The following is a 69,068-nucleotide window of genomic DNA, read 5'->3' as shown; positions in this document are numbered from 1 at the left end:
GGGAGGGGTTCTGGAGACAGCCTTTTGCCCATAGGAGGTGGGTGCTGGAGAGAGGGAGGAAGGAAGAGAGGAGGGTTTCTAGCCCAGGGAGGGGGAGAGGAGGCTGGTAGGCCAACACCAGTACTCAGCATTACTAGTCCTTTCTTGCAGGCATCATATATAAATTTAAAACATCTACTCATGGCTTGGGTTCACTTGTCAGCTTTCTACCATGCTTATCCCAATCATTCCCCTCTTCTATTTGCTTCAGCCTGGGCAGCAGTGTAGGGAGACCCCAGTGCTGTGACCACCTATGCTGGTGTTTTGTTGTGTTTTTTTTTTTTTTCCCTCCAGGCTGGAGCAAATAAGTCATCCCCAAAGCTCCTCAAAGGTGCCAGTAAGGAGCAGAGAGTTACTGATTAGTGGCAACAGGAAAAGGGGAAAAAATGATAAACAAAGTCGTCATTGTCTTGTCCGTGGGGAGCACACTTCTAAAAAATCCTTTAACAGGGCTCGTTAAATATTCATGGGCTCTGTGGCTGGCTATACATCCTGATTAGCCCATGGCTTCAGCTCATTGTGTCCGGGTTGTTTCTGCTCCTCACGGAGGAAATAAAAGCTGATGGTCCATCCTGCATGGCCACTAGATTTGTGCATTGGCGTAGATTGCTCACCAGCCCAGAAGTCCTCCAGACCTTCCTGCTGGTGAGTTGGGTACAATGGGCGTGAAACAGGGCCACCTGAGTGAGGAACAGGGAGGTGAGGTGCTGAGAATGCTGTGTGTACCTTCAATTGCAAGGACTGGGTGACCAAAACTTGAGTGTGCTCTCTGCCCTCAGTCCTCCCTTGCTCTTCTGCTGAAGAACATGTGGCTCACCCACTCAGTCAACCAGAGGAGCAATGCAAGGCCTCTTTCTATCCCCCATTCCTTTAACTATATTAATATTTTATTACTTCTCGTTGGAAGAAACATGCAAATGAATGTGTGTGGAAAGGCCCTTGAGTCTTCCAGTGTTAATAACACAAGTAAACAAGGATTGTCCTCCTTATAAATGATGTTAACACAATACACAAGTGTTGTTCTACAATCAATAACCTCATAGGAAACTCTAGTGGCTGGAGGCTCTGTTACTACATTAACTCAGATTGTCATTAGAAGGTTTCTGCTTTACTGATCAGTTTTTTTTTTCCCCCAAAACAAAATAAGAATTTATTGTAAACATTATAGGAGGATCAGAGAAACACTAGACTTCTCAGGACAGCACAGACCTCTTCCTAGAGTCTCAGGAGCTGTCATAAAGCTCAGATACTAAGCAGTGAGGCCATCCTCCACCCTAAGACTATACTTTAGCACCAAGGCTATGGAGTCAATAGGCAAGGCAGATTACATGACTTTGTGGGGCAGTGAAGCTGTCACAGCAACTAAAAAAGCAGCAGAAAGCCGCTTGAAACTATCATAAACAATGTCTTGACATCTGCAGTGGAATTGCCAGGTCACAGCCTCAACCAGTGGTTGAGCACCAGGTGAGAAGATGTGGCTAACCCAGGGAGCTCAGGTGCAACCCCTCATTTAAGGGTTAGCAGCCAAGGGAGCAGCATTTCTCTGGATAGAGACCACAGCCTTCTTGATCTGCCACTGGTTGTTAGAAGGGGTGAGCTAATGTCCTTCTTTGTTACCTGTTATAGCCCTGTAGTGCCTAAATCCTATTTGAAGGGATTACCATTACCTTCTTTTGCCATACAACATCTCTGCTTGGAAAGAGAGTTGAGACCAGGAGTCTCATTTGGTCTTCCAATACTTGAGCTAAAGGAGTGTACCTCTCTATAAAAGTCTTATTCAGATTGGCTGCTTGTGGCTGAAATAAGAGATTTGGGAAGATGCAAGACCTTAGATCAAGAGTTCATAAGCAACAACCACCTCAGGGCACTTGGGTAAGAAGGAGTGTGTCAATTTCTAGCCAAGGATCTTGAGATGTGTCCTATTGAAAAGCCAAAGTGTTGCACAATGGGGACTTTCCTGACTCAAATCAATGTCCTGCAAACACCTAATTTCCCCAAAATCATGGTAACTGCAATGTAGTATGTATGGAATTCACGAGGAGGTTTTTGTTTTTTCAGACAAGTATAAACAAATAGGTGTATGGCATCAGAAAATAGAAGAAAACAATGACAGGATTAATGGGCAGCAAAATCAAAATTACTGAAAGCAGGAGTGAGGTGCCAACAGGCCTGTGAGATTTGGCCCTGAAGAAAGTTTTTTGGGTTAGATTTTACAAGAATTTGTAAGATTCATAAGAAAAGGGGTGGGGTCTTGTTGCTCTAACCCAAGTACCACAATGCCATCAACTTTATTCTGTTTCATTATTTTGAATTTCTTGTGGTTTCTGTCATCTCTTCACAAATCTTGTACGTGAAAGGGGGAAATATTTCATGTGAAATCTGGCTCATGTGGCTCCAAGGAAACAACTGCACTGAGCAGATGCTCAGGATAAGCACGGCAATTGTGGCTCTGCATGGCCAAGGCAGTTTCTTCCCAGACCCAAATCCCATGACTCCTTCAAACACTTCCATAAACATCTCCCTGTGAAACAGCAGCCTGTTTTTTTCACTGTTCAGCCTGGCTTGGGCTGGTGGGTAAAGTAATTATGTTAATTTTACCATCAAAATGATTAACCATTCCATTTCAGCCAAGAAAATGCTGGAAATTGGCTCATGATTTATTCTGCACTCTTATTTCATCTCATCCTTTTAACACAGCACTTTGGTCTCCCTGCAGCTCGCTGGCCAATTAGTTGAATCAAAGGAGACACATAGAAATGCAGGCCTTAAATGCAGCTCTGGTCCAGGTTTTGGTGGTATCTGGACAGATCCATGCCCCAGAGGGTTGGGGAATAACATCTCCTCCACCAGGCTGGACTCCATCTCCTTCACATTTAAGAAATCGCCTCCCTGAGGGACAGGCAGCTCCCAAATTCAGGACCTTCCCTGTGAAGCGGAGAGTCTCTGAGCTTGGTGTAAAGATGAAAGAGACTGGTCTTTTGCTGCCTAAAATAGTGGTAAAACTACATGAATGGAAGGGAAGCCCACCCCAGCTGGAAGCAGCAGTGACTGAGCTGGAAGGAGCCATGTTCCTTCAACCCTGCACTGAGTTGGATGGCTTGCCACAACCAGGGCACTTTCTCTAATCTGTTTTGAGTACCAGTCTTTCCCCTTCCCCCCCCGTGGGATCTCTTGCACATCCCCAGGAAACCTTGCATGGCCTGACACGTCCCTTTGTCAAGATGTTTCCCTGAGCTTCATTTTCAGTTAAAAGTCTCATCCCTCTTCATTGTGTTTTCTTTATGCCTTGATGCTTCTTTTCCCTCTCTGCACGTGCATTTTGCTTGATAGCAAGTCAGAGAACCAATCCCATATCATCCATCTTTGCACTTTCACCCATCCTCTTTCCCTGCTCTGCCTTGATTTTCCACCCTGACACGAAAATTTTAGGCACTGCCCATACCTTGAAGGTCCATGGAGTATTCAGAGAGCACACCAAGTGGATGTCCCTATCTGCCATACCCTTAGCAAACCACTTACACCCTGTTGTTCTGTATGTGTGGTGTACAATCCAGGATATGTCTTCACCCAGTGACACGTGGCACTGTCCACAAGCATGTGCTGTGTCTGGACAGTCAGGTTTGTCTCCTGCTCACCTGTCTCAGGCCAGTTCCTGCAGGCTGCTAAGTGGAAGTGACTCCAAGGTTCTCCTGGGGCTGCCTCCCCATTTATCTCAATGAGAGCGGTGACATCCCAGACTGTGATGTATGAGGCGTGCCACATTCCCCCACGCTGTGACACCTCTGGTCTTTCTGCTTTGCTGCCTCTCTGTGGCATGCCCTCATGGGACACCCATCACTGCTGAGGGTGACAGCTCCTGTACTCAGTTCAGCAGGAAGCAGCACATCCTGGGAGACAACATATTGTTTTCCTTTTTTCCTTTGCTTTCCAAGGACAACATGCTGTTTTCTGCAAGGAAAGGAAAAAAGGGAAGGAAAGGGAAAAGGAAAGCATAGGAAAGGGAAGAAAAAGAAAATCTGATGTTCAAATACCTGCTTCTGAACTTTCTGGTTTCCTCCTGCTAAAAGACATAGTAGTCTCCAAACAGGCCAACATTTCTGGATATTAACTCCACATACATACATGTATACCACTGCTCCCAAAATGGGCTATGGGAGAAGAAAGAGGAATTGAGACTCCAGGTGCCCAGAAGAATACAGCAGCCCCATCAAAAGAAATGCAACTGTTCATGTGTCACAGCTATGGCACTCAGGGCTTGGGGACAGGTGGCTTCACACGGGGACTTTGTCACAGGCACGTGGCTGAATCTAAATGTCCCAGGCCCCAGACTGGTGAGACTAAGAGATACCTTATGCTTCAACGAGCTGCAAACCACACAGACCCAAATGATTTTTAAATTTAAACACAAACCATTCTGGTTTATTCCCTCATTATTCCCTCTGAATAGCGTAAATGGTGGAAATTTGGGCATTGATCTAAATAGTAATGCCTTTCCAAATAAAATACAACAGTAAGGTAGAGAGAGCAACATCCCCTCCCCATGCCACAGCCCTGAACTCCTCTGCTCCAGAGCCAAGGCTATAAATTACCACCAAGTGACTTTTCTCGTAAATGATTTTAATTTGTGTGTTTATGTTCGAAGAGGGAACTGCAGGATCTATAACACAACAGATTGCCGCTGGTTCTTCCCACAGTGCTCCTGGGCATCTCTTAGCCTTTTATATTCTGCTTTCCCATTAATGGATAGCCCTAAAGCAAAGCCAAGGAGGCTCACTGTCGGTCAAGTCCATTCCCGAGACCAACCTGGAGACGGACTGATGCAGCCAGCGTCAAATACTGGCCTCTTTCATGCCACAGCAGGAGGTAGTGAAGTCCTAAAGAGAAGTGCAGTTGCATCTGCCGGGGCGTCCCCTGAACAGTTGATACTTCCTCCAGGCTCACTTTGTCCTTGCTGAGCTGTTTTCTGTTCATGCACAGAAGGAGGGCGTCCTGCAGAGGCACGTGGATCTGGAGCAGAGGTAGCTGTGTTGCATACTTTTGAGACAGAGAGGCCAGACATCCTCTGAGGAGAGGGTGAGCAAAAAGCCCACCTAGAGATGGGAAGGGTTTTTTGGGGTCTGGCTGGAGGATTGGCACTGACTGTATTTCTAGTAGCAGTGCTGTGGTTCTACATCTTTATGGGACATAGGAAAACATCTCAAATCACCATTTCTTTGCCCAGGACTCATATAAGATTTGTCCAAAGAAGACAACAGTCCTCACATTTGCATCCAAGAGTTGTAGCTTGTTCAAACGGAAATCAGCACTCCAGCAATACAAAAGTAAAGATAAAGCTTTTGCTTTTGACCCTCTTAACACACCTCCATGCATGGGCAGAGCAGCTCCATCTCCAGCAGTGCCACAGAGCTGGCATGCATAGAAAAGCAGAGAGGCTGCAGGCAGCTTCACAGTGCCTAAGCTGCTTCTTCCTGGGCAAGATCGGCCCTTTGGGAGGGATCCCCATGGACAGAGGTTTTGGGGATGGGGAAGAAGTCTTTAATTGTATCTGTAATAGTGATGTGTTGTGTCAGGCCTTTGGAGCTGGATCAAGGAGGCTGGTACCTCCTGCTCCTCTGTGCCAGCTTATTACCACTACTTTCATTATCAGTGGCAGAGCGTTTCCTTCTAACCCTGTCCTTCTGCAATGACCCAGATGCTACTGCTCTAATTTTCCACCTTTCACATGTCCCTGATTGCTGGCTTGCATCAGGACACCCCAGACTCCCACCTGCACACAGGGATACTCTTGAGTGTTCATTGAATCGTAGAGTCATAGAATGGTTAGGTTGGAAGAGACCTCAAAGTCCACCCAGTCTCAATTCCTGCCAGCGGCTGGCTGCCCCCCACCAGCTCAGCTGCCCAGGGCCCCATATCATCTGGCCTTGGGCACCTCCAGGAATGGGGCAGCCATGCCAGAGCCTCACCACCCTCTACATAAATAATTTTTTTCCTAGCATCTAACCTATTGCTCTCATGGACTCTGGCCACGTGTCATTTTGTCTCCTCACAAGCCCAGATAATTCCTCAATTGCTAGTTATTCCAATTGTTCACCTATGCCTCTCTCCTCCAGAAGCTACAGCACTTGGAGGGAGGGACAACAAGATGATCAGGTGGATGAAGCAGATGGAGATGCTGGGCAATCACCATTTCTTGCCCTGGAGAAAAGAAATCTAAAAGAGGAAACCCAGTCGCTGCCTTCAGCTATGTAATGAGGCATCATGGACAAGGAGGACACAGACTTCTCAAGCATCACTGCAAAAGGGCAATGGGAAAAGCTGAAATTGAGGGAAACTCCTGTTGAAAGTGCAGAGCAGGAGGGCAGCCCGCAGGCTCGGAGAGCTCTTGTCCTACACAACTTTCGCAATTGTTTTACTGGACCCAGCTACAACTGACCCAACAAAAATAGACTTTGCTGCTGGATCACTGCCAGAACCCTGGAGGACTTCGCGGTGGAAACTGCGTGACTCCAGTCGCATCCTTCCCGACAATTCTGCTGCATTTGCACGCTGGGTCACAAGAGGGAGCAATTGCCTTATTTGTCGTTTCCTGGCTGGAAAGCGTCTTGCTAGCCTCGGCCCCCGGCTCCGGGGATTTGGGGCAGGCTGGATCTCTGAAACAACACCCAATAATATCCCTGGCCCCAGATTTCAGGTCTCAGGGAGGCTGCCAGGGATGAGCGTGACTGCACAGAATAGGCACAGATCACCTACGCACTCAAGCTTCAGAAGGTAATCGAGATCCCGTGTGGGATGCAGAGCCCATAGCCTGCAGTTTTAGGATGTCACTGTATCTCCTAAATCTCCAGGAGCAGTGGGGACAGGGCAAGAGCTGCCCCATTGCTCAGTGGTTTCAGGACTGTTAGAGTCTCTCACTGGGAATAAGTGCTCACTCAGCTGGGAAAACTGCAAGAAAAACCCTTTCTCAGCAACTTAGTCCACCAGAGGCCAGGCCAGCAACTTCCCTTGCTCCCCACCCAGGCCATCAGGCAAGGCATGGCTGCACATAGCCTTTGACCCCGTGCCAAATACTCTGTGGAAGTTCAGGGCCACCCAGCACAAAGCCACAGCTGTATAAACATCTGGACTCCGGGCCAGAAGCCTTCCTCTGGAATCACTGGGACTTCTCAGCGTGTGTGAGGAAGAAATGCTTGAGCCTCCCTGCTATTCCCAGTGGGAACCAGAAAGGGAAAGGTTCCATCTTCTCTCCCATGGAGTTGCAGCTGGGTCTGTAGTGAAGGTTTTGATTTTTCAAACAACCCCTCTGCTCAACCCTCCACGTACCTCTGAGCCATTGACCTCCTGCACCCAGCTGCAGCCCTGCGCAAGGCCCACCATAAGGTAGGTGGATGGAGATGTCACCACTCACTTGGACCATATTTGGCTGAAATCTGTGCTGATGGCTGGTGGGGCTGGAATTGGTCCTAAGGGGACAAACCTTCTCAGGATCCCACAGCACTTGCATGGGATTGCCTGGGCCCAGAACTCCAGTGGGTTTCCCCAGTAGAGCCCAAAGATTTGCTAACATCATCTATGGAGCAATAAACGTTCCATGGGGCAGCACGCTGCCTCTCACCCTCTTCTCCATGAGACCCCCAGCTTGAGATGGGGTGAGATCCAGACTTTCCCAAGCTGCCCTCACCTGCTGGTGTAGCCAATGAGGCTGAATGTCCCCTATGTGAACGGCAGTGCCACCAGACCCCATTAACGATGCAGACAGAAAGCCCCAGAGTCTCATTTCCCTGACTGGTCCTTCCCATCCCCACCAGCTGCCCCAGCTGCTCATTCCAGGCATGTTTCTCATGGCCGTGGAGGAATGCAAAGCCCTGGGGTGTTTGGGAGACTAGCGCAGAGCTCTTCTGAAAAGGGACAGTGAGTGATGTCAGCGGAAGCATATTTTTAACTCCCGTTTGAATGAAAAGGAAACGACCCAGAGGAAACGCATCAAAAAGAAAAAAAAAAATTCCTCCTGACAATGAAAAGCTCAGCTTTACTTTCAAGTTTTGCTTTTCCCAGGACACTGACTGCCTCCTGCCCTCAGCCAGGAGGGGAAAGGCAGAGCGAGGGAGCACAATCCTGCCTGCACACCCTGCAAACAGGATGCCTTGGCTACAGGGAGAGCAGGAGGCAGAGCAGAAGGATATGGGACGTGCAAGAGCATATGATAGCCCCTCTGGCCACTGTCCTTCATGAAAGTGGGCACACTGGCTGCCTCAGGCTGTGCGGAAAGGGGCCGAGCTGATGCTGTGCAAGCCATCCAGACCTTCTTTTTTGAGGCTGGCAGACAGGTGACTACACAGTGAGATAAAGCCAAGAGAAATGAAGGCGATGGTTCTGCAAGGAACAACCCTCAAATGTTTTCTATGCTAAGCCATAGCTCAACTGGCAAAAATCCCTGCAGCAAAACCTGGTGGAAGCAGGGGCTTGATTGCCTTTGGGATCTCAGATCAAAGAATCATAGAATCACAGAATCATAAAGTGGTTTGGTTTGGAAGGGACTTCAAAGACAGACTAGTTCCAACCCCCCCTACCCCAGGCAGGGTTGCTAACCTCCAGATCAGGTTGCTCAGGGTCCCATCCAGCCTGGCCTCTCATCATCCCATCAGGCCATCATCCAACAGGACCCAAATTTCACTCCTAAAGAAAACTGTTGGCATCAGGTCCACCGCTGCCCCAGCCAAAGATGTTCTTTTGAGGGGAGGAAGCAATGGGAGGAATTCCTCTTGCTCCATAGCGTGGACCATGAAGCATCTGTTAAAGTCTCTGCCAGAAAGGCTCATTAACACCACCAGATGCCCCATTTTTTGAGCAATATGTAGTTCCTGAAGAAGAAGGGAGAGATATAGGAAGGTAGAGCTGGTACTCTAATGTGGGGCATGCCCATGGTCCCACGCAATACCATGACCTGCATGTCAATGGGGCCAGCATCCTTGGGCACCATCCTGTCATGGGGCTCTGCCTGCCTCCCCTCATTTTCACAGGGCTGAACTCTATCCAGACCTGCATAGGGGAGTTATTTTTAGGCACTGCAAAGCAGGGGACAAGAAGGGCTTGGACTCGGCCACAGGAAAGTGGAGCTCAGTGAGGCAGGAAGAAGCTGCAGGGTGGATGCGAGCAGCACTCCCTGCCTGCAGCCACGGCGGCTCCTTCCTCTATCACCAGCTTCCCAGAAACCACTCCCAGGAGAAGGCAGAGGAGAGGACAGAGGAGGGAGAGGTGGAAGAAGAGGAGCCCTCAAAGCACCCCATGAGACCCCAGCCTGGATGATGCTGCCAACCCTGAGCAACAGCAAACACTCCCATGGCAAATCCTCAACCTCTTTCCTTGCAAAAATGTAGGCAGCACGGGGGTGTCCATGTCCCTCTTCTGCCTGCACGTAAAATAGATGTAATTAGGGACAGACTGGTTGATATTTTTTTCCTGCACCATATAAATTTCTGATCCATTTGGTGTGCATTTCTTCTTACGTGCCCCATATTTTTGGGCAATGCTGCTTGCCTCAGTGGTCTGTCTGCCTACAAAATGAGGTGCTTGTCCTTGCAGCATATCTGAAGTTTCTGCAGGGAGATTTAATGTAGCTTGGGACTTCGTGGCAGATTTACTTTTGTTTTAGGCAAGGAGATGCTCTGCAAGAGGATGCTGGGGCTTCTTCCAAGACTTTCTGAGCTACCTCCATGACTTAGCAGAGTGATGGTCCCCAGCACTCAGAAGCACATCTCCGACCATACTTGCTGACATACCACTCACCTGCTAGACCAAACTTTGGCTGCAGATCAGGTTTTTCCCTAAAAAAGCTTTCCAGCCTCCAACGTTTATCCTGCTGCAAGTTGGATATTGGGAAAACCAGCTTCTCAGGAAGAATGGTCAAACAGTGGCACAGGCAGGTGGTGGGGTCACCATCCTTGGAGGTGTTCACAAAACATGGAGACATGGCGCTGAGGGACATGGTTAGTGGGCATGGTGGGGATGGGTTGGCGGTTGGACGTGGTGATCATAGAGGTCTTTTCCAGCCTCGGTGATTCTATAATTCCCTGATTCTATGAAATGGTCTCCAGGCTTGCATCAGCACGTTCCTTGTGGCTGGTGGTCCCGGCTGGGAGAAAAGCAGTGGGGTCAGAAGTTTGCTTTGCTGATGCAGTCCCTACCTCCTGCCCCGCAGGTATTCCCACAGCCTCCCCAGCTTTGATGGACAACTTCCTTCAGGCTGAGTGACACTTGGGGACCCACCAGGGTGTGCGAGGGGTTTTGAGGACGGCTGACCTGCTCTCCACCCTGCAACAGAGACAAGAATGAGCCCTTGCCCTCTTCTTCACCTACCTCCGCCCCATGGCCTGGAGGAGCCGCTGAACCCTGTCCCTTGACCTGTGAAAGAGGAGGAGGATGGCAGAACCCGCGGAGGCTGGCTGCCACCAAGTGTCCCCCAGCGTAGCGGGCCACCCCCAGCATTGTGTGGGGAGGAAGGGGCTACGGGGACGGCCCCATCCCGCCCGCACCGTGAAAGCTGCCTTTGTCACAGGGCTGTCACCCGGGGCGAGGCGTCATGGCCTCTGGTTTCCAGGGCGACGGGAGGAGGAGGAGGAGGAGGATGGGGAGGAAGGTGGGAGATGGCAACGGGGAAAAATATATTTTTAGCCCAATATTTATGGTCTTTGTGGCTCTCTAGTTCCATCTGATTTTCAGGGAGTTCAAAGGCGTTTTCCTGCTTCCTACGAGCACAGGGCTGTCGATGGCTGTGTCAGACACTGGCAGCCCAGCTTCCGTGGACAACAGCCATGGAAATGGCTCACTGCTTGGGAGTAACTTCAGAGCAGCTAAAGTGACGAGATGCTGCTTATAGCCCTGTATGTGAGGCAGCATCTCAAAGGGAGTGCGGTGACAAACAGAACAACATGCTGGATATTAGAAAAAAAATCCACAAAAACAACAGAGTTTACTAGGGAGATCTCTCTACATTTGGGATTCTCCTCAGGAGGAAGGATGCTAATCCTGCCCCATGGGCTATTTCTAGCAAAGGTGGCCTAGTTGCTGTAGCTCTTCTTGCTGGTTTAGCTCTGGGGATACTCTTGTTCTTCCTTTGGTATTCAGGAGAGGATGAATATTGTATTTGAACAACATTTCTGTATATCTCAAAGCTCTGCTTGTTCTGTCCTGGATGCTTCTTAAATGAGAAATGGCTTTCCTTGGCTGGGGACCTGTTACCATGGGATTCCATGCTGCAAGATCCAAAAGGGTAATTTCTTACACTGGGAGGAACAGAAGGGGACCTCAGACTAGAATTCTGTCTTTCCATGGTGACCATGGTGTCCATGGAAGGACTGAGCACTTGGGTCTTTTGGGATTAGGAGAGTTGAACTGGGAGCCCCTCTGGCATTGAATGTGTGTTGCTTTTTTTCTCTATAAAAGACACATGTCCCACATCACTGGGAGGACAGAGCAGGGTAACAGTGGGCATTTCAAAGCTTGAGACACCAGGGCTCCTGCATCCTTATAAAATAGCTTGCACACACCTTTCCCCTCTGCATTAGCTGTCAGCATATGGAGCATGGCAGACTATTTAAGGAAAACGCCCAATAGCATTACTATTACTTACCATAAAAGCCTCGTGTTTCCAATAACAGCCTAATGTTCCAGGCACCTGTCCAACAAATTCAGAGTTTTTCTTACCTGCCCACTGCAGGATTCACGTCCCTCATACCTCCCAGCAAGCATTTAGACTGGCACTGTACAGTTGCAAGGCTCAGGAGGAGCTCAAACCCACTGCCACATTTGTCTGTAGTGGGGACAGTGGTCAGGAGGATCTCTCATCCCTACCTGCAGTCATCTGTATGGACTTGTAGTGGGTTGCAAGCAACAAGCAGCATGCAAGAAGCAAAGTAAAATCCCCAAATCTTCTTGCAACCAGTTCAGCCTCTTGCTGGCTGGTGACACCTGCCCAGTTTTACTTCTGTGGCAGCTCCAGCATGGTCCATATATGACCACAACTTCTCATGGTAGATGACAACAGAGGGGCTGATGAGACCCAATGCCACTCTTGCCTAGTGACACAGTCACCCTGTTGCTGGAATGAGGCGGAAATGAACAAATGGATCAAAAACAAAAGGGCTCAGAAATGTTTTTCTTGATCAGATCCCATGAGCCCCATCAGCAGCATCCGCAATGACTTTTACAGAGCAGGCTGGGCGGCGTGATTTTGTTCATGTTCCCAGGGAACAAAACAACATCACGAACATGCGTCTTGCTGAAAACACTCCCTCCGATCTGAAACCATGATTGTTCACCAGCAAAGTTACTCGTGGGCTTGGGAAATAATTCACAAGCAGAGGAGATGGTGTAACAGGATGTGGGCATCTAATCTCTCTGTACCAGGAGACAGTCATAAGCTCTGGCACTTACCCAGCAGTCAGCTACAATTTGTTTGCACACAGGGTTTGCTGGAAAATTGCATCCAGCCGTCCAGTTAATAAAAATCATCTTCACACAGCTCACCGGCAGTGTTTGCTGAATGAGAGATGGCTGCTAAATTATTCACTCTGCACTACTGGAGTCTCAGCGGTGGAAGAGAGGGGAGGAAGATTTTGCTGCTGCTAGTCATGTTATGCTGTCAATTCATTCTCCGGGCTGAGAGTCTGCCATCTGGTACTGAACTCACCAAGAAAGATGGGAGGGGGGGAGGAAGGCAGCATTTTTAAGCACTGATTGCTCATCATATGGCAGCTCTAGAGCACATTTTCTAACATTCATGAGAAGTATGAATCCAGAGGGAAGCGCAGAGCGGAAGGGATAATATGCCATTTAGAGTATTCCACCCACACAGATGGAAAGGAAATATGTGAGGGCACAAAATCCCATTCTGCCTGTCCAGCCTGCCACACCTGGGAGGTCAACAGAGATAGTCAATGTAGCATAACCTCCTAGATGTGTTCCTGGGCTTCACATCAGGCACTGTCCCACTCCTCCTTAGTGGTCTCCTTGGCTGTTGAGCTACCTTTCAGCCCACTTGAATTTTGATGGATTTTAACCCTGACATCAGGAAAGTAAAAAATTTTTGGATGGTGTTATGGAAGATCCTTATTGCTCGGTACACAACTGATAATGCCAGAGGAAACGTGGAGAGATTGCTCCTCCTCTGGTGTCAGTGTTGGTGGAGCTGCACAATGACCAGACTCTGGATGCATCACCTGCATCTGGAAACACATCCAGCCCTGCTGCATACAGCACCAAGCAGTTTGCTTTATCAGGAACCAACCAGAAGAATGCATTAATGAACTGAGCAGAGTGTGTCCCTGCAGGCAGAGCTGCAGAAGGAGATAGAGCCCCTTGGCAGGGTGTGAAAGGAGAGCAAAAGAAAAGGAGGAGGCAACAAAAATCAGAAGGGAAAATGAGCTCACTGACTTGTTCAGCCACAGACTGACATCATGGAGCACTAGAAATCCAAGGGGCTTCGGTCAAGGATGGAGTGGTGGAGATAAAGGCACCACATGATTCATTAATGTCTTATATGGCCTAGACAGGAAGGAGGAACAAAGATACAGAACTACCATGTGCTTTCCTATGCTGCATCACAGCACTGAAACAAGATATCGTAGGTAAGTCCATTAGCTGAGAGGATTGTTCCTTTTCATGTCTTTTCCTCCGTCCTTTGATCAACTTCTGTATGGCCAGCATTGCACTGGGACATGAAGAAGGAGCTTGAAGAACAGGTTAAGATCCTCAACATGCTGTAGTTTGAACTTAAAGCATCCACAAGACCCTTGGCATGTGTATGCAAATTGCTAAGTCGTGGCCTGAAGCAATGATTGAGCACCTGGTGGAGGGACAGCCAGCCCTGGGAGCACAGGTGAAAGCAATTCACCTGCGTGACTGGAAGGGGCTAACCTACCCTAACCTAACCTCATTTAAGGGCTGGCTACCACAAAGGGTGGCTCTCTGTTTGGAGCTCCTGCCTTCTGGAGTTTTTGGTGAGTGTTGATCTTTGGGATGGGTAAGCAAATCTTTCTTTTTTTAACTGGCTTGTGACCAGTGTCTTTTTGGGGGGATAATTTAGAACTGGTTATCTGCAATTGCTTTTCCCTATAAAACAGTACAAAAACCTTCCTTAGGGTGTAACCCAGGTGAACACCCCATGAGCTCTGTTAGTTGTTTTTTTGTTGTTGTTGTTGTTTTTTATTAATTTATTTACCCATCACATAGGCTGCTTTTTCACCACCATTCATGCCTGCTGTCCCCTAATACAAGAAGAATCACTGATGAATAGGGGCAGAACCTGTTTTTGCCTGGTTCTATCCTCAGCACCTCCTTATCTGTCCTTTCCCATATGCTCTGCCCACTGCCTTCTCCATTTGGCCATGGTGCCTCATAGGTGAGGAAGAAAGCTCTGAGACAAGTTTGAAATTCCAGTCCTCTTTGGCTTCTTGCACCCATCCCATCTCCTGTTCTGGAGCACGGGCTGAAGCTGCTGCTCTTTTCTCATGCTCTCATCTTGCTGATAAAGAATCATGGAATCATAGGATGGCTTAGGCTGGAAGTAACCTTAAAGATTATTGAGCTGCACTGTCCCCACTGTGGGTAGGGTCACCAAGCAGTAGAGATGCCTCTTGTGCAAGCAGAGGTGCTGGATGCTTATTTGCTTATTTTCTTCTGCTCTCTCCATAATTTTTTTTAAGTTTGTCTTTCTGTGCTGAAGGACATTCAAAATAAAGACAACCTTCCACCCAAAATAACAGGCTGTATAATCCCGGAGGCACACCTTCCAGGTAAGGCATGAACATGCTCATCCCTTGATCAAGGAAAAGGCATTTTCCCCCTTATTTGCTCTCCACCACCTCAGACTCGTACAGCCTGTTTTTTTTTCCCCTCTGAAATATGGTGGGATTTTGGTCTGTGCCCTGGGAAGGGGGAGTATTTGATTTTTAATGCTTAGTTATTTATTTTTGACATTGCGCAGGCCATTCCAGCACCCGCTTTATCTCCAGTGATCTCTGACCCCTGCATGTCAGGAGTTCAATCTGGTACGTTCCACTCTTTGCCCCCACTTAATTCTTTTTTAGCTGCTTGGCCTTTGAAACCTGGTACCATATGCCAGCCCCAAAGAGCCCTGATCAATACCGGGGGACCGCGTCTCTGTGACCTTGCAACCTGCCCCATAAAGGGCAGAGGGCAGAGCAGAGTGTTGGCCGTGTTCTCATTACGAGATTTCAGCTGCGTTTGTTGGAGGGGGAGGGAGAGCCTGCCTTGCTTTCTTTTTCTGCTTTCTTTTCATGAAACTTAGACACCAGAGCTCCTGGCTGCCTACTGACTCCTCAACTTCATTTAAGGGAAGTAAGCAAGGGAACCGATGAAAATCAAGATGCCTGAGGATTTAGGATAGGAAGATCAGCAGCATGTCTTGTGGAGGAAATGGACTGTTTGTGTCAATCCTTTTCAGGATGCTTTGGGGTGCAATGTCTTGGTCACCCTTTAAACAGGGGGATCTGGTTAAAAATTGCTTTGTCTGCACAGAAGAGCCCTGGAGATATTGTAGAAGAGGCACCTGATTTCTCTCCTCTTGCATGGCCTCTGTCCAAAGAAAGAGTCTGTAGGAACATGCTGGGGGTGCCCTATTCCCAGACCCTGCACTTCAGTCATGGGGCAGTGCTAGGGGTGTCCTCAGCCCATTCCAATGAGTGTGAACCATTCCTCCTTAAAGCCACCTCTTTTTTAAGGCATAGATCTGTTTCTTGGTCATATCTTTTTGGCTCTGCACAAAAAAGTACATGTGCTTACTTTCTGCCCTTGCTCCTTTCCTTTTTAGAACGAGGATGGAAATAAAAAGGGAAAAAGCTTGCAGTGTCTCCATGAGACAGCAGAGCTTTGATGGGACAGCTTCCTAAGGAAGATTTAACCCAGCTTCATTTCCTCAGAGAGGAAAACCCAAACCCAGGAGCAGCCATCTACCAAGTGATACAGGATGGGGAGACATAAATGCTCCTTTGGCACAGGGCATCTTGTATCTGCCTCTGTGGATACAATTCCCATAGTGATGGGAACCACAGGGTGGTTTGGTTGGAATGCGGTTGGCTGCTAGTTTAATTCCTGGGGTCAGAACAACTGCCCCATACTGCTCTTCCCTCCTCCTCTCCTTTGCTTCCACCTCTGCAAAGGGATGGACACACCAAGTTCTGTGGGACAAATGCTGTGTCCCATGCAACAGTTCTCCAGCTGACCCTCTCAGACCACCAGTTTAAGGTCAGGGGTTTCTATAAGCCTCTAATTAGACTTCAGGGGCATTTGTGAGCTGAGTTGAGAACTCCCTCTCTCACCCTAATTATCCAAAGGATGAAAACATCCTAGCTCTCCCCAGGATATATTCAGGGATATTCCCTGAGGCTGGAGAGCAGAGAATTCCCCATTTTTGCACTGCACTGCAATCCAAAAGTTCACCCAAGGACAAGAACAATGGGGCACTTCATCCTTTAGATTGAGTGCACCATACCCATGGGTGGCAAGGGGAGCCAATACCCCAGACAGAGGGCACTGCTGCACACCATCCAATTAACCCTTCTGACAGCTTCGATTAAAAATAAAGGGGCCTTCAGGTCCCTGCTGGAGTGGCCTATTTTATGTGTGCATCTCCTTGGTTTTGCCTCAGTGTATGGTGTTCAGGAAGCGGTTATTTCAGGAAAGGCATGCTATAGATAACTGATCTGCCAGCCAGGTGTCATGTTCCTTCATTTATTTTCAATTACTTTGTCTCATTAGCTCCGGTGAGAATTGCCTGGTGTCAATTCATTTGGTCACCTCTGTGCGTGCTGCACCTCTCCAGAGCCATGTCTCTGGTGTGGTGTGATCTCTCCCTGGGGGACACTGTTACAAAACAGCTCTGCTTCTCTTTCAGCTTCATCTTGTTCTCATCTTCTGGGCTACCCCCTGCTTTAAGCCCCTTTTCAGGGTCTCACAGAGTTCCTGGAGTAAAGCAGGTGAGAAGTGTAATCTTTAGGGTAGGAGCCATCCCTGTGCACACTGCAGCAATAGGGACTAGCGTTTACAAGCTGCAAAGCCTTCCAGCAAACCTCGTTCCCAAATCCAACTCCCTGATACGAGGCTGTGGTGAGTGGGGGTTGGACCCTTCTCCCCAGTAGCAGTGACAGGATGATAAGTACTGGCCTTAAGTTGCACCAGGGGAGGTTCAGGTTGGAAATTAGGGAAAATTTTTCTTCTCCAAAATAGTGGTGAGGCATTAGCATAGGTTGCCCAGTAAGGTGGTGGATTCAACCACCCCTGGAAGTGTTCAAAAGAAGGGTTGATGTGGCACTGAGGACATGGTTTTGTGGGCAGTATAGGTGGCAGATGGACACTTGGATTTTACAGGTCTTTCCCAACCATAACAATGCTTCTCAGTACTGTCAGGATGGAGGTGAGATCCCAGGACCTCCTGGACTTTCATCCCCTGCACTTCTGGTCATTCCATTCCCTGCACTGTGTGTACACAACTCATATACAGTTGCCTTTAAGAGTGCATGTTTGGTTGATGCACTCGTTTCCCCCTTTATCTGGGGGAGCACCCACCAATACCCCAAAGCCATCATGGCTCTAGAGAGAGGTGATTTGTGCTGGTAGTCCCAGGGCACATGATGCTTCCTGCATGAATTCTCTTTTTAGCCATTTTGTTCTTGTTCCATGTCCATCTATTTATGCCCAGCCTCATGTAACAGAGGCAGGGACAGATGCTGGAACAGATGGTAGCATAAAGAGGCAGAAGAAGACATCAATGCCATCAGATGCATATGGAAGACAGAAACTAGCCCTCCACCTCTAGCTGCAGATTTCTCCTATTTTTCAGCACAGCATAAAGTCCTTCAAAACCAAATTCCCTACTTCCCAAGGGATGTCCTGACCTGCTGTTTGCCTCTAGGATCCCTGGATGAACCTCTCATGGTGGACCACCATGAAGTAGATTTGTGCCTGCTCACTGCACAAGGCTTTTGTGCTTTCACCTGTCCAAGTGTGAACTGAGTCATACCTGGCATGTCCCTAGGGTGATATGAGCAGCTTATCTGACTGCTCACTGTCAGCCATGTGACCAGCTGAGCTCTGGTGGTGACAACAGCAGGGACTAAAGAAGACATGATGTAATTTTCAGATCCGTTGGGGAGTTTTCAGCAGTGTTGGCTGGAAAAAAACAGCAATTTCTCTGTGAAAAAGGGCACATTCACTCTGGTTCCAATGAGAAAGAAATAAATAGAAAGCCTGGTAGTGACTGTCCTTAATTGATTAGTCATTTCTGCAGATGATAATTGCACATCAAAAGACAGGGATCCTACTGTTTCATGCAAATGTCCTCAGGAATAACAGCAAGGCACAGGGGAAGTGGGTAGAGGAAATAAATCCTTTAAGGCGCTGCCCAGGAGAATTCAGAGCTTGAGTTCCACTTTGGAAAAATAATGTTGCTCTGATCATGTCTGGAAGAAATATCCTCAATCTCCTGAGTGCCAGAAACATGGAGAAAAAGGAGGACAGGAGCCCCAGCCATGCCAAAGTACCATCTTTTCAGACACCAATGGAGAACTTGAAGAGCTGGCTGATGAGCTAGAATTGTAGTTATTCACTGTGGGCTCTGCAGTGAACCCCAATTTTGGGTCCTTCCCACATACTGCAGTTGCCTGGGCTCTCTGACTTGTGCCTGGTGTGTCCAGTCCCATTCTGCTCCCCATGCTGCCACATCTGGGCCACAAGCTAAACACCAACCCTGGGGCTCATTTGAGAATCTCCGTTCTCATTTAATTACTTCAGTGAAGCTGCTAGCCCTGGTGTCTGGCAAAAGAGGCTTGTGAGCATGACTCAGTCAGCCTCCAAAAGCAGCAGTGAAAAAACAAGAATCTGCTGTGAGCTGCATCTTGATTTTTTTTAAGCCAACCTCGTGATGCTTTGCAGGGCCAAAGCACGAGTCTGTAATATCAGAACAGTGCTATAAACTGCAGGCGTTTTGGGGTGCTTGTAAGAAAAATGGGCATTTTTCACAAGCACGCAGCCACCACTGGGGTCATGGCGATCCTTTTGTAGGGAGTGAGCCCCTCTGCATCACAGCTGCGCTGTGGGAGAAGCTTTTGCAGGTGTCATTTCTTGTGTGGGCAGTTTCCAACGTTCCCAGCTGCCCTCCTTACTGCCCCCGGTAAATCCCAAAACTGTGATTCCTCCAGGCCCCGTATCCCAAACATCACTGAGTAGTAGTATGCAAAGCAGAGCTGGGGACACCACCAGACTGTGATCTTGCATCTGCTTAGACCCACCAGCACTGGATTCTTCAAAGCAGTGGTCAAGGATTTTCAGGGCAATGAGCTGCCCTCAGCCCTACCTAAAGGATGACTGTGGAAGACCTAGGAGGCACTGGTGGTCGTGGAAAAGCCATTTAGCAAATTCCTCCAGCCTAAATTCCCACTCTGTGGTCCTTGCAGCCTCTGGCAGAAATGAGATCTGACCTTCCACCTCCTCCTATGCAGCTCTGCATGCCTGGATTCCTACATACTCATCACCTTCAGCGCGGGTTAACGAACGGCTGGCATTTAAATATTCCTTCATCACTCCATCCACGTCATCGATGAAGTCACAGACAGCGTTTTGGATCTGCAGGTTTGCCTTCAGATCCTTTACCTTCAGTCGTCTTCAGCACAGAGTTGCTGCAAGCTCCTTCGCCTTTGTAGTCAGCAAAGAGAAATAGGCGCTTTCAGGGCATGAGTCATCTGACCTATTTAGCCATCTTAGGAAGAGATGAATGAGTCCTTAAGAGGGCCCATTTCTTACTGCTGTCTAGACAGCCGAGCTCTCAGCTGCAGACGCCTACCCTTGCTCTTCGAGCTGGGAAGGACTGCTGCCTAATGGTGGGCTCCCGGCTCCAGCAAAGCATTGGCTCACACCTGAGTATGGAGGAGAGTTTTGAGCTCAGCCTGGCTTTGTTCCCTCTGAAGGGAGGATTTAAACACCAAAAAGTTGGAAACCTACTTTTGCTGTACCTTCAAGGGAGGGTTTCGTGAAACTGGGCTTCCTCTGCTGTGACAATGTGGCACAGGGTCTGAATGTCAGTGAGTGGTGGTAGCCAAGAAAAGGTGTTTTATTATTCTCAGCTAAACCAGCAAAAGTGGCTCAGTCATCCTCGTGGCACAGCTACATGACTGTGACTCAGTGCCAACACCAGCTGGTCTGGGATAAACTTGAGCCTGTGGAGCGCTTGGTCTTCACGAGGCAAAGATCATTCAGTTCAAAGAGTCAACCTGTTCTAAGAAGAAAGCCCAACCACCAGGACTGTTTGTGATTCCTGGGGCTATTATGAATTTCTCTGTACAAGAGAACGAAAGTGTCCAAGTGAGTGGTGACCATCTCTTTCAGGTTGCCCATGGGCCACTTACCTGTGGCTCTCTGTGAATCTGCATTTCTTTGCCTTGCCTTGCCTTTCCTTGCCTTGCCTTTGTTCATAAAGATCTGTAGATACCCACAAGGTTGGTGGCATGGACTGAGAGGGACAGAGTGGGCATGGAAAGGTGGTATTACACAAACTAAAAAGGCTCTAACATAGTTAAAACAAGCTGTGCGTCTAGGAACCAAACTGGTTGGCTGTGCCTAAAAGGGACTCTGGCAATGGCAAATGGCCCAAAGTCATCTTTTGTTTTAGAAGCAGGGGAAGAATGAGTCACAGCAGGGACTGGACTCACATCTGTCCTCCAAAACCCTGAAGCAGATCCTGAGTGCTGTGGTGAGGCCTTGGCACATGTGTTGGAAAGCATGTTCTGGTACCAGAGACAGGCTCCAAGGCCAATGAAACAGCACGAGAAAAGGCTCTATGCTGAGAGGCATTAGAGAATGCACTCCAGAAAAGGCTTCAGAAATGTGTTTTGGGGACCAAACCCCAACAGATCTCAGGGATGTCTTACCTCAGGCCCTTCTTTTGCTGCCCAGGAACCCACCATGCTTCAAGGACCTGGAACAGCCACAGCAGGGAGTCAAACACTGAGATTTTTGAGGTTTTCATTGAGCACCAGAAGAGGGGAGGTGTCACAGAGCCAAAAAGGATCCCCACCAACACCCACCCCATGCCAGCAGTGCATATGCAGAGCCAGCACCTGTTCAGAGCCTTGCCAAAGCAGGAGCCTGAGTCATGCCCTGGCTGTCATGAAGACAAGCAGACACTTTCAAAATTAATATATATTTTTATTGAATAGTTGCTCTAAGTGGGCTTGTGAAGCCACCCATAGAATTACTTCTTTCATCTCAGCAGTGGTTCAGTTATCAGTTATTAGCTTTGCAAGAGAAGAAAACCAAACAGAAGGAGGTGCATTAAAATAAATAGGTTATTTTTTTCTTATCTTTAAAATAAACTTTTGAAATAAATACTTTGTTGTTTTTTTAGAGGGTTTTTTTTTTTGTTTTCTTTTTTGTTTGTTTTTTTTTTTTGTTTCCTTTTAAATTTACAAGAGTATTGTCAAAAAAAAAAAAAAACAGCCATCAGGTTATAAACATGTATTATACCTTATAGAAAGGAACCCAAATAAAGGCAGCCAGGGAGGGATCTCTTTATACACTGTACAGAATGCCTTTGTACCAGTTAAATGGAGAATTAGAGGCTTCGGTTCTTGGTATGATGCTCTCCTTTGAAGCCAAGGGGACCTGTCTTCTTGGGAGAGTTTTGTGCTGAGGACACTGGGGAGGCAGGCGGCTGCCTGTCCACTGAGCATCACGAAGGCCTGAGGGAACTGCCAGGAGGTGGGAAGATGAGGAAGAGAAAGTGGACAGGGACTTTAGCAGGGAAGGAGGGGACCAGCCGCACCAGCAACTCATCGGGGAGGATTTGATTCCACTCCTTTTGAAGCCCTTTGTGTGTTTGCAAGAGGTCCTGGTGCTCACCAAGAAATACCCTGAAGCATGTGAGCCCATAGGAGGTCACAGCTTTGCTTCAGATCTGAACCAGCGCTGCTGTACGTATCCTAGAGGAGTGGGCTCCATGGGCTCCTAGGAGACAACCTCACTTCGTTTCCACCGAAGAACAAGAATGGAGTTTCAGGGGAAGATCTCTTCTCTGTGTTTCTTGTATACTGATCACAGAAAGATAGACCTTCCCATAGCCAAAGACCTGTCAGTGTTCTCAAAATACCCGTGGACCAGAATGAGAGAGAGCAAATGAACAGAGCAGGTGCTGGAAACAGCAAGCTTGGGGAATGGCATGCTCTTTCCTGGTGCATCCCACTCCTGTAAACCCAGTTCATCCCTCTTTATTGCACTACAGCAGCTGTCAATAAACTGTAATTTTGTGCTTTGGCATCTTTTGGCCAACAATACTTCCCCACCATTCTGTTGGATCATATGTGAGGATAGGGGAGAGTTGACTCAACAGGATTTTATGGGAATCTGAGAATGAAATCTCAAAGACCTTCCCCCTCAAAATCCAACCCTGCCAACTGTTTTTTATGTCCTTGGCTGGCAACTGCTTTCGTGGGAGACAAAGAGCTTTCCCAGGGATGGGTGCCAACCTGAGCTACACCCCAAGCATCACCTACTTGCACTGAGAAGACTGGGGGAAATGGGATGGGATGTGTGCTTCAGGTTGGTCCACAGTGACTCCTCAAGCAGTGTGATCACACTGTATTAAAGGAGTGGAACAGGGCTGAGAGAAGCCATAGCACAAAGCAAGCACCATCAGGAGTCTTTGGAGAAGATGGGAAGAGCAGAGCAGGGGGAGCTCAGGTCCTGCTCAGCAGCTCCTGCCCTGCCTCCTGCTCCTTGGCACCTGAGCATCTCTCCTTAAATTTGCCCCGAAACCCTGCATGTTTCCTGGGAAAGGAGCCCATGACCAGCACAGAGGCACAATGTGGAGAAACGCTCTCTTGTGAAGCAGTTCCATCCTTGTCAGGTCCCAGGAGTGCGTGGAAAACAGAGGACTTGTCATGCGACTCTCCAAACAGAAAACCAAGAAAGACACGTCGGGACAGAGAGACACCCAAACTGTCAGGGCAAGCTGCTGCACACAAACATCTGGAGCAGATGTTATCTGACTCATTACAGGGTGGGGCAGGAAAGGGGCTCACAACTCCAACCAGAACTGGAGCCCTCTCTGAAGGGAAACCGAACCATCCAGCAGCCAGAAATGGGAAGGGAGCAGGATAGAACTGGTCTGAGGACATTAGGAAAAGCTCAGGAAAAACAAACATGATCAGAAGTTACCCACAGCCTTCCTGACACCAGATGGGCTCAGCGAACTGAAACTGGCACCTTCGGAGAGCTTTTGGCAAACGTCAGCTCTGAACATCTCCAGTCCATGCAACTGTAAGACCTCAACATGGCTGTGATTTACCTTCAACACAGTCCATCTGAGGCTCTGCATGGTCTGACAGCCCTCTGTGCACAACTGGGCCCTCTCCAATTCCCTTCTACATGCCCCATATTCCATAAAATATATTTCATGAGTTTGGCTTTTATGGGAGCTGAGACATTCAAGAGACCTGGCCAGACTCCTCAGCCCTGCACTCTGGTATGGCATGATTCCCTATTGGAAATGGAACTTCCGTGCTGACCCAGAAAAAGCCCATTAGGTAGACGGCATCCTGGACTCCTACCAATTGCTGAAGGTAAATATGCTGCAATAGTAGTTCTGGGTTCCACCTCACTGCACTATGCCAAGGCAAACTGGCTCCGAGGAGATGGTATCTGGACAGCCATCTCCTCATCCTGTGGCTCCAGCACCTGGAGGAGATCACCCCATGCTTGCATGACTTGAGAGGCCGTGAAAATTATGAAGCTTCACATGTTGAGTCATTCCACCATCAGGAGAGGAAGCAATGATTTGCAGAGATACAGAGGTGGTAACTAAATTTATAAGACGGCTCCACTTAAAAAGGAGGAGGAAAAAAAAAATCAAAGTAGAGCAAGTTGGAAAATTCTGTTCATTAGTTTTCTTCTGAAAGTTTCAATGAACTATTTCCCGTTGTTGTTGAAGTGAGCCAGTTCCTCAAATCCTCAATGAAAAAAAAAAGGGACTTTTTCCCCTAAAAAAAAGTTTTGCACTTTTTAGGAGGAATAAATTTAATCAGCACCAATAGGTAAGTGAAAAGAAAAGGAAGGATGCCTCTTGGTGGAAGTCTCTCCTCCAAACATCACTTGGAAATACCCATATGCCAAGCAACTGCTGGCATATGGATAAGTACATTTGTGATGTATTTTATAATTGCCACAGAGATGGACTGATCTTGTGTCGGTACAGATGTGTAAAGGCTACTGTCTGAGAAGGTCATTGCCTTAAAAACCAAATGGCAAAACTGCACAGGCATCATCTTCTCCCTCCTTATCAGAACAAGATCCTTGCTGTAAGCCACAGCATCATCCTGAATTCTCTACTGCTCACAGAGGTGGGCTCTGCATCTTTAGAAGCATCTTCCATCAATGCCCGTTGGGCTCTGAGAGAAACCAGGATCAGGATTTTGGTCATGCCCATACCACACCACAGGCACAAACTCTCCACCAGGGATGGGATTCACCTCCCCTTCACACCATCAACATGTAGCTCCCTTAGAATCAAAGGAGTCAAGCACCAGCAGCACACATTTTAATTAATGTTTCTGAGGAGGATGAATCACTCCCTGGAACTGCTTTTTTTTTGCTTTTTTTTTTCCCCTGCAACAGAGGGAGCTTGGATCAGCTGTGATTTTTAGATAGCAAATGTATGGGAAGATGAATCCCATCAAGAAATGCTACCTCCTGGCTCATCCCACAGTCAGCACTAAATCCTACTCCCTCTCTGCAACCTCTATACCTCCCTCTCCCCCTCACCCGACTACCTAGGAACTCAAGGTCTAGGATTAGCGATAAACAGATCAGGAAATCATCTTCCAGAATGTGGAAGTGTACCAGGAAGCCAAACCTTGCATCTGGCACCATTCACAGCAGTATCATGGATATTATTAGTAATAGTCCTAGCCATCCTAACGTTATATTTATATATACAAAAATAGATCCACAGGACTCTACGGAAAGAAGTGGCTGAGTGAATGCAATGGGCAAGCCCTGGACAGCAGAGTCTTGGAGGAAGCCAAGGGAGACTTTGCATATATTTATCCAGGGGAACCATTTACTTCCCTCTGCACACACTTGTCTCAGAGGAGTGACAGCCTTGGGACATAATCCCAGCCCCAAGCTCCCCTGACCCACCAGTGGCAAGCAGAGATGGGACTGAGCCCAGGTCTGGATGAATCTACCCACAGCTGCAGCAATGGGTTTGGCTTTTTAGCGTCACAGCACATAAACCATGAAGCACTGCCCCCATATCATGGTCTGCAGATGGCTCAGCCCAACGGCTCCATTCAGCCCCATCCCACTGTTACAGAATACTCTCAGCAGTGACAGTGCTGTGGCATACTGATGGCCAAGGAAAGCAAGATGAGGGCTCAAAGGCAATTTCTGCAGGGAAGGAAGGTTGGGGTCCCATCTGCGGAAACTCCCTTCAACTCTGTTTTCCCCAAGCCAAAACAGGACCCCCACCTCGGATCAGTGCTAAGCAGCGGGGAGAGAAGAGCTGGCTGTCGATAGTTGGGTTTGGGGACTTTTTTAAAGTGATTTCAGTGCTGGTGGAAGGTACCAGACAGGCAGAAGGCAGATCTAGGGAACAGGGTGTTGGGACAAAGCTCTGTCCCCATGGCTATTTCACCCTAACCTCGAGGACAAGCCTGGAAGTATAGAAAGGGAGCTGCATCTGCTCAGTGGTGGGATGGAGATGGGTGATAATATCATCTTCTCTCCCATCCCATCATGGTTTGCACTTTGGAGGAAGACCCTTCACCTCCAGGCATGAAGAAACTAATAATTGTTCCAAACCAGCATCCTGCTCTCCATCACATCCCAGGGGAACCTTCCCCTCACTGCAGCTGGGCAGCAGCTGAAAGGTTTGAAATCTTCCCACAATTTCCCTTCCTCTTGGAGGCAGGAGAAATGAGATGCCTTCTGACTGGCATCTCTTGATGGCTTCCAAGCAGGCAGGGAGGCTGCTGCTGCTTGGTGGGACCCTGCAGCACCTGGAGGATGAGGGATATAGGCAGTGGGAGAAAATGGAGACCACCCCTGAAAAGTGCTGGAAGAAGAGAACAGGTCCAGGCTCCTGGAGGACTCTAGCTTGGGATGCATGACCCCAGCTCCTCCTACCATGGGAAGAGCCATGGCCCAGGGACCCTGAGTCTCATTCCTTGGAGGAAGGCAGGGGGCAAGGGAGCACTGCAGAGCAGGGGCAGCCAGAGGAGAATGGGAACAGAGGGGAGAGGATCGGGAGGAATTGTCTGCTTGTCCTCCCCAGGAGGGTCATACCGGCTTATCCAGCGCCTTGGGGAAAGGCGTGCCGCTGGAGGAGGAGATCTTTCTGCACACCGTGTTGGTGTGGGTCTGACAGCGGCAGCCAGGGCGTTTCAGGCCATCGTAACCCCGCTGGCAAAGTTTGAGGCACCCCAAGGTGGGAAAGTAGCAGCAGAGGCAGGGCATGAGGAGGGAGAGGAAGCTCATGGCAGCCCAGCGGGCGCAGCAGGAGCCCGGCCCGCAGGAGCACGGGTCATCAGCGCAGGTGTCCTCGTCATCGCTGGAGCAGTGGTAGAAGAGGCCCTTGACGCAGCAGAGACAAGTCCCGTAGTCGAGGAGGCTCTCTGGGGAGCAGAGGCAGCGCTGATTGCACAGCCAGCAGGAGGGCAGGCCACGGGCAGCCGTGCAGCGAGCACACTTGCAGCGCCCGCACTCCTCGCAGACGAAGAGGTGCCCGCCGTGCAGGCTGCCCTTCTCCGCCGCCCCTTTCAAGGGAGATTCCTCCGCTTTCAGCTCGCCGGCCCTGGGCTGCATCCGGATGAGCGAGTGGCCCGAGTGGGACGGCGTCAGGGCGCTGAGCAGGCGCTGCTCGGAGGCTGTGGTGCTCTGGGACACGGAGCTGGCTGTGCTGGAGTGGCTCATGGCTTGCTGCAAAGGCGGCATGTGGGGCTGCTGGCTGTGGCTGCGGTGCAGGTCCTGCAGCGTGGAGGATGCCAGGCGGTCCTGAGTCCACTCCTGCTTGTGCGGTGGTTGCGAGAGGGACGGGTTGGAGTGGGCTTGCTGGAAGCAGGTGGCTGGCCTCTCCACGTAGTTGTTGCTGGCACGGATGGAGCGGATTTGGTCGATGGACAGGACCTGCTGGAAGTCCTCAGCCGGGGGTTCCATCGTCTCGTCACAGCTGAGTTCAGCCACGCTGGAAGAGAGCTGCATCGCCAGGAGCTGGGGGAACTTGTGGCATCAGGGCACATCTAAAAGTCCTAAAGGATGAGGTGGGAAGAGAGAGGAACATTTGTGTTATGCTTCGTAACGGTCCATCCCTGCAGCCTACTGAACTCCTGATGAATTTCATAATCACAGAATGGTTGGGTCGGGAGAGGCATCAAAGCCCATCTGATTCCAACCCCTGACATCAGCTGGCTGCCCCCACCAGCTCAGACTGCCCTGGGCCCCATCCCACCCGGCCTTGAGCACCTCCAGGGATGGGGCAGCCACAGCTCTCTGGGCAGCAGTGCCAGGGTTTCACTGCTCTGAGTAAAAAATTTCTTCCTAACATCTTATTCCTAACAAACAACTCAAGGCACTGCTGAGCCCAGGAGGATGTTGGCGGGACATTTCTAAACACTGGGACAGTGAGACTTGTCCCTTGGCTCAGGTGGATGCAGCATCTTCCCATGCTCTGTGTCCTTCCACAGAAGGTTCCCCAACTCTTGCCAGCACCAATGGGCACTGCCTGTCCTCCCTTGAGGAGGGGAAGCTCAGTGCTGAGACCTGTCCAATGATAGAGCTGGGAACAGCATCTCCAGCTCAGGAGGGCTGAACCAGGGCATAGGAAAACTATCATGAGCCAGGGACACAAGGAGGGAGAGGAACCAAAAACATTTAATTGCAGGTAACAGCAACAAATCACCACTAATACAACACGTGCTTGGCCGGGGTGTGGGAATCACCAAGACCTCACATTTTGTAGTGTCATGCCCAGATTTCCCATTCACATCCCCATCGCAAAAGGGCAGACTTCTGTTTAACCCCGAAGCTGATATAAGCGTCTTGCCTTGTTCCTACACCAAAGCTGCCATGCAAAAATGGAGCAGCCATGCGGATGTGCTTCATTGCATGCCAGTACCCCCAAGAACTTCCAGTCCAGATTTCAGTTGGATATATGCTTTGTGTGCACAGCCAACTTCCCTGGAACAAAGCCGTTCCCTGGCAGATCAAACATCTGATCCGCGGGTGACACCGGCTTTGTCACAGTGCCCACAGGAAGGCTGTTCTATAGGAGCTCCTGTGGCCAGCAAAGGCCAGCAAGTAGGTGAGGGGCCACAGGTAAATCTGCTCATGCAGCAGAGAGAAGCAGAGGGAAGATTGATTTTCATTAGCTAAGGCTGACCTTGAAGTGCAGGAAAAGCAAAGGCAACTTACTTTGACAGTTAAAGCAAGAAGTGCCCTCTCCCATCCCCCTTTCCGGAAAGAAAATGCAAACATCTGCTTAAATTTGTGGGCTTTTTTGTTTTTTTTCCCTTTGCAAGGAGCCCACTTTCAAGCCATCCTGAGTGAGATGCTTGCCCCATGCAGAGCAGTGTGAGTGGTGGATAGCTCACTGTTGGATACCCACAGCCTACTGGGAATGGATTTCTTTAGTGGGAATACAAGGTGAATACATGGATAACCAAGCATAGTCTGTGAGAGCATGTTTCCAGGACAGGAATGGGCCATGCAAGCCAAGCTCTCACTGAAGCACAGTCTGAGGAGCTGCAGTCCCCTGCACCCCTGAAAAGATGGGATGAGTCTCAGTCTGCAGATGGAACCATGCAACAGGGAGCATAGCAGCTTCAGTGGGTTCCTGCATCTCTCAGGACCGGGATCCCATCTCAAGGAGCGTTAGGCTGACTGACATCCAGTGCAGCTGGAGCTCCTCACATCTCGGTGTCCATCCCCTTCATTTGGGTGCTGGGTTTGGTGTGCTTGGGCATTAGGTCTCGAACCAGGAAGACAGGGGGCTCTGGGCAGGTTCACATGGGGGGCTGAGATTGAGATGTGACCCAGAGGGAGAGATCTGGAAGAGCAGAGTCTGTGGGGATGGAGATGGTAGAACTGGGAGACTGAGAGCAGCCAAAGGGCAGCTACTCCCACCCAATCCCACATGCAATAAGTAAAGACATGCTTAGGCAGGAGGAGCAGTGTGGAGGATGCTGCAACATGGGGGGGAAAGGAGGCAGAGAGGAGCTGGCAATAGGAATACAAGGCACTGCAACCTGAACACTTAAAATCTGGATCCTGGACTTGGATGCAGCACCTGAGACACCTTGGAGAACCCATGGCACCAAACCTGGGTCCAGGTGCTCCTGGACCTACAATCCCCAGATGTAGGAGTTAGACAAAATGTCTCTTTCTGGGACCTGAGTGAACACAAGCTGGGGTGTCCACAGGGAGATGGAGGAGCTAGGGATCCCCTGGTCCAGTGGCATGGGGGCAAGGGGGACTGAAAACCCAGGGGGAGGATCCTGCTGTTGCCCCACAGAACCCCACTTGCTCCACTCGTTCCTTGCTGGAGGCGTGGGGGGGTTGCAGCAGGTCCCTGCCCTCTTACCACAGCACTGCCACCCCCTCCCTGCCTACCTGCCTGTTGGGGGGAGCAGGACAGCGTGTCCCCAGCATCCTCCTCCTCACACCCTGCCTGCCAAGCGGGCATGCCAGCTCCGGAAACCGGGTGAGCTTTATGACCGGCAGCAGCCCCAAACATATAAAGTTCGTGTGATAATGGGCCAGAGGAAGGATAGTAAAAGCAAATGATTTACAGGCACTGGAGGTGGCTGCGAGCTGGGGACGAGCTCTGCAGAGCACTCCGGTGGGAACAGAGGGGGCTTCCTCCATGCAGGACCCCCTCTTTCCCCACGCATTGGCACATGCATGGCCAGATCCCTACCTGCAGCCCCCCCACATACCCCACTCTTGTCCAGCACTTCACGCGTGGATCCCCGTGAATGCTCCCCACGACCCAGCACCTCCACCGGCAGCCACGCGTATCCCACGCTCCATGCGTGACCAAAACCCCACGCACCCACCCGTGTCCCGTACCCCACTCACCCCGCCGGCCGCTCCATTCGCCGTGCCCAGCCCTAGGGGCCGCCGGGCGGCACGGGCATGGGGCACCGGCCGCCCCCCCCGGCCCCGCAGCCGGGGGCAGCGAGGCAGAGCCCTGCAGGGCTGCCCGACTCGGGTTTGTGAATGCAGGCAGGTCCTTGTGAATGGGGGCAGCGTGGAGGATGGGAGGGAGGAAGGGAGGGATTTAGTGCTGCCCGTTAGCATCTCTCCCTCTCCCTCTCTCTCTCTGCCGCTCGCTTTCCCGGAGCTGGAGCTCTTAATGCTTACCTAAGTGGCGTCATCCAGCTGAAATTGAATCGGCCCATTAGCGGTCCCCATAGAGCCCTGTGCATCCGCTCCCTAGATAATGACTGCAACAGAGCCGAGCGCTGCGGGATGCAGCAGGCGCTATTTAAACATTTCCGTCTCTTCTCCGGCTCTGCTTCCCCCCTCCGCGCCCACCGGGACAGCCCCGCCGTCCCCGTTCCTCGGCCCCGGGGGACACAGGGACAGCCCCATATAGCCCCATCCCATCGGCACTCGTGGATTTGGTTTATTTTGTCATCACCACGGGCATGGTGTGTCGGAAGCGCCTCGGGTTTGGCAGCACAAAGCAGGGGATGGCATCGACCTGTGCTGTCACCTTGATGCATAAATCACTGTGCTTCGGGCACTGTCACCTGCTCCCCAATCCCAGTCACCTCTTCTGGGTATATGGGAGGCATCGGCGGGAGCCTGGATGCCATCCAGAAAGTTCACACTAATTCCAAATTAGTGTTCAAAGCTCAGATAGGATGGAAAGGGGCTTTGCCATACTCTCCAAAATCAGCCCCACAGCCGCTGTTCTCCCAGAACAAAATCCCTCAGACTCTGGGTCCAAGCAGGACATGGACCTTCTGTCACTCATATACCCTGTGCTCCCTTCTCATGCTGCCTTCTGTGGGGCTTGGGCACACTGAGGACCCTTGTGACACCCCTGGGGCTCATCCAGAAATTAGCAGGACCTGAGTTAGCAGCCCTGAGGACACAAGGCTTCTCCTTGATGGCACTGCACACAGCTATGGAGCCAGCTTGAGCTCCTAGCCTCTCTATTTACCCTCAGCCCTTCACAAATCCTTTCAAGCAGTGCTTTCTGGTGGAGTGAAGCAGGATTAGCAGCTCAAGGGGGCTGATGACCCATCTTCAAGGAATTAGGGTGAAGACATCAGGAACCAGCACCCTTTGCAAGCTCAAGCAGCATGGGAGCCTGCACCCAGGGCAGGTCACCGCTCAGAGCTGGCCCAGCATGACTGGATGTGTGGCTGGAGAAGAAAGATAAGGGTGACAAACAGCCCTGCCACTCGTTGCCCGACAGATGGGCTTCATCCAGGATGACCTTACTGAGCTCAGTGGCTCTCTCTCAGTGCATGCCAGCAGAAGCCCAGCACAGTCACGAGGCACCCTGCTCTCTGGTGGTACACAGATGCGCCTGTCCACACTTGTCTGTAGTCATTTCAATGCTAAGCATCCCTCCCGTGGGGGTCAGGGTCCACACGGGATGCTTCCAGAGGTGCTGCAGCAGGAGTGGGGAACAGACTCCCAGCAGCATCATCCCACAGCCAAAATGCCACATCCCCCTCCAACCAGCCCCTCCTCTTCATCTTCCAACTCAGGTTTTAAAGGGGCAGAAGGGACCGAGGTGCCCAAACCCCAGCGCCCGCCCCCAAAAAAGCACGTGTGCGCGTCCTCCCCTTCTCCCAGCCCGATCTCTCGCTCCCACCTCAAGGCGTGCAGCAATTCGGGCTTTCCCTCCACCGTCTCGCAGCATCCCTGCAGCCCGCGTCGTGCTCAGCGCCCCTTTATTCCTCGCCCGCCTGCTGCCGAGGGAGGGCCGAAAGGCATGAATGCCGAGATGCCGAGACAAGTGGGAGGGTGGGAAGCAAAGGGAGAATAGCAGCCTCCTGGGGAGTTATTGACCACAGCATCTCCGAAGAGATAGGGCTGGGAACTGGGATGGATTTACAGAGGAGAAAAGTTGAGGGGTGCTCCCGAAGTGTCTGGGGGCAGATCCTCCATCAGGTTCTGGTGGGGGGGGGTCACAATTGGGATAGGAATGTGGTCCCTTGACTGTGCACAGTCATAGCACAGAGGATGCTGCTATGACTGCCCTGCTCTACGATAGCCTTTCCTCATGAGAGCAGAGGATTTAGCATCCTGCTGTGACCTGTGTCCCTTGCTACCTTTGCCTGCTAATCCCATCTCCCCCTACGCCCTTTGGTTCACTGCTCCCGGCTGGAATCTGTCACATCTTAACCCCTCCAGCACCTCTGGGGTCCCATCCTAAGTGGCACCCCAGGCCCTGTTCTCTGGTCTTATTTTGGAGCATCTCCTCCTGGAACAGCTGACAGTATGGAGTTATCCATCTTCCCATGCTCAGTAACAGCTCAGAAAGGTTTTAAATCTATGCACAAAATCATACCGATTTTAACAAAGCCAAAAGGGCTAAATCTGGAGCCTGAGGTGTTCAGCTGGGATTTAAAGCGGACAGGAGAGCCTCCAAGCACCCCAGTCCTCCTGTGCAGAACAGCTCATTGCAGTGATCAGCCCAGGGAGAAAATCCCAAGGCAAGGCTGAAGGTGTCTGATCTCTTCTGGTGCTCTTAGCCAGACCTGGGCACCAGCAGAGGGAAGATTCATCTTTGGTTAAAGACGATGCAGGGGGAGAAGGAGTAAGGGGGGTGAAGAGAACGTATGATTCCCCTGATTAAATCAGACAGAAACAAAGAGGTGCTGGTGCCCTCTAATTTCTAGATTCACAGATTTTAGGGCCAGAAGGGACGGTGATGTTCATCTAGCCTGACAGACTGTATTATGTGAAAGCCACTTGAAGGCAGACAGCGCCAGCAGCTCTTTAGAAGCAGCAGCAAGTGCTGGGGAGGAATTAAAAGGCTGTGATTCTCCCAGGGTGAGAGATGTGGGGATCCCAAAACAAGCCTCGGTGAGGAAGAACCAGGTACATCCACCCCACTGTGCACAGAATGAACAGACGGCTGCACAGGGAGGGCAGAATCATCATTTCCCTTCTGCATCGTGCAGTTCCTTTGCTCAGCAGGCAGGAGGGAAAAAAGCAAACCCTTTCTCATGCTTTTATTTTGTTGAATGTAGACACTTCTCCCTATGCCCTGGTGCATCTGGTGAGCAACAAGTGGTTCATGGGGTTCCACACCTCAGATTCCCTCACCTGGGTACCGAATTTCCCAACCCAATGGACACAGCTCATCCCTAGGAACGAAGCAGGAGGGCAGCTCCACCCTATTTCTTTGCCTTCATCCCTTGGAGCTCCCATTTCAATGTCACTTTAACTTGAACGCGTGTGTACAGGGGAGAAAGGCTTGGTATTAAATTGCCAATCTGGTCACATGTTGCCTGGGATTTGGCCGTAGCTAAGCAGCACCACCCCCGCATTCACTTTTTTGGCTGGTGACTCCTCTGCTCCGCGTAAGGCAGAGCTGGTGAAGAATAGGGGGGGGGGGAAGGAAAAAAAACAGGAAAAAAAAAAAAAGACGAGTCATTGTGAATGTCAGGAGCTCCTCAGCTGCGGGTGTGACAGCGATCCTCCCCCTCCAAACTCACTCCGGGCGAGAGCCAAAGGGAGAGGGATTTCATTAGGATCTGGTGGCGGGCTATTTTCAGAGCTGACATCCTACCCACAGCTAAAAATAGCTGGTCCCCTCCACGCAAACCAGGGTTTCTGTTCGGTTAAACTTTAATAAACCTCAGCAAGGCTCAGACCTTGCTTTCTCCCCACACTTCGTTCCCTTGCATGCTCCACTCCCATTGCTTTGCCCCGTCTCCATCCTTCATTCCCCTCCTCCTTGGTGTCCTCTCTCATCTCTCACCCACTGAGAGCCCATCCAAGGTTCTTGCTGCATCGTCCCAAAAGCACCAGGGCCACCAAACCAATTGCAAAGCAGCAGGACCTTGCTTTGTTCAGTCACAGAGAGCCCAGGTCACGTCTAGGAGGAGCCTAGCCTAAAAACCGTGTCCAACCACCACTGCTGGTCCTCATTTCTCCGTGGGCTGCTGGCAATTCCCTTCCTTCATTAGCACCGTCACCCCACAGGTATTTATAGCCATTTATAGCCATTTATAGCCTGCACTGACCCTGCTTTTTAACAAAAACACGAATTTAACTCCTCCTGATGCTCCTCTTGCCTCCAGCCCATCCAGGTGATCCAAAACAACCCAGTTTGGAATAACCAAGCTCTTTCCTTCTTAATGTACATCCCAGTCCCAAATATCCCCTCTTTCTCTGTTCCCAGCATAGTCAAGATGCTCTGGGCTCTGCTGCCCTTAAGACAAGAGCAAAGGTTTGTTAAAGGATGCTCCAAGCATTCCCAGTTCTTCCAAAAAGGGGAATAGATCCATCTCTGCATCCTTTGCACCACATCCAGTGCAAAGGCACAGGGATAGGACACAGGGGCAGTGTTGGAGGAGGGACAAGCTGGCATGCCATGAGAGCAGCAGGGACAGTGTCATCGGGACAGGGACGGTGTGCTTGCCTTCTGCCTCACGCTGGGTGCACGCCGGCCCTTTGGAGCCACTGGCCGCCAGCCAGCCAGCCATTTCCTGGTAATCTAATAGCCGCAGCAGATGAACTGAAAATGCATTTCCTGCCACCGTGCTGTAAAATTTTTTATTAATGTAAGGAGAGAAACGCAGCCCTGGTCCAGGGCTGCCAGGGTGGGGGGCATCTGCCTTGGTGGAGAAAGTGGGGATAAGAGACATGGGGATGGTAACAAGGGGATGCTGTGGGAAGGTGGTGGGCATCCCCTGAGGACACGCACAGAGGGAAGCACCAGGCAGGGGTTGTGTTGAAATCCAGCCTTTGGTACAGATTCAGCTTCCCAATTTTACAGGAGCACCACAGTCCCTTCTCTGCCATCTCCAGCATTGCTGCTTGGGGAAGGATGGGGCCTGAGGATGGGGTGGCCTTGGGCTGCCTTCTGCCACCTTGTCTCATTCATGGAAAGCACATGTCTTGGTTTACCCTGGTGGACAGGGACGCATCCCTGGAGCTCTGCAGTCAGAATATGTGCCAAGCCAGGCATCACTCACAGGGATACTGAGGCACAGGTAAGAGAAGTGCCTTTCCTAGAGGCTGAAGTGCCCCAGCAGCAACTTCAGGGCTAAGGAACACCACAAGTGGGTTTGATGGCATCTCCTGGAGCATCCCCACCTCAAACCCCCACCTCAGACACCCCAGCCCAAGTGCCCTTATCCCAGTTGAGGCCATTCCAGTGCCACCTTGGTGGACACAACCTCAGGACTGTGGGGCTGGAGACGTTGGCGCAGCCCTTTTCCCACCCGGAACCTGCTTCCTGCGCCAAGGCAGAGCTAAATTGGAAAAACACACACAATGACCTCTTGTGGAATGTAGTATGAATATTTGATAGGTCTAATGTAATCATATCCAATCGATATAGGCAGGAATATCTTTCCTCCCTCCTGTGCTCTCACTCTGCCCTGTCCCTTCCTCTCTTTTCCTCTCTCTCCCTCGCTCTCTCTTTCATTAATGCATTCTCCACTTTACATTATTTATTAACTTCCTTCCTTTTTTTTTTTTTTTTTTTTTTAATTTAGAAAAAATAAATAACAGTGGTTATCTGGAGGCTCAGCCTCTTCTGCCTAAGCGCTTTTGGGCCAAGCAGTGAGGTCCTGTTCTTATGAGGTTCCCCAAAAGCCCCTGGGCATGTCCACCCATTGCACACAGTGGAGCAGAGGAGTGCACAGACCCATCTCTCCCATCTCCTCATGGAGAAGCATGGCAAATTCATGGAAATCAGGAAATTAGGTTACTTCATGGTTCCTGACTCAGTTTCCCTTTCCGGTAGGTATGGCTTATTCTTGGTCTGCAGCCACCTGTGAAGGACCCTGCCTGCTCCAATGCTTTGGGACATGCAGAAGATGTCCAGGGCATGGCCAGAACTGGCTGCCATCCCCCAAGATCTCATGATCCTAAGTATCTTCAGCACGGACTATCTCAGAGCAGACTGCAAGTAGTACAGTGATCCAGTCTGTATTGATAGAATGAGTAGCAACAGCTTTAAAGTGAAACAGAGGAGACCTAGATTGGAATAAGGAAGAATTTTTTTTACACAGAGAATGGTAAAACCTTAAAACGTGTCTCCACCAAATTTTCCAACCCCACTGCCCTGGGGCTTTGTCCACCAGAGAAGTTGTGGATGACCCATCATTGGAGGTGCTCGAAGTTGGGTTGAATGGGGCTGGTGACAGATGCCCATGACATGGGGTTGGGCCAGAGAATCTTTAAGGGTCCCTTCCCCTTAGAGCACAGCTTGCAGGCTTGCCCTTGCATGTGTCACCCAGCCTTGACTTTTGCTGACTGAGGAAAATCACTAGCAGCTGTCTGCTGAGGACCACAGCCTGGAAGAGAGAATTGGGTAGGAGAAACAGAGGAGCACAAAGGGAGAGGGAGCAGGAGAAGGTTTGGGCAGGGGAGAGCCATGAGGATTTATCTCCCATCCCTGGTGGTCTGAAGGATTCACTCCACCTCCTTGCAGTTCCCCTGTTGCAGACACATGGGAACTGGGAAAGACTTCTGCTTTAATGTGAATTAACTTATTGACTCTGCAGAACTAAGGGTAGAAGATTGAGAGGAGGAAGTGTCGGGAAAGAGCTCCAATTAGGAGTGTTGAAACTATACATTATCCTCTGAGCCAGCAGGTGGTGACAGGGAGTGACCTGCAACCCTGAGTATCCCTCTTAGGACCCCAGTGCCCATATCTGCAAGAGTGTGGGACTTGGGGTGGCTGCTTGAGACCACAGAGGGGTTTGGGTTCAACTCCCAGTAGATGGGAGTTGAAGATGGAGAGGAAGGGACACTCATATTTCCCACCATCCTCTACTAAGGAGAAGATCCCCAAAATATTCAGTTTTCTTCAGGGCTCCTCTTCTGTTCCAAAGCAAAGAGTACTGGTAGCTATTTCTCCATTTCAGATACAGAGTACCTCCCAGCTGCCTTCTGTCCCATCATTTCCCGCCTCACCTCTCCCTGCAGCACCTTCCATTCAGCCTGCAAGAGCCTCCTGAACTCTTTCAAACTTATCTTCCACCCCAATGTTCCTGGGTGGGTGTTCTTCCCAGAACTTCAGAGGCCTGTAATAGCCTCAGACATCACTGCAGTTAAGTAGGACCCACCAGTGGTATAGCCTGGACCGTGGTTGGGACTGAAGGAGAACAAGGTGAAAGCCTGTTAGAAAAGTACAGCCCAGCCATTTGTTTTGATTTGCTAGGAAGATTTGTTTCAGGTGAAAATCTTGGTTGGAAAGGGGGTGGGAAGGTGTCTGCAGCCCCTCTCCACACATGGCGCTTACAAGGCTCTCAATCCTTGATCCCTTGGGGGATCAAACCAGGACTCAGAAGAAAAGGCTGGGACTTCATGGAGATGCTATGCTTGCAGATACTTGCACTACTCCCCTAATTAAGTTCCCAAAAACCAAGCAGAGCTTGTCACTTGTGGTGTTCCAGCACTTTCTTCTTGATCTCCACCCTAGTCCTACCAGGCGTCCCGCCACCATCCTGCTGGTCCAGCCTCGTGCTGCCTTCCCATGCTTCCCACCCACATCTCAGGTACGGGGACATGATGACAAGCACAGGCGGCATGGAGGAGACAAGGGAGTGAAGGCAGCTGGCAGCCCGCAGGCCAAGCTAATCAGAGAGAAACCGTGACGTAAGGGCAGGGGAAGCGGGGGTCCCGGCCTTTCCCAGGCTCTGCCGTGCTCCACGCTCTGCTTCCCTGCCAGTTTATCGGCCACTGGAGCACGACCAAGGGAACATCGGCCAGGACAGAACAAATAAACATCCGAGTTTGGGCTTCCTTCCTTCCTCTGAATAACCAAGAAAAAAAAAAAGGCGGCAGGGGATTAGATTAACTTTTAAAAGATTGAAACAAGTCAAATAAATAATTATTTATTTATGTCTCCATGGGAACATGAAGCATTCCTGGGGACTGGGCAGATCAGCTCTCTGCCCTGACTGCAGTTCCCAAGAGGATTCCCTTTGGCTGGTCCTTCAGTCACCTTGAAACCCACTGTCCAGCATCACTGCGAGAGACAGACATTTGGAGGTGACTTCATCCATGGAAAAGGAGAATTACGAGGAGACAGAGGCTTAAATTAGCTTAAATTATTAGAAAATCCACACGGATTCTCATGTCTTCAACACACAGCCACCTTTCAGCCATTCACAACCAGTGTAGAGGTGCAGTTGATATAAGTTGTTCTGCTCTTAATGCTGTTTATTGCAGCAGCCTTGCAGCACAGGGAGCTACAGTCCATGGATCCTTCTCACCTTGACCTTTCTAAAAGGTCCTCCTGGATCATGCTGTGCTGTATATGGTTTTGTTAAGCTGGGCTGGGCTATATCACTCAGGCTGGCTCAGGTTGTATCACTTTTGATACACACTGTTTGATTGGGTTATATTTGGTTGCACCATTCAACTTGTGTTGGGTTAGGTTGTGTCACTTGTGTTGGGTTAATGTGGCCATTTTGGCTGGGTTGAGTTGTGCTCCTGAGTGGTGTAGCAGAAATGCTAAGTCACAGCTAGAAGCAGTGATTGAGCACCTGGTGGGAAGGCAGGGCCAACCCAGGGGAGCTCAGGTGCATGCAATGTATGTGAGTGACCAGAAGGGGTGGAAAGCCAAGATCCACTCCTTCCCAGACCTCATTTAAGGGCTGGCAGTGGAAGCAAAGGTATTTTGCTGGAGGTCACTCTATATCTGTGGCCTTCCAAGGGTAAGCAGATTTTTTTCCTTGGTTTCTGTGTCCATAGCTGCTGCATTTGCCTAGGACTTTAATACTCCTTTGTCATTGCTGTGCTTCCCATCGCATTATGGCATTAAGGTGGTAATGGGTTTAGCTGGGCTGGATGTTAAGGTTGGGTGGTTGCACATTAGAATGACACAGTGCCTACACACACACTGGTACTTTTCACTATTTTTGTTCCAATAACAACTTCCAGGAATATCCCCAATTTACTCAGACTTTTTTGTTCTTGCAGCTTGTGTGGAAACTGCTGTGTTTCCTGTAAAACGTTAATTCCTTGTCCGGACCTGTGGAAATATCCTTCAATTTTTGTCAGTACAAAGCTATGCCTAAAGATTAAACCTGCATGTGCTCTGCACGTCAAGGAAAACACCATTTGACATCAGCACCAGCAATGTGACCTCCAAGAAATCCCGCAAGCAGAGAAGGAATAGCGATGTCTCGCACAAGTCTTTGGAAGGGACTGGAGGATGCATCTGTAGGATGCATAGCAGTGACGTGCTGCTGACCTCGCAGCACTGGTGTGTTGAAGCTGGTGGCCAGGATTGGCAGGGCCTTTCCCATGTGGAGGGCTAATTCTGTACCCTCAGGACCGGATGCGGCATCTCATCAGCAGCACCCAGCTGGAGAAGGGAAGAGCATTGTGTGGGCTGTTGCTTTTTTTAAAAACCACTTATGACCCTGGGAGGAGCATGTGAGCAAGAGGCATTGCTGCAAGGAGCGGTGGAAACTGGGGAAAATTCCCAGCTCCTGAATCTCCCAGGGAAATCCCTAGAAAGCTCCCTGGTGCCCCCTTTCTCAGCATACAAACTCCTATGCAGTGGGAACCAGGTGGGACCATAAGCACTGGTAAGCTCCATGCCACCCTCGTTCTTTGAGGTGAAGAACAATCCCATGACCTTGCAGTCTTGCTGTCTACCCCATCAGCCAGTACAGGAAGGGTATGCCCCCAAATCCCTGATCTCTCCCCTTCTTCTGGGTACCCAGCAGCCCAGGAAGGGCCAGTGACAAATTCTCACGGAGGCTGAGATGCCTCTGCTGTGAGCTCAGTGACTGACTAATTCGTTTATCTCCTCTGGGAGCTGCACTGAGCTATTGGGAAGCAGCAGAGCCTCGCCAGCTACTTTGCCTGTTCCAGATGCTTTCCCTATTGCTTTCCTGAAGGGGAGAAAAAAACCCAAAGACTTCCAACCCACAAAAAAACCTTGGAAAACTGAGCTGTGGTGATATGCAATCACTCAGGCATGGCACAGGAAGAAAGAAGGCTCGGAATGCCTTAATTTTGGAAAGCCATGGGTGAAAATCCATGCAAGTGTGGATACGGTGCCAGGGGTCAGCGCTGTTCAGGCTGCGTCCCATGTTAGGACAGGGCTGTGCGGTACAGCGGGCTGCGCCACCGCTGCTGAAACCACGTGCTGTCCCGCGAAGTGACATCCCGGATAGAAACAAGCTCGGCAGCTCCGGTGCCACCACCCTGCCGCTCTGTGCCGCCTGCGGGCCCGTAGTGCAGAGAGGATCCGTGAGCAGAGCAGCCGAAGCGCTCAGCATCGCAGCCCGCCCTCACGAGCTGCTGCGCGGCAGGACAGAAAGGTCCGGCGGCCGCTATCGGTGGGACGAGGCGGCCCTCCAGCGGCCGGACCGGCACCGCCGCCTGCCTCGCACCTCCTTAAGCGCCCCGCACGCGAGCCGTTGCTTCTCAGTGTGAACATGTGCAGGTGTTACCCCCAAACGCTGGGCCTCCACCCGCCCACAGCTCCGACCGCGAGCCCAACCCGCAGCCTCGGAACCAAGCGCCGTCGGACCGACTCAGAGCACTGCGCACGCGCGATCAGCGGCCTGCGGTGACTCTCTATCCCTCAACGCTCCTCTCTATGGTCCCTCGGCGGAGCGCTCTGTTGTTCTCTCCGCCCCCGCCAGGGGCGCTCTCCATACTTCACGCTCGCTCTATGGCGGGAGACCTTCTATCACAGCCCTCTCCTCTCTGTGCCCGGAGGCTTTTTGCTCTCGGGTCTTCCTAGCTCTCTATGGTGTGCGGCGCTCTGCACCCCGGCCTCCCACCTATTTATCGCCTCGCTTTCTCCGGCTGTTGGCGTCGAACGCGGCGCTGCGCGTAGCAGCGGGGAGCAGCGCGGAGCCCCGCAGGCACAGCGCGCAGCTCCGCCCGGCCGCGTCCCCAGGTACCGCTGAGGCACGCGGAGCGATTCGGTAACAGGGTTCCGCTCTCTGCGGCCGTCCCCGCGCCGTTCTGCGAGGGGCTTTGCTGCGGGGCTGGGCTGGGGTTGGTGCTCTTCTCCTGCCTCGGTGATCGGTGGCCGCGTGGGGTTTGGGTTCGTCTTCCAAAGAAGGTAGAAATGAGAGATGTGGCAGCTGCAGGCCGCCGTCCTCCTCCTGGAAGCGCTTTGCTGAGAGCGGCGTGCAGGCTGTGGGTTGGTGTGGTTCCTTTTTTTTTAATCCCCCTTAGATATGTATTTATATGAGAATGTTTGGCTACTGCTTGTTTTCCAGCTCGGTGTATCTGTTTGCTCAACGCGGAGTTGCAGCTCTTTATCTAAGAGCTTTGAAAAGTGCAGCTCGTTACTGCAGATGATGATTGCAGTGATGAAACCACGGCAGGTCGGGCAGTCCCTGTGGTCAGAGACCTGCTGGACAGACGAGGCCCGCTCTTCCTTCCTCCTGCTCTCACTTCTTCTCTCGTCTTTACTCTCCCCAGAGCCCTGTGCTGTACTTCTGATCACAGTACATTTGAGTTTTCTGCCTTTCCTGCAGCTCTGTTCAGCTCTGCCATGGGTTCTGTGCGTGCTCCTGTCTCTCATTCACCAGCTGGTGGGTTCTTGGATAAGTTGAGACAAATATTTTTGGGTATAACGTCTGCATGGGGTCTCGTCTCCGTTTGGCAGAGGGGCAGGGTTGGAAATTGCAGCTCTCTCCTATCTCAAAGTCAACTTGCCTTCACGTGAAGGGTAGTTTAGTGTCCTCTCCTTCCTCCTGCCTGTTCTTTGTGAATTTGAAGGGAAATCTGGTCTTGGGACCTTGCAGCTGCTGCAATTCACAGGTACTCAGGTAAGGTATGTGTGACATAGGCAACATAAAGATCAGAAGTGCAGCAGGAGGACAGGAGGAGAGAATTATCTGTTCACGTAACTAATTCCAGCCAGGAGAGTGTTGTTAGCTTTTGTTAAACGAGCTCAAAGGCAATGTATAAATTCTCCCTAATTCAACAAATTTTTTAATGTGCTCTTAGTTCTGATGTCTTTTGGAAAGGTTTAATTTATGGCTTCTCTCAGCTGTTTCTGGTGTCTGCTTCCAGGAAGAACAGCAGAGAAGCAAGAGGTCTCTGTGATTAGATTAAATATCTGGGTCACTTACCATTACCTGTGTTTATTCTCTGGTAAGCTTTGATACTGGAAGAAAACAGAGATAAAAAAGAACATGTGCAGAAAGAGATAACTATGGCTGGAGCTGCCCCAGGCAGAGGCCACTTTCTAAATGGATTTATGGACGAACTTTTCCTATCAGTTTTGTGTCCTGTGCGAGGAGATATCAGCTGTGTGCAAACAAGGTTCTTTTTTTTCAATCCTCTCTCAATTGGTGGATATTCTTGAGATTCAAAAGCCTAAATGGAGTGAGTCATCCTTCTTTCACAAAGCAGTCTTCAAGTAACGTGAGTGTTGACACTTGGTTTGGTGAGTTAACCCAGTTCTTTAAACTTTGTAAACCCAACGATCATTATTGGTGACTCCTGGTTCTCTGTAGGTCCTCTTGCAGATTTCCTTCACTTAGCCATTATGTATCAAATTTGGCTAATTCCTTTTCCTATATTCAGTTTGTAAAGCATTCTCCCAAAACTTAACATTGGCACAATTAGATGCCAAATTATTTCTGCAAAACCTGACTTTCTGGTGTACAGTTTGTCTGCAGTGAAGATGCTGGAGATTCTCAGGATGCTGCAGCTCAGTCAGCGTCTAGAAGGAGATCCAGGAGCTTTGCAGGGCACAGGATCAGCTAGCAGAGATCTCGCTGTCTGCAGGTGTCAGGCAGAAAGCAAGGAGCAGCCAGCACTCTTCTGCCTGGCATGCAGAGCAAAACAGAGCTTCTAACCTGAATCCAGGTGATTTGCAAGACAGCCGGATTCCATGCAGCCTGCTGAGGATGGCATATTGCATTTTAGCAGCCACAGAAATCAGAACCGTTTTTCTGCAGCTCTGAAACTGTCAGTGAGTGGTACACAGGCTGAAGCCAAGCACCTTTCACAACTCAGTGACCTGCATCTTCATCTTTATAAAACAATGACCTGCATCTTTATCTTTATAAAACAGTTCATTATCTTATATCATTATCTTTATAAAACAGTTTCTGCTTTTTTTTCCTCTGGAATTGACAGTCTACTTTTTTCATACTCAGCAAATTTTCTGGGAATATCCCCCTCTGTGCTGTTTTTACTGTTCTTATTAACTTTCACCATTTCTGCACTGAGTCACCTATGAAGTGGAGGAGCAGGTTAGACAGCCGAGGCACCAACGTCTGTATGCTTCAGATAAGAAAATGAAGGCAAATCAGAAAAGCAGGATAAGAAATTCTTTCTGTGCCTGTGTCTTGTTCAGTGATACTGCATTTCAACGTGCTTCAGATCAAAGCATTGTTAAAATTCTGCTGGATTTAGGCCTGACCTCCAGAACTTGATGAGCACGACAGAGCGCTTAGTGTGGCTTTGGCTTCATGTCTTTAAACTTGCAGGATTTTGCTTTTGTTCGTCGTCCTCAAGTGTTGTTATGCACCAACCTCTGGAATTCAACTTCTCATCTCTGGTCAAAAGTTAACCGTGGCTGGTTACTCTTCCATGCTTGCTGTGTCCTTTGGCAGTAGAAGCTCTTCCTCCTTATTGTTCTGCATACTTTTTCTAGAACTGACCTGATTACTTGATTCCTCTATTACTTGCTTTCCTAACCAAGGTCACTTTTCTCCGTTTCCCTGAGGATTACAGCTCTGTCCAGCAAGGGGGAATTCAGCTTGGGGAAGACCAGAGAAAGGACAAGTCTTGCTGCAGATGAGGTTTTACCAGTGTTTTGTCAAGGGCTTCGAACACCCAGCTGTCTCTTCTGGAAGTGCTTTGCCTGATCAATCTCAGGATCTTATCTGTTTCTCCTCAGGACAGTTTTCTGCTGGAGTTAATGTTGAGCACAAAATAAGATGTCCTTGTTTCTCCTCCTATTTCCAACTGATGTTCTGTGATTGGATTAGCTTATTTGTTTTAGAAATTCATCACCTGCTCTAATGCTGAATTCCCTGCTGTTTCCGTTGCACTCAGTTTTAGGGGTTTTTAGGAGTTTTCACTTGCCGTCTTCGTCATCTTTGGTAGCGGTGGTGTCTACGAAAGTGTTCACTGTAGCTGACCTACACAAGGGTACAGCACCCAGTTGCATGGAGTTGGCTGCATGCTCTACATGTTTTTACCCAGAACAGCAGTACAGCTGACTCACTTTGTTCTCCTCCTTCTCCTGGCTGTTCAGGATGTGGTGCCGGAGGCTGGCCTGCCTGCTCAGCGTGCCTTGCCAACACACCAGACGTCACTTGCTGGGGCTGTCCTGCGGCAGGAGGACCTTCACTGCTGCTGTGGCTCGCTGGCATCACACAGCCCCAGAGTCCCTCAGCTGTGCCTGGCAGTTACACGGTGATCATTTAGGTAGGTGTGTGCTTTTAAGCCTGTTTTTGGGTCTCTGGGGGAAGAGGAGCAAGATTTTTCCTGAGTGTGTTTCTCCAGTAGTGATTCCCTTCTGAAACAACCCTTGTTTTTTAGAGAGATGTGTGCTGGAATTGGTGTTTTGTGTTCCCTTTGGGAATTACCAAAGGCAGGATGCAGCAGGTTTGTCTGCTGGCAGTAAGTCTTTTATAATAAGTGAGGCAGTGCTAACTTGAAAAGTAAGTGATTCCTGAACCTTGCCCTGTCTGCCAGTTGTTCATTATGTCTTGCAGATGGCATGGCTGGCTGGTTCAGTGTATGTCCCAGCTCTCTGCCTTGTCCTCACTTGCGGTTTTTCCTTAAAACACTAATCTTTGAAACAGAGTAGGTGAGAGCAGGCTTGTAGGCAACCTGTTTGTGTGTCTGGATGGCATGAGCAAGCCTTTTTGGTGCAAGTTGTTTCTCCCTGTGAGAATGCTGAAGGGAAAAGCAAAGAATGAGTGCCTGTGTGTGAAGTAAAAGTTATAAATGCAGTCTGAGGTCAATTTGTCCTTTATTTTTTTGGGGGTGGGTTTTGGTTTTGTTTTTTTTTTTTTTTGGACTCAGCTTAATAACTGAGACACATTTCCCCATGGTCTTTGTCACCTGCAGCTGCCCAGCCTCTGCCTTGTGATGTCTGCTGAGGCTGGTTAGAAGGCGTTGCTACTCTAGAGTCTCTTGTAATCCTGTCTCAAAAGGGAATTGCTTAATATTTTATCCAACATAGTGGTCCTCTAAGAAAGAATATTGTTTTACCACGTAGATACTTGGACTCCAAAGATGGGCAGGAAGGGCTCTCCTACTGCCTGTGCCAGCTCTGATTTCCCTCTAAAGGACTTTCGGTGTTCCTAAGCTTTCTCTGGAGGGAGCAAGAAGGCGAGGACTTGAATGCTAAGTGGGAATTAGAGGTCGTGATGTTGTTTGTAATGTGTGTGTAGTTTAGAGTATTTGGCTGGTTCTTACCTGTGCTTGTGCAATGAGATCTGCAGCTACATAAGCACGGGGAACCTAGTTATGTACTTATGTACAGCAGCTGCTGTGTAGCTCTGAATTTACTATCCATCGAAGAGAGAAGGTAGGCGTAGGCATGTTTGTTAACCACGCTGCTTCCTGTTGCAGGATGAGGCTGTGGATGTAGTAAGACAGGAGACCATGGCAAAGTCACTGCCAGTGATGCTCTTTGCTTGAGATCTTTTGCCTGGTCATCACGCGATAAGCTAACTTGCACAAACAGCTGCTAAGTCGAACAGGCTCTGCATCTCCTATAAGTGGGTCATAACCTGTAGGCTCTTTGTGGCTTTTTTTTGTTTCCATACTGTTCACACCAATGCATCTTCTGTGGCCGTGACTTTTGGCAGAGCTCAGGTATGCAAACACCTTGATGCGCTTTGATTTCGTCTGGCTGCGGGACCACTGCCGCTCAGCTTCCTGCTACAACGCCAAGACAAACCAGCGCAGCTTGGACACGGCCAGTGTGGACCTCAGCATCAAGCCCAAGGCTGTCCGAGTGGATGAGACCACGCTTTTCCTCACATGTGAGTTCCAAAGCACCTGCCCCCTGTCTGTCAATGAGCAGCCCTGGTTGGAGTGGGGCTGGTTGATAGATCCCACTCCTAAGGCTATCTTTCCCAGGAAACCTTATCTCTAAATCAGGAGCTGTTTTGGGAGGAGGCTTAGCTGTAAGCAGGTTTTAAAGACTGCTGTTCTGAGTAGAGCTGTTTCTGTAAACACGCCTCAGTCTTATTTATGTCTGTTTCTTCCCCTCCTTACATTCTCTCTCTCCTCTTGCTTAGAGATGTGTGCATCTCCAGCATCTGTGTAGTTTACTGCAGGAATGTGGCAGGAATGCAAATAGTGAACATATCAAGAACTGGTTCACTTTTTCTTTACTCTGCTTTATTTGAACTGATGTTCCTTATCAGAACTCATACCTTATGTCCATTCTCCCTGCTGCTTTCTTCCTTTTGCTGCAATTTGCTTTCATCTATGGTACCTTCATTTATGGTCTAGTCATCAGTGCTTGACTTTTCCATGGACTTTTCCTGTCACTTGAGAGCAAAACTACTGAAATAGAAGCTCTTGGCTCTGAATTTGGAGTTGTTGGCAATACTTTTAGTACTTGTGGCCTAAATCGAATACATTCTTTTCTCTTGATACCAGCCAAAATATGATGTTGTTAGGCAAAATAGAAAGAGGAAGGACTGTCCTAGGTTGATGTTGCACTGGCTGTGATTTCAGGCTGTTCATTGCAATGACTGACTCTCCTTGTGTCACAGGGCCAGATGGACATGTTACACGGTATGGGCTGCAGTGGCTGGTGAAGAACAGCTACGAGGGGCAGAAGCAGCAGGTCATGCACCCACGGATCCTCTGGAATGCAGAAATCTACCGCCAAGCCCAGGTCCCCTCTGTTGACTGCCGGAGTTTCCTGGAGACGGACGAGGGGCTGAAGGAGTTCCTGCAGAACTTCCTTCTGTATGGGATTGCTTTTGTTGAGAATGTCACTCCCACCAAAGAGGACACACAAATCTTAGCAGAAAGGATCAGTTTAATCAGGTAACTAGTAGTTCCCCAGGAAGGCCACGGACAGCTTTGTAGAACTGGGAATGATAAGCTGTTATTTCCTTTTTGTATGGAAAGGTGCTGCCCTTGTATTGTGCACTGTTGCATGTTCTGCACACAGAGGATCTGGGTCTTCTGCAGTCTCTGGCCACATGGACAGAGATGGGGTATTGCACAGTGGGATCTGGCTCCTTTGTTGGGGGGCAGCCAGAGTTACTAGGTTAGATCTGCCTCAGGAGCATACAGTGACTTTTGTGATAGTGGGACTCTGCACAGAGAGGAGTAACTGAAGGAAGTAGCCTGTCTGGGAAGACTTGAGCTTTGCAAAGAGAGAGATTTCCTGTTGTGACTTGAAAGGTTAAGAGGGCAGCCCTGGCCCTGGGAGCCAAGGGAGATCAAAAACAATTTGTAACTCTTGCTAAAGAAAAATACTGGGAAACGTTTCTTCTGTGTTTGTTTAAAACACACCAATAACATGGCAAGCCTGGGTTTGAGTTTCAAGTTTTATCCAAGCTGCAGAAACATCTTAGCTTGCCTTTGGCCATTAGAAGAGGAGGGATTCCTATTTCTGTTGATGAGTAGCCACTGCAAATAGAAATTAAGGGCTCTGGGAAATATCCATCCCACATTTTCATCCAGATCTGTACCCTCATCCTGTAGCCCTTGAGTATTGTTTGTCTCTTCTGGGTCCTTTCTTTCTCTAAACTCTGCCATGCACATTACAGGGAGAGGTTGGTGGAAACTCCAGGTCTTCCTTAAGAAAGAAAGGAATTGTACCCATGGTGGGTACAAACAAACGCTAGCTGCACTCTGGTAATTTCTGATGTTGCTCAGTCTTTCTATGATTTGGTTGGGATTCATCTTTGGAGTAAAAGGAAGATCTGTATTTGTGGAGGAGAAGTAAGACTTGCTCTCTATGTGAGATGGGCGAGATGATTGCAAGAGTGGATCTGTTGTACAACAATACTGATCCCTGCAGCACTCAGGTATGATAACTGCCCACCTCTTTTGCAGGGAGACCATCTATGGCAGAATGTGGTACTTCACCTCTGATTTCTCCCGGGGCGACACTGCCTACACAAAACTGGCTCTGGATCGGCACACTGACACAACCTACTTCCAGGAGCCCTGTGGGTATGTGCTGTTGCTGGTTCACAGACACTCGGCACAGAAGGCAGGAGTGATTCACAGTGATGCTGTTTAGACTTGATTGTTTCCAGTGCTGTTGATGTGATGTAGTGTTGCTAGTCACACAGTAATTCTGGATCTGGCTTGGTTCCTTTGAAGTGAGGTAGTCTGTAGATGCCCAATGTTTGAAACTCCCAGGTCTTCCAGATTGCAGGCAATGAAGGAGGTTTTGAAGCTTCACCTTAATCGTGCTGACCTGGGCAAATCCTCCTTGTCCACATCAGCACTGTGTTTCACTGGCAGTGCTCCTAGTGGTAGCCTCTGGAGAAGGAGGGAGCAGCCTGTCTTGGCACAACCTGCACTATCCGCTTCTGTCCTCCCCGGCTGCATGAGTGGCACCAGAGGTTTGTGCTGCCCTCCTATCTGCCCTCTGCAGATGCTCTGCTTCAGACTGGTTGGGATTTGTATTTTGGCAGTAATTCAACCCTGTAGGAAGGGCTAATCTAGCCCTTCAAAGTTTACACTTGTCTGTGCTTTAAACATTTAAAAAAAAAGTTTGTAGCTGTAACATTTCCCAAATGCAAATCTGCAGACTGCTTTTCCAGTATAGCCTATGGGCCACAAGTTCTGTACCCAGTTGGAGAAAGAGAGGCAGCAGCCCTGATCCTGGTTCACACTGAAGCACAGAAGGCTTAATTTCATCTGTAATTATTATTAATATTTTTTTTGTTTGCTTTCATATCGGTCAAGGTGGAAGTCATGAAAAGGCCCTGGGGTTGAAACTGATGGAAGCACAGTGATTTTGTAGGACTACAGAGGCCAGAAGTCATCTTGTCCAAGCCTCCTGCCTTATAGTAGGATTAGCTCTTCCTAATGAGGCTGTTCCTAATGAGATCCTGAGCATTGTAATGGGAATGTTTTGTTAGGCAGACCTGGTAGAACAGATGAGGACCAAGTCATGGAGGTGTTCTGGCAGAACATGGATTTCAGAGCAGTTCACTTAAAGCAGGAAAAGTGCTACCTTAGTGCTACCAAGGAGGCACCTGCTTGCCTGTGCCCAACCTAGCACAGAGTTTGGGTGGCAGCATTTGTTCTGAAGCAGCTAGGTGTCAGGAGCAAAGTAAGCAGTTTCTAGTGTGCTCTGTGTAGCTAGAAGTATGTCTGTATGAAACTTAAATCCTGCCATGTGCTTCAGGTTGGCTTACTTGTTTCCAGTGAACAGCTGATTGTAGAAACCAGGTGCTTTTGTGGCTTGTGCAGTTACCTGCTTGCTTGACTTGCTCTAAGAGCTCACAGAATCTCCCCAGCAATCAAATAAAAATTAATTAGTAATCAGAGCTTCAGCCTACAGTTGTACTTTAATTGAACTGCTTATTGTGAGAACTGCAGAGCTCATTAGCTATTTCTATACCTTTCTTTTGGATAGGTATATTCTAGTCTGCAGCAAAATGAAATGTATCAAGCCATGGCAGTGTGGACTAGGCTAGTGGGCTAACTATTAATGCTTGCAGACTGTGGCTGTGCAGGTAAAACATGAATTTCTGGCTTTCCTGAGCACGTATCTCTGCCAGAAATCCTTTCTCAGACTGTTGGAGGCTTATTCTGAAATGTTTTAAACACTTTAAACTGTCTTTGACCTGCTTCTAAAGGAAGTGAGGTGTTTTTCAAGAAAGACGTGTTTATTTGAATGACTGCTTTCCCCACTGCATTGGGTAAAATCAACCAGATCTAACAAGTCTCAGGTTAAATTACTACAAAGGGTAGAGGAGAGAAAATCCCCAAGACACGGGAGAGTGTGCAGTGTTATCTCACCAGGCAGCAAAGAACTTACTGCCCTGAGCTGCAGGAGGAGACTATTGCCTTGAAAGCACAGAGCCGTGAGGGGTTGGGCAACCTGTGCTCCTGCACTTGTGGACTGACTTGCTGTAATTATTCTGATCCTTCTGTGGATATAAAGGACAATTAGAGTCCATGTGAAAAGGTACTGGTGAGGATGTAGTTAGGAGCATCTGCCAGATCACTTGCTGTGGGGTTAAGAGGCCTCAAAGGAAGATGAGGAGATAAAGGCTGCCCTGAAAGGTTACATTTGACTTTCTGATAAGTGAAGTTGATACACTGTGATAACTGGCAGTATGTGACTGGAGGCAGCTCCTAGCTGTCTGTTCCTAGTAATACAAGGTCTGACGTGCTTGGATGAAGGGGAAGAAAGAAACTTCAGAAATTTCAGAAAAGAGCAAAAGCTGTTCAGCTGAATTGGACAGCTTCCTGCTAGGGAGGGGTATCCTTATATGGAAGCTCTATGGGCTGTCTTCATTCCCTGTCAGGTCTTAGTGAAACAAATTGTTGTGAGACACTTGTCACGACAAGTACCACTAGAGAGAGGTGTTGCATCTATCTGCGTTTGTCTGGGTCCACAGGGAGTGCGTTTTCTTGACAGGACAGGCAGCTGAAGTCTTTCCCCTTGTGCTCTCACCCGTGCAGCATCCAAGTGTTTCACTGCCTCAAGCATGAGGGGACAGGAGGGCGTACACTGCTGGTGGATGGCTTCTATGCAGCGGAGCAGGTTCTCCGGCAAGCACCTGATCAGTTTGAGCTGCTAAGTAAGGTGCCACTGAAGCATGAGTACATTGAGAATGTGGGAGATTGTCACAACCACATGATCGGAGTTGGGCCAGTCCTCAACGTCTATCCCTGGAACAATGAGCTTTACCTGATCAGGTAACATCAGAATGAAGATGGGAGGAGATGGGGTTGGGCAGACTGTAGTGATTTTCCAGAAGACAGCTTCAATGGAAAACCACTGCATGTTTCGGGGAGGGTGGGCTGGGGACCACAAAAACACCATGCATTTCCTTTTGGGTTTTGCAGTGTGATGTTTTCAAGAATGTGTAAGAACCACTGCTGCTCTTTTGAAGTTCTAGCTTGGCTTAGCACTAACTGACTGCAATTTTATTCAGAAAAACCCTTAGTCCTGTCTGTAGCTGGTGCACCTGTTGCAGCCTGCCTCCGTTTAGATCCTGGCCTTTCCTTAATAGTGTGAAGCTACCGGCTGACCAGACAGCTAACTTCTAGATTGTGTGGGCTTTGTTTCTTGGAAGGAAAGAAGTTTTTAATGGTGGGCTTCGCTTTCATTCTTACCTTTTTCGCCGCTGCTGAGAAAGTGCAGGGCATCCTTCTGTGAAAAGCAGCAAAAACTGTGTTAGACTTAACAGCAAACTCCTCCTTGCTCCAAATGTTTGCTGCATGAGCTCTGTACTCATCACTGTTGCCTCCTTCAATACTGACTAATCTTATGGCTCCTGAGATTCCCTCTAGAAACATGTGGCTGTACTGTGCACATGGGACCACAGAAGTGATTTTTTTCTCTTCTTTCTTTCTAGATACAATAACTATGACCGTGCAGTCATCAACACTGTGCCTTATGATGTTGTGAATCGTTGGTACACTGCTCACCGCACACTCACCACTGAGCTCAGGAGACCAGAAAATGAACTGTGGGTCAAACTGAAGCCAGGCAAGGTAGGACTTTGGAGTTGGAGGCTTGTGTGTTTGGTATGGGCAGGGAAGCAGGATGCTTCTATGGATGTGCAAGCTTGTTGCCACTGAAGCTAATGTTTCACTCCTTGTACTGCAGCTCTTCACAGCTGTTTTTGTGTGTTTTGTATTCTAGTACTGGCCTCTCCAGTCTGTATGTGTACTTACTGTTGTGAAAGAATATTAGCTTCCCAGCAAGATAGAAGTAATTAATTCAAAAGATCTTTCCAGTCACTCTGAATGAGGACCTCCAGAGGCAGGAAGGCTGGGAGCAGTTTGTGCTCAGCCTCTGACTTCTTTCAGAAGCAGAATATCTTTTAATGGAAGCATAAAGAGCACAAGTGGGGTGGCAAATTTACTTCTGTTTTGAGGTTATATTTGAATTGTAGCATTGCTGGTGAATCACAGGAGGCCTGGGAATCTCCTCGCTGTCCCAGAAATGCCTTAGCACATCTTGGTGTGAAGAGAATAAAAGCTCTGCCCTGAGTTGGAAAGGCTGATGCTGGGTGCAGTTTTAGAAAAGCTAGAGCTGCAGTTGTATGCTTAGAGGTGTTACAGGGTATGTTTTCATCTACCAGCTGTGCCTGCTTGAAGAAGTTTTATTACTGCAGGGTCTGTATTCAGCTTGGGCCCCAAAAATGAAAGTGAAGCAGAAGTATTCATGTCAGAAAGCCCCAGCACGTCTCTGTTCTCAAGGATGTCTGTGGAAATGACCTTAGAGGCTGATGGTGGCCATTTTCTCTTGTTGGTGAACTATGACCCAACATTTTTGGGAAAAAAAAAAAAAAAAAAAAAAAAAAAATCAGAAGTACATTGCTAGGTGTTGTTTTACGCTATGGTTAGCAGCAGAGCTGCTGGCATCAGGTGCAACATACATACTAGATCAGATCAAAAATCGACCTGTAGTCTCATGTGCTGTGTCTGACAGCACTGAACTGGGAGGATGGTGGTGTATCCCTACCTACTCTTCCAGAGAGGGATCTCCAACCTGTCACATCAGGGGCTCCTGGCTCGGTGCGGTGCTCACCCTGCTCTGTTGGCCTTTCTTCTTCCCCTGCAGGCGCTGTTCATCGATAACTGGCGTGTGCTGCATGGGCGGGAAGCCTTCACGGGGTACCGCCAGCTGTGCGGCTGCTACCTGACAAGAGATGATGTGCTCAACACCGCTCGCCTGCTGGGGCTGCAAGCTTAGCCTGGTCATCTGCTGTGCAGAGGCAGACAGAGCTCCGTGCTGGTGCGTCACCACAACCACGTTGCACATACCTCAGACACCTCCGCCCTCTCTGAGCAGTTCTCTCTCTGCCCGTGTGGGAGAGGGAGCAGGTGGAAGCCAAAGGTTATGGGAGCTTTATGGGACTGTATTCTGCCTTTCTCTGAGCTTGGTCAGCTCTCACTGTCTGTGCACTCAGCCTGGCCTTCTCAGCCGGCCGCTTTGTCTCGGCTCCAGTGAACTGGGGCTGATCACACTATGAGAAGTGCTCCTCCAATCAAGTGCCTTCAGAATCTGAAATCTTTTTCTCCCTGTTTGGTCTTTTATGTCAGTCACCACATTTGTTTATTTGGCATAACTGAGCAGAATGGATATATCTGGGATCTTGTTTTACCTCAGGCCTTCTAGAGAAAAAGGAAGTCACTATTTGTTGAAAGTGCCACTACTTAAACTGAGGGCTGTTGGCATGTATCTGTGACTTCTTTCCTCTTAAACAAGCTGTGTACCACTATCTGACGGGCTCTGCTACAAGCAGTGCTGCTTGAGAGTTGGCCTGGAAAGCCAAGCTCATATAGCTAAGGTACCTCTAAAGGTTTAGGTAGACAGAAAAGGGAAAGTAGTGAGATCTGCACAGTGGAAAGGAGAGGTGGCTTTGGATGAGGAGTGTGCTTCTCCCATTTCCTTCAGTAATGTAATGTTGAACTAGTGGTCTGTCTGCCTGTTACGCTGTACTTCAGTTGAGGGTGAAGGCTCATCAGCTACAGTGTTTGACATGTTTCCCACTCTGCCTGCTCTTCTGGCTTTCTTGAAGAAGGAATTTTTGTTAGAGCATCTTTACACTGGCTGCTGGATGAGGCTGACTATTTTTTCCACCAGATTTTCCTGCATATGAAGGTAATGAACACAGAGATATCTTTCAACTCCTGGTAGCAGGAAGGTAAATTTGTAGAGTGGCACTGAACAACCACAGTGGAAATCTCTTTTTAGGTTATATTTTTAATTCTTCTGTATGTTTGGGGGAGGTATTTGCTCTGGTCTGACTGGACCCTAAAACATGGTCCTATTCACTTCTGGCTTTCATGTATGAGGAAGATGCTGTTATGCCCAAGGTATAAATGGGGTGCAGATGCCAAACCTGCTGCCTTTGTTTAATCTAAATATTGAATGTATACATCTTGGTATTGGGAAGCACTCTTAAAAGCTCCTGTTCCTGTGGACTGAGCTAACTTATGCTGTCATTTGCAGTGAGACACTACTCCATCAGCAGTTGAAAGGGTTTCAGAGTGAAGTAAAGAAGTGAAACATGAGCAATGGCAGCAGGCTTGAAGGTGAGCTGACTTCTGTCAAGTGTGTCTTCCAAGGCTTGTGAACAGCCTCAGACATGGGCAGGCACTTGAGGTTTCCTATAGGCTAAGCCAGTGGGTTCCTCAAGCAGCCTGCATCATGCATTGCTTCTGTTATTTCTTTTCCAAATATTTGGGTTAAAGGTTTTCCAGCATAACTAAGTGTGAAGCTTTGCAGATCTTCATTAACCACACGGAAGTAGCAAGCCCCTGTGGTTACACCTGCTTCTCACACAACCCATCTCACGTGCTCCAGGGTTGCTCCACTTTGTACTTCTGGGTGAAGCTACGACCTGGAACATGTTGGGGAGAGGTCATGACAAAATCATCTCTGTGTTAATTGACCCAGGGAGGGGGACAGAGGAACCTGATCAGTGTTTCAGGACATGTTAGAGATTTCTGAGCTCCTCTTGTCTCCTTGTGCTCCCAGGATCAGAGTAAAAGCACTTGGGTTAATGTGGGACTCATCGCTTAGTTGATGAAATGAGCTTTACTTCCCAGTTTTATCAGCTGCAAGCCAAAAATCTGCCAGTACTCTGAGCTGGAGAGTGCAGGTCTATGGCTAGCACAAGGGAGAACTGACTCAAAATATATTGACAACTGTAGTGATACAGGTGCCTTTCTGATGAAGAATGTGGTGATCGTAGCTCTGTCTCCCACTGAGCAGTGTGGAGCTGCCAAGAGCTGTGGTCTTCAGCCACCAGCCTCCTCTTTGAGCCATCTCCAAGCCAGCACACTCCTTGAGGTGATCATGTACTGTGTTTTGGGGGGAGATTTTTTGCCATGAATGTAGCAGAAACACATTTCTTCATTGGTGTTGTTCAATTCAGTTTAGTCATTTCATAAGAAAATGGGGAGGGAGCTTCGTTTAATCTTGTGCTCCACCTCTTCCTTGCTTCCCAAGTGGACTGTTACTCCTAAGCATCTTGTGATCATCAAGGCTTTATTTGTAGAAACAGGGCTTCATGGCAACTGTGGTCTGTCTGATATGGACATCTGTTGCGTCGTGTTATGGAACAGGTGGTTTGCTCTAATGGTATCAGATCAATTTTTGTAATTAAGCTTTACCAGTTCTTTCAGGCAATAAATGAACTGCTTCTTTCTCCCTCCCACCACACAAGGGCTCCACTGTATGTGTTTTTGAAACATTTCCCAAAAGTAAGAAATGAAGTGATGACATACTAAATGAATTATAAAGTGGTCAGGTTACAACACGTCTGTGCCTAGCAATCATGAACTGGATAAGTGCATTACCCATCAAAGTTGGAATAAATCTGAGAAGGGTAAATCAACGCATTGCCTTTGGCTTTTTGTCATTCATCCTTTGCACTGGCCACACGGTGGCAGAAGATGCATGGAACAGCATGAAAAGTCAGTGTTAAAAACTCAGTATCAAGTCCAAGTATCCACCCGTGGCTGTAGGGCTGGTGCTGATTGTGTCTCTCCTGCTGTGCTACACCCATTTCTCTTGAAAAGCTCAGGGACTGCTGGTCAAACATCTGCAAGACAGTGGATATTTTTAAAGAGCAGCAGGACATGATGTACATTGTACTAAAGGTGATGGTGAAGGGAGCAGAGATGTTGTGAGGGCACGCAGAGGGGATTGGAGGGAGCGTGGGGAAAAATGGGTTGGTTTTGAAGGTGTGGGGTGGAGGAAGGAATCTGATCTAAGCATAGGCTAGGGGGAAATAGAGCTCATCAGGTGGCTGTTGGAAGGCAACATCTATCCTGAGGCCCTCAGTTCCCTCCCATGTGTGTCCCAAGATTCACAGTTTGGTTTCCCAGGGCCCAGCTCTCCCTAACCTTGTGTACCTGAAGATTCCCACATTGCACACGCACCTTCATTTCTCTCTGCTTGCCCTCTGGTCCCTTCTAATGCTTCCTTTTGCCCTGCAGTGCTCCCCTGTGTCTTCTTTTGGAGTCTTGTCCCCTTGGAATCATTCAGGTCTGAAGAGACTTCAGTCCTTCAGTGAAACCAAGGTCTGCTCCTGGAAAATCCCTTTTGTTTCTGCACTTGCCATGCTCAAATTCTCAGCTGGGCTGAAAAATGTTTATGTTGTTATCTGCTCATTTCTTTCCTTTTTGGGTATATGAAACACAAGCTATTTTAGTAGACTCCTTCAGCTAAGTAATCTGAAAAAGATAATTTCAGTTAGAAATTACCTTAATTCAACACTAGTTCAAACCAGAACTATCAGGATCGTGCAGACAGGAATAGATTTTCTGTGGAAGTGGGAAAATGTGAAGTCACAGGGAAAAAAAAAGTGGGAGCTAATTAATATTCATCAGATACCATAATTTTGACAAATGGCAGAGGGGAAATTCTTTGTCATTGACCTCTGAGACATGCAGGAAGGGTGGGCTGCTGTTTGTAGCATGTAGAAATAATGTGCAGACTGCACAGTAAGCATTACAACAACCAACTATCCTTGAGATGTTTCCCTCACCTCCTGCTGTACCTCTGTTCTGTAGGCTTTTAGGTAATCCGTAGCAACGTGGATGTCTCTGATTTAGTAACTCAGAGCAGCAGCACGTGAGTAGTCTCTCTTCAGTGGGCCCTTTGTACCTGTTAATTTTGCTGCATGTCTCTTTTCAGCCTTTTCTCTTAGAGCTTTGAAGACCTCATTAGACAGAGAAATTACTTTTAATTTATGGATGCACTGCTAATGGGAAGCATCCATTTCCAGTTCACTACTGAAAGCATGGATCTAATGTTAAGCAAAACAAATTCATTTGGACCTAAAGAGCATGGCAGCCCTCCTTTAGCAATTTAGTTAATTGTGTGGCGTGGTGTAGTGTAATTGCTTACAATAGAAAAGCTCAGAGGAATGATTTGGGAAGGAAGGGATAATTCTGCATGAAGAGTGATACCAGCCTATCCCCAAACTTCAGCTGCACAAGACAGTTGTACCTATTCCTCAGTCAAAATTGTTTTTCCCTTCAGCTTCTAAATACAGTGATAAATTCTAAGTGACATCTAAAGTCCCAGACATAACTCAGGTAGTAGGACTGACCTGCCCCTTTTGTACACTGCTCTGCCTCCCCAGTGTATGTCCTTCATGGGTTCCTTCTGTTCTCATTATCCCACGTGGCATTGAAAAGGGTCCTTGTCCACACACCTCTAAAGAAGCAGATGTTCTCCTTCCACACATCTCCAGTGGGAATTTCCTTTCTTTCTTTTCCCCCACTTCTTAATATATAATTAAAAATACGTATTGATCAGTAGTACAGGTTGCAACATGTGAAGAAACAGGTGAGAAGAACAAAGTCATAGAATCATTAGGGTTGGAAAAGACCTCTAAGCTCACCAAGTCCAACTCTCACTCCATCCCCACCATGTTCACTAACCTATGGCACTCAGTGCCACATCTCCATGTTTCTTAAGCACCTCCAAGGACAGTGACTCTGTGACCTCCTTTGGCAGTCTGTTCCAGTGCCTTGCTCCTCTGTCTGACAAGAAATTCTTCCAAATATCCAACCTGAACTTCCCATGGTGCAACTTGAGGCCATCACGTCTCACCCTATCGCTGTTACCTGGGAAGAGGCCAACCCCCACCTCACTGCAGCATCCTTTCAGGCAGTTGTAGAGAGTGGTAAGGTCTTCCCTGAGCTCTTGGGGAACCCTGAAAGCCTATGAGAGGTGGCTCTATTGATCAGGGCTTGGTCTGAATTTCATGGCTTGCAGCAAATGCTTGTATGTAGATTTACTGAGGAGATAGAGAAATGCAGAAGATGGGGACAGAAGACAGCAGGTTTTCTGCTCTGTCCCCACTGCTTACGTGTCATGGTGTGTGCAGTCAGCCCTTCAATTCTTGACTTCAAGCCCAAGGCAGGAAGCTGAAGCAGGAGTGTGCTGTGGTTAGCGTGGGCTCTCAGAGGGCTGTGGTCAACGTCACCCTGATGAAAGATGCGACGCTGCTCACAAAGGGCTTTGCATCTTATCCCACCACATCTCATCACAGGAAGTAGCTGCTGCCTGTGATGGTGAAGTGTTTGAGCAGACGGGCTGCTACATCGGCAGAGTCTTCTGCTCCCCTCCAGCTGTTGGGGCAGATGAAGCCTTTGCATGGACAGATGAAACATTATTTGATTAAGAGGGAAACGTGAGCTTTGCTTGATCCTAAAATTGGCTAAGCTGAGCTCCCAGAGCTTGCAGTGTCACCTCATTCACCAAGTGAGAAACACCCCTTGGGTGCAGCACGGTGAACAGGAGCAGGATTTGGCCCATCTGTTCATTCATTTCCCGACACTGTTTTCTTTATGTCATGTTCTGAAATACCTGCAGAAAGCTGGCAAAAATGATTTCATCTGCGTTAACATGAAGTACACATTGAACCAATACTGATGCTTTTTTCTCAGAGACGTACAAGAACGGGCTAAGTTATCTTCCTGCAGAGGTTTAGGGAAGGAATAAATTAGTGTATCTTGAATTAACAGATCGTGTGTGCTCAAGACCTCGAGGTCTTCCAGTTTAGCTCACATGCACCACTGGCTGAGCTGCCCAAAAACAGCCTGAAGGCCCAAGCAAGGCTTTGCATCACCAAGTCTGCAGCAGATCAGCTGGACAGAGGATGCACATGGGTTTTTCCTATTTTACTTTTCAGATTTAATTTTGATACACATGAATCAAAATCAAAAACACATAATTTTGATTGCACATGTATCTGCAACTGTTAAATGCTTTGAAAGTTGCAAGCATACATGTAAGCTGCAAATGTTGCTGTCTCCATCATTTTCACCTGACTTCTTTGGCACCAGCCCTCCATCCTCCCCAGTGAAGACCTCTGATTCATCCTTACCCATCCAGCACCCCTTGTCTGACTGCACCCCCAGCACTGAGCTTCAGTCTTTCTTGGCTAGCTGTGCCCAGCAGCATTAAGCAGAGCACATTTTCCTCCTTCTGAGCTTCTCATAAATGAAATAACAAGTCTTACAGCAAGGGTCATGCTACTGTCTGCATCTGCAATTTGATTTTAGCTATGCGAAAGCTGTGGTTGAAAAGTACCAACCCAAGCAGTGCAATGGTGAAGATGGGGCAGGACCTGTTACCCCGAGCTGTGATGAATCTTGAAAATCTGTGAGCAAAGAGCTGGGCTCCATGAAGGTGTGAAGGGGTGTGAATTTTCTGATTGTCACTGAAGAGTTGTTCTTTGAGCTGCCAGTGCTGTGGCTTTGAAGTCCCCCATCACAACTTCCCACATTTCCTTCCCAGATGAGTGACCCAACCAAGTGAGAATCATAGCCCAGTGCTGCATGGGCTATGATTTGTTCTTGGACACAGCAAATCACTTCCATTGCCCAAGAGACATTGAGAATGGAATGAAAAGAGGTGTGAACGGAGTACTGCATGCTGAGGGCAGGATCACCATGGAGATCTGGTCAGGTCTTCCAGCCAGGACTAGAAGGTGCCCTTGAACCTTGTGGAGACCATGTGCATCCCTCCCTGGGCCAAGCCTTTCTCACCATGCTGGATCTCCACGGAGAAGACCAAGCCCTGGTCTGATGATGAGACTGCTCTGATTTCTCCTACCTGGGAACCAGCAACCAAGGCAGTCTCATTGAAAAATATGAATATCCCACCAGGTGAGATATAATAGAACAGTAGAATCATGGAGTATTTTTGGTTGGAAGGGACCTTAAAGAGCATGTGTTTCCAACCCCCTTGCTTTGGCAGGCACACCTTCCATATCCATGCATCTTCCTCACCTGTCATGAAAGCTGAATTGTGGAAGAAATCCATGCAGAGAAATAAATGGAGAAGGATGGAGGCCATCTGCTGTGGTCCTGATCATCGAAGCCATGTGGTCACAACTCCAAACCAACCTCTCTATTTCACCTACTACCACTGGCTTTGAAACAGAGCTGCTGGTTCTGGACTTGCATCTCAGTCCAACGATTCAGTCCAACGCAGTGCCCGTGGCCTCCCCTCTGCTCTTACACGCACAGGAAGGAGCCCGATCTCACCCACCCGCAGCGAACCCAAACGGTGCAGAGGGGCTGAGCCAGAGCCGCTGACTTCCTCCCGGGCCAGGAGAGCACGGCAGCCGCAGGAGATGTGCCGCGGGCGGCGCTGCTGGGGCCTCGGCTCCCTCCTGCTGCTGCTGCTGCTGCTGCTGCTGCTGGGTGAGTCGCGGCTGGGTTCGTTGGAGGCTGCAGCCGCTGCCGGGCTGGCCGTGAAGCCGAGGGCCGGCGGCTGGTCGGGCGCGTGGCTGCTGGGCGAGGGGCGGTGGGAGATGGGGCGCTGCGAGCAGCGGGTGCTGAGATTGGGGCTGAAGGGCTGCTGAGCTGCCTCCTCCTGCTCTGTAGGGCAAAGCCTGGCTCTTCTCATCGAGGTCCTGCAGGATGCGGTCAGTGGCACCGTGGGGCACTCCGTGCTCCTGCCCGTCTCCTACACAGTCAACAGCTCCTTTTGCTTCCCACTGTCAATTCAGTGGAAGTTTGGGAACAGCTCGCAAGTGATCATCACCTGCACGGTGCACAACTGCTCCCTGGATGCTTGGGGAGCTCCTAAGGAATGCTCTGCACTATGTTTCCCTCACCCCTCATACCGGCACCGCATTGAATTCTTCCCTGAGAACGCATCCCTGCTGCTGCGGGACCTGCAGCTCAGTGACAGCGGGCTGTACAGCATTTTCTTCCAAGAGCAAAATCAAAGCAGGCGGATCACCCTGGCAGTGCACCAGCAGCATGTTTCCACCGAGCATCCTGACAAAGGTAAGTGCCCATGTGCCTGGACAGACTCCTCCAGCAGTGCCCCTGCAGAATGCCTGCCTGCCTTGCACATTCTGGGGACAACAGAAAGGTCTTTGGTGAGATGGCTGTCTCCAGCAGCCACTTCTCCTCTCTCCTTCCACAAGCACAGAGCGAGAAGCAGGAGGTACAGCTGCACACATCCCTTGCTACATCCTCAGTGCCTGCTACTGCATCATCCTGCTGCTTCTGCAGCTGCTCTTCCACCTGCTGTGCCTGCGGGGTGGCCGCCAGCAGCAGAGCCGACCTGCAGAAACATGAGGCTGCTGCTGGGGAGAAGAGAGCTGGTGAGTGGGAGCAGACAGAGCTGGCACCTCAGGACACAGCAGTGGCCAGGCACAAGGAGTGTGCTCTGCAGTGCCTCAAGCTGTTTTTCCTGACACCGCTGCGCTGGAGAAACCCAGGCATCCACAAGCACCTGTCCCTGCCTGCAGTGCGCAACCACTTCCCTACTCACATTCCCCCACCATTAACTAAGTCCTTCTGTGGGCAAATAAACGTCCCTTCCTCCACCAAATCTGTCTCCCAGGTGCCTGATGTGAGGCTGCAGCATCATCTGAAAAAGTCCCAGCAGCAGAGCTAGAGGTGGGAGCCAGTTTCCCAAAGCTTCTGGCCTGCCGTGGGTGGTGGTGGCACCTTGGGTTGAGGCTCAGGGCCCAGAGGCTGAGCTGCAGGGCAGAAGATGGGCGGCTTCTGAGGCTGAAGGAGGGCAGAGGGTCAGCGTGGGCAGCACCGACAAGTTCCAGCCTCAGCCACCAGCTGCAGCCTTGGCTCCTGCTCCAGCTCCAGCATAGGAACGCCCAGAGGTTCCCGTGGGCTCCTGCTCTCTTCCACTGGGATCTGCCCGGCCTCGGCGTCCTCCTGTCACCTGGGATCCCCCCCACACAACACGCAGTGCCCGTGGCCTCCCCTCTGCTCTTACACGCACAGGAAGGAGCCCGGTCTCACCCACCCGCAGCGAACCTAAACTGTGCAGAGGGGCTGAGCCAGAGCCGCTGACTTCCTCCCGGGCCAGGAGAGCACGGCAGCCGCAGGAGATGTGCCGCGGGCGGCGCTGCTGGGGCCTCGGCTCCCTCCTGCTGCTGCTGCTGCTGCTGCTGCTGCTGGGTGAGTCGCGGCTGGGTTCGTTGGAGGCTGCAGCCGCTGCCGGGCTGGCCGTGAAGCCGAGGGCCGGCGGCTGGTCGGGCGCGTGGCTGCTGGGCGAGGGGCGGTGGGAGATGGGGCGCTGCGAGCAGCGGGTGCTGAGATTGGGGCTGAAAGGTTGCTGAGCTGCCTCCTCCTGCTCTGCAGGGCAAAACCTGGCTCTTCTCATCGAGGTCCTGCAGGATGCGGTCAGTGGCACCGTGGGGCACTCCGTGCTCCTGCCCGTCTCCTACACAGTCAACAGCTCCTTTTGCTTCCCACTGTCAATTATATGGAAGTTTGGGAACAGCTCGCAAGCGATCATCACCTGCACGGTGCAGAACTGCTCCCTGGATGCTTGGGGAGCTCCTAAGGAATGCTCTGCACTATGTTTCCCTCACCGCTCATACCGGCACCGCATTGAAGTCTTCCCTGAGAACGCATCCCTGCTGCTGCGGGACCTGCAGCTCAGTGACAGCGGGGTTTACAGCGTTTTCTTCCAACAGCAAAATCAAAGCAGGCGGATCACCCTGGCAGTGCACCAGCAGCATGTTTCCACCGAGCATCCTGACAAAGGTAAGTGCCCATGTGCCTGGACAGACTCCTCCAGCAGTGTCCTGGACACAGGACCATCAGGCACAGGCTGGAATTTGGTCCCTCTTTCTATGGGGATGAACTACGGCAGCAAAGGGAGAATTTCCAGGGGTATCACAACTGATGCTGGTTGTGCTGCTCTTTTGTAGGAGGAAACCCACCCTGTTCCGCTCTGCGTGCTAAATTAGAAATATGAGAGCTTCTTGTACATGCAGCTGGTTGTCTTGTCTTTGTGTGAAATGAACGGCTGCAGAAGGGAGAGATGGGCTCAGAAAATGAAGCGCTGGGTCTGAGTCCTGTGCCTGGGGAAATCCATTATTTGCTGGGTTTAAGAGGATGCTTGCAGATTAATCAGTCACCACAGAGGCTGTGAAACATATGCCAAATATTCTCCTTCCACTTTGGTGCCACCCTATTTACAAAGCAAGGGAAATAATCTCTGCTGTGGTATCTGCCACCCCTGCATTCCTTTAGGAAGCACTCACAGCAGCTGTTGTCTTCCAAATACCAGGCACCAAGGCCCAAGACTACTCCCATTACTACACAATTGGAGTTTGCTCCCTTATCGGCCTCTTTCTGCTGTTCCTGCTCCTCTTCATGTGGCGGCGAGGTAGGTGGATCTGCTCCTGCATTTCTCCCTTTGAGGCTGCACCTCTGGGGATGTTCCTAGGGGATAAAGGCAGTGGAAGGATACCAAAGTATTCCTTCCCTAAGAGCTCCTTAGATGTGCCCCTCCTGCCATTCGTAAAAGGTTCCAAGTTTGTGATGCAGCTTAACGAAGCAGAAGCACAGCACAGGGCAGTTGGGGTGGCTTTCTGCAGAACTTGGATGTTTTAGTGCTGGTACCAGAACTGAGATACGGCATTACATCTAATCCATAGAAGAGGTACAATTGATGGACTCAGAAATGCAGCCTCTGAGCATGGCTGTGATTATTTTGTTGTAGACATCTTAAAACTCCAGCTGGGGAGAACATCCTGGGATGTGTCCACTTGAAAATAAACCTGCAAGATGCAGGTCTCCGCAGCTTCCATCAACACCATCACCCCTGCGGATGGAAGGAAATGCATTATTTTCCAAGTGGGAGATTTCACTTGTACTTGGGTAAAATAGCCACAGAAATCTCCATCTTGATGACAAAATTCATGTCAGCCCCTGGTGAAAGTGCCAACAGTGCACCTCTGGGTTCCCAGGGTTGGGGAGAGGGAGGGCACAACACATCTGTGTGTCTGTCAGGTACTAAAACTCTCTTTTTCTCAGGTGCATTGCGGAAGATGAGAACCATTACACAGCAGCAGGTACAGGAAAATCTTCTGGAAGCTCCTTGGGTAAATGCTAACTGCTGGCTTCAGTATGATGCACTGAGCCGCAGGAATAGGTTGCTGAATATAAAATTAGGAAGTTAATGCAGTGCTGTAGCAGTAAGTTGTGAAGTGCCTGCCCTTCCCCCAGCTGCACAGTTCCCCTTTGCCCCCTTCCCAGAGCCCAGAGGAGCTGTTTTTAGGGACCTGAGAAGCTTGAGGACAGCTTTGACCAACAGCAGCATCGAGGAAGGATGGTTACATGCAGAGAAATATGGAGACAGTATTTCTTCCCTGATAGCCAGCCCTGTGAATTTATGTTCAGAATGTGTTTGGGGTCCATGTGGGCCATCTAGGGACTCATCTCATGCAGGGAGAAAAATAAAACCTAGAGGAAGAATCAGAGGAAACAAATAGGAAACATGAGAGCAGGACAGCCCCAGCTGCTCTGCAGGCCGTGTTCCATGTAGGAACTGGCTTTGTCTGAAAGGTCCTTGGGTAAAATAATCCTTGCTGCATGGGGGTCAGCAGCTCTGGATCCCTGCTAATTCCAGCACCTTTGGTGTTTTCTCTGTACTTCTCCAGGCCTCAAACACAGAGGATATCCACATGGAAAACACCGTGGTAAGGGACATGGCAACAATTTATGCCACAGTTGGACAAAACTTTGAAGAGACAAGACCAAGAGCATTACCAGAGATTCTCTACACATCCATAAACTTCCCTCAACTGCCCTCTGCTTCAGCTCCGAACTTTGCAGGAGATAGATGTGCAGCAGAGCCAAGGTGATGCTGTTGCCACTCCGTCCCTTGTGATCAGACCTTTGGTGAGTCCCCTCCTGCCCATGGAGTGTTGTTTAAGTGCTTGGAGCAACAGATTATGGAAATGCATTAGTTTGCCTCAAACTGCAGTTTCTCTTGAATTTGAGGAATGATCTGCTTTTAGTTTCATCTTGAGATTTCTGGAGATCACAGAGACTCTGAACGCAAGAGAAAGATGCCTAAAGCAAAAGCAAAACAACAGTTCACCCATGAGAAGCTCGCTTCCAGATACATGCCTTAATTTGAGGGGTAATGGAGAACATTGAATGTGTTTCAGTCGTGCATCCCAGGGTCCCTTACCAATTGCTTGTCATATTAAAAGAAGGTACAAAAATCTTTGGACCTGGTGTCCTTGTTTTTATGAGTATGCCAAGTAATACCTGAACAGATCATTTCTGAAATAAACTTTGCTCAACCTTGGGGTCCCACAGTAGTTGCATTTTAGGGTGTCTGCAAAATGCAATGAGAGCATAGATAATTTTGTTCCTCTCTGGGTTTCATGAAAAACTAGATAATATACTGAAACTTGGGGCCCCATCAGTAATAAATGGACATTAGGACCGGGTAAGAGTGCTAGGCATCTCCCAACCACAACCAGGCTTGGAGGCAGCACAGAAGCCTCTACTGCTGCCTCCCTCCCATTTGGGTGCTCCTGTGTTGTCTGGGATCATGTTCAAGAGGGATGACAATGGTAGTGGTGGTCAAAGCCCCTCTGCTGGCACCAGCTGAAGTACAGGGCTGTTCTACCCTTGTGAAACCCTGCTGATGTTCATTACGGCAGTTTTTCTTCTGAAAACAGAAGTGCTTTGTGATGATAAAACCACAAATGCTGAAAAGCTGCCTTAGGTGAACAGTGCCTTTGCAGTGGTTATCATAAGACCTCAAGCATCAGGGAAGAAGAAAGAACCAAAAAAGTGAAGCAGCAGCAAATAAGCACACAGGAATTGTGGGTGTCAGTTTTGAGGCACTTGTGGTCACTGCCTTACTGCTTGTCCTTAAGCACAGCTGCAGTTGTCCCTGTCTAGCTTCTGAAAGGTTTGGAAACACCATCCATGGAGAGCAGGGGAGGGCGAGGGAGGACTGCTGAGTGCACAGACCAGCTCTTCTGCAGCTGCCAGCCCTGTGAGGAAAGTCTCACAGGTGCCTACTAAGCAACAAAATAAACTCAACACTAAAGCAAAATTAATCCATAGATCTAAATTTGTGACAACTAGCATTCACTAAAAAACTCAGCCACATCACTGTGAGCCATACATCTCCCAGAGCAGCTTCTTGGAGAAGACATCTTCGGAGAGCCCAGCTCCTGAAATGTCATCTGTAAAGAGGATCTGCAGGGCAGGAGGCATTAAATCCTCCCTGTGGGACTAGGATCTTGTAGGGTGGCAGCAGGGAGAGTTTGTAAGAGGTCCAAGTCCATGCTCAGCTGATGCACAGTGAGCAGAAATGCCCATCCTTCCATGGGATTTCTCAAGACCAGGAATTGACCTGACTGTGGCACCCAACACATAACGAGCTGATCTCAGCTCAAATGCTTTTTGTAGGAACACGCTACAGGCTGCTGAGATGTGACACTGAGATTTGGGCAAGGTAATGCAGCTTCTCTCTTGGCATGAGAACATATATTAGCAAACAGTGGAAAGACTTTCTGCAGAGTGGCTGGTGTCTGTTGGTCAGTGGCAAGGTGCAACATTGAGACCAGTTTTCTGCAGTTTTGTGCTAATGAGGCTTGCCAAGCCCTGCCCTCCATGCTGGGTCATACGCAAGTGCGATAGCTGTGCTTGTAACACGGTGTGGTTGAAACTACACTTATTTGGTAGACTGCAAGAGTGGCCCAGGGGACAGGAAAGCAGGTCTTCATTCAGCAGGGAGGTGTGGGGAGTCATGGAATCATAGAATCATACAGATTGGAAAAGACCCCTAGGATTATTTAGTCCTATCACAGCCACATCATGGATTCCCCGCAGCAACCCACGGTTCCTCTTGCATCCCACGCTATGTGCAAAACACAGAGCAAACTGCAGAAAGCAGTACAGCACGAACTACAAGAGAAAGGAGGAATGGTTGGCCACAGTTTCTCCATAAGGTTTGTCTGCTGCCCAGTTCCTGCCTTCTTCCCTCCCCCTGCCCTGACGTTCTGCTCCCCTCTTGCTTCATGTTCTACCAGTGACATTTTGTCCCCACCTCCGCCATGTCATGGCCTCTGACTTGTGCTGCATCCTCATCGGCTGCCTCTGCCTTTCCATTTCCTCTTCTGAGCAGCTTCTTCACAGGGCTTTGTGTCTCTGGCCCCTTCTCTGCCTGCCCTTTGTAGCTCTTAAAGGTCAGTGTGGCTTTCTTGTGGCTGCTAATGGCTTGGGGCTCACAGGCCCCCCCTCAGACACTGCTGGTTGCATCTCAGAGTAGCTTCCTCTGCCGGATATTTGCAGCCTTTGATTTTAAAGACTCACATAGTGCACTGTTCCTCTCAGCAGCCCTGCTGCTTGTCCTATGTCTTCCATGTTTTGACCCATCCCATGTGGCTGAAGGTCAACTCCTGCTGAGCACAACCTGCTCTGACTGGGGCAGGGTACCTGGTGACAAAGGGCTTGGAAAATGCCAACATACCTGATGCCTTCTTCACCTTGGTCTTCACCAGTAAGACCAGTCTCTCTTGGTTGGAGAGGAGCAGGTTAGAGAGCACCCAAGCCAACTGGATGCATGTAGGCACATGGAGCCTGATGGGATGCCACCTACAAGCTCTGAGGGAGAGGCTGATGGCATGGCAAGGTTGCTCTAGATGATCTCTGTGTAGCTGTGGCAACTGGGAGAGGTTCATGAAGGCTGGTGGAGGGCAAACATCACTCCTGCATCCAGAAAGGAGGACCAGGGGGAGCTCCAGCCCGGTCAGCCTCCCCTTGAATCCTGAGTAGGTGAAGGAAACCACTTCCCAACATATGACAGGCAAGAAATCTACTGGGAAGAGTCAGAGTGGATTTATGGATGAGAAACCCCACTGAACCAACCTGACATGGCTCTGCACTGAAATGGCTGGTTGCCAGATGAGGGCAGTGCAGTGGATGATGCTTCTCCTCAGCCTTAGCGAGTTTCTTCATTCCATCTCCCAAAACTTCCTCATAGAGAACCGTGGGTTGGATAAATGAATGTATCAAGTTGGTGGGGCTGAAGAATCAGGCCAAGACATTCAAAACCAAACAGAACGTGGCCCTGGTGACCATCTCTAAGAGACCTGGTGTGAGCAAGGCATCGGATTGGAAAAAGTGCCTGCAGGCCTCCACTGCCCTGCCATTCCAGGACATCCAATTTACTTAGAGCAAAGAAGTGTCATGGACTTCACCAGAACTGATCTGGTGGAGAAGTTGCAGTACTGATTTTTTCCTCTCTTTTAAAACTATGTGGAGAATTTAGAAAAGCTCTGGTAAACCCTTCAGCCAAGCACCTTCCTGGCAAAGGCCAGGGTGCTCCAAACTGCCTGCGAGAGCAATGCTGAGATCGACCAACAAACATAATCTTTGTCTTTATCCTGACACTTCTGACTTCTAGCAGAGACCAGTGATTGCCCCTTCATGATGAGCTGGGTTACAGCAACATGGGGCTGGGAGAGTGAGGCCTGAGGCTGTGCCTTTGGACGGGCTGTGACATTGGGTACATATGTGCTGATAGTCAGCTGCTCCTATCTCTCTGTAACCACGAGAAGGTGCTGTGGTCCAAAGCAGCATGTGTGCAAACTCTTCCTTGCAGCCAATATTTACAGGTTCGTGCTGCTGTGTTTGCTGTTTGATCTTCAAAAGGTGCAGGGTGCAACACAAGTGCCGGAAAAGCTTTGGAAATGATTATGAAAGGATTTAACCAATTTTTCATGTCATCCATTTAAGATTAAATGTAGAATATGACTTCAAAATTTCCTTCCAACAACTTGTGGAAGGAATAACGTGGTGGAGTATCCTGATTGATAAGTACGTCTCTTTGGAGAGGTGGGTATGGATGTTGGGGA

The 69,068-nt window shown here is 49.4% G+C and overlaps 3 protein-coding genes across 10 annotated transcripts; 2 read left to right on the top strand and 1 right to left on the bottom strand.

The window, feature by feature from the left end:
• Window positions 1-21,525: 21,525 nt before the first annotated feature.
• On the bottom strand, window positions 21,526-32,025 carry SPRY3 (sprouty RTK signaling antagonist 3). Of its 3 annotated transcripts, none has more exons than XM_048959708.1 (2): window positions 31,931-32,025; window positions 21,526-27,347 (listed from the first exon to the last, which is right to left on the bottom strand). In XM_048959708.1, exon 2 carries the CDS (start codon window positions 27,298-27,300, stop codon window positions 26,380-26,382), a length of 921 nt encoding a protein of 306 aa, XP_048815665.1. In that variant the 5' UTR covers window positions 27,301-27,347; window positions 31,931-32,025; the 3' UTR covers window positions 21,526-26,379. The 3 variants fall into 3 exon arrangements, with proteins under 3 accessions (XP_048815665.1, XP_048815664.1, XP_048815663.1); XM_048959707.1 differs by lacking the exon at window positions 31,931-32,025 and adding an exon at window positions 30,460-30,586; XM_048959706.1 differs by lacking the exon at window positions 31,931-32,025 and adding an exon at window positions 30,175-30,433.
• A 6,852-nt stretch (window positions 32,026-38,877) lies between these two features.
• Window positions 38,878-53,542, top strand: TMLHE (trimethyllysine hydroxylase, epsilon). Of its 3 annotated transcripts, XM_048959683.1 has the most exons (9): window positions 38,878-38,966; window positions 39,232-41,173; window positions 44,504-44,676; window positions 46,071-46,247; window positions 46,989-47,268; window positions 48,289-48,408; window positions 50,884-51,120; window positions 51,783-51,921; window positions 52,997-53,542. In XM_048959683.1, the coding sequence occupies exons 3-9, from the start codon at window positions 44,505-44,507 to the stop codon at window positions 53,126-53,128; spliced, it is 1,257 nt and encodes a 418-aa protein (XP_048815640.1). In that variant the 5' UTR covers window positions 38,878-38,966; window positions 39,232-41,173; window position 44,504; the 3' UTR covers window positions 53,129-53,542. The 3 variants fall into 3 exon arrangements, with proteins under 3 accessions (XP_048815640.1, XP_048815641.1, XP_048815639.1); XM_048959684.1 differs by lacking the exons at window positions 38,878-38,966; window positions 39,232-41,173 and adding an exon at window positions 41,201-41,422; XM_048959682.1 differs by lacking the exons at window positions 38,878-38,966; window positions 39,232-41,173 and adding an exon at window positions 41,467-44,045.
• Window positions 53,543-60,411: 6,869 nt separating this feature from the next.
• LOC125699795 (uncharacterized) lies at window positions 60,412-65,381 on the top strand. 4 transcript variants are annotated; one of them, XM_048959712.1, is made up of 6 exons: window positions 60,412-60,612; window positions 60,796-61,203; window positions 63,467-63,565; window positions 64,216-64,253; window positions 64,842-65,082; window positions 65,202-65,381. In XM_048959712.1, the coding sequence occupies exons 1-5, from the start codon at window positions 60,543-60,545 to the stop codon at window positions 65,043-65,045; spliced, it is 819 nt and encodes a 272-aa protein (XP_048815669.1). In that variant the 5' UTR covers window positions 60,412-60,542; the 3' UTR covers window positions 65,046-65,082; window positions 65,202-65,381. The 4 variants fall into 4 exon arrangements, with proteins under 4 accessions (XP_048815669.1, XP_048815668.1, XP_048815666.1 ...); XM_048959711.1 differs by lacking the exon at window positions 60,796-61,203 and adding an exon at window positions 62,530-62,937 and having other exon boundaries at window positions 64,842-65,381; XM_048959709.1 differs by having other exon boundaries at window positions 64,842-65,381.
• The last annotated feature ends 3,687 nt before the right edge of the window (window positions 65,382-69,068 follow it).

This window comes from Lagopus muta, chromosome 13 (assembly GCF_023343835.1).
Source record: "Lagopus muta isolate bLagMut1 chromosome 13, bLagMut1 primary, whole genome shotgun sequence".
Classification (NCBI taxonomy): domain Eukaryota; kingdom Metazoa; phylum Chordata; class Aves; order Galliformes; family Phasianidae; genus Lagopus; species Lagopus muta.
Note: the sequence above shows the minus strand (reverse complement) of the source record. Positions and strands in the feature narration are given on the sequence as shown.

What these genes read in the sequence shown, in the direction of transcription:
- SPRY3 (XM_048959708.1), bottom strand. Translation starts at nt 27,300, where the DNA reads ATGCAGCTCTCTTCCAGCGTGGCTGAACTCAGCTGTGACGAGACGATG.
- TMLHE (XM_048959682.1), top strand. An exon ending in GAAAGGATCAGTTTAATCAG is followed by an intron (nt 47,269 to 48,288) that starts GTAACTAGTAGT and finishes CCTCTTTTGCAG; the next exon opens with GGAGACCATCTATGGCAGAA. An exon ending in AATGAGCTTTACCTGATCAG is followed by an intron (nt 51,121 to 51,782) that starts GTAACATCAGAA and finishes CTTTCTTTCTAG; the next exon opens with ATACAATAACTATGACCGTG.
- LOC125699795 (XM_048959711.1), top strand. Translation starts at nt 60,543, where the DNA reads ATGTGCCGCGGGCGGCGCTGCTGGGGCCTCGGCTCCCTCCTGCTGCTG. An exon ending in GCTGCTGCTGCTGCTGCTGG is followed by an intron (nt 60,613 to 62,529) that starts GTGAGTCGCGGC and finishes CCTGCTCTGCAG; the next exon opens with GGCAAAACCTGGCTCTTCTC. An exon ending in CCTCTTCATGTGGCGGCGAG is followed by an intron (nt 63,566 to 64,215) that starts GTAGGTGGATCT and finishes TCTTTTTCTCAG; the next exon opens with GTGCATTGCGGAAGATGAGA.